Source organism: Aspergillus luchuensis, chromosome 5 (genome assembly GCF_016861625.1).
Source record: "Aspergillus luchuensis IFO 4308 DNA, chromosome 5, nearly complete sequence".
In the NCBI taxonomy this organism is placed as follows: domain Eukaryota; kingdom Fungi; phylum Ascomycota; class Eurotiomycetes; order Eurotiales; family Aspergillaceae; genus Aspergillus; species Aspergillus luchuensis.
In genome coordinates, this window is record NC_054853.1 from 1 (window position 1) to 58195 (window position 58195).

At 45.3% G+C, this 58195-nt stretch overlaps 19 protein-coding genes across 19 annotated transcripts; 8 read left to right on the top strand and 11 right to left on the bottom strand.

Moving 5' to 3' along the window:
- Positions 1 to 5231: 5231 nt before the first annotated feature.
- On the top strand, positions 5232 to 6107 carry AKAW2_50001S (uncharacterized protein; the record flags this gene model as incomplete). The annotated part of the gene is made up of 1 exon (XM_041689771.1): positions 5232 to 6107. One exon carries the CDS (start codon positions 5232 to 5234, stop codon positions 6105 to 6107), a length of 876 nt encoding a protein of 291 aa, XP_041543422.1.
- A 7989-nt stretch (positions 6108 to 14096) lies between these two features.
- AKAW2_50002A (uncharacterized protein) lies at positions 14097 to 14282 on the bottom strand (the record flags this gene model as incomplete). Its single annotated transcript, XM_041689772.1, has 1 exon — positions 14097 to 14282. One exon carries the CDS (start codon positions 14280 to 14282, stop codon positions 14097 to 14099), a length of 186 nt encoding a protein of 61 aa, XP_041543423.1.
- A 361-nt stretch (positions 14283 to 14643) lies between these two features.
- Positions 14644 to 14985, bottom strand: AKAW2_50003A (uncharacterized protein; the record flags this gene model as incomplete). Its single annotated transcript, XM_041689773.1, has 1 exon — positions 14644 to 14985. One exon carries the CDS (start codon positions 14983 to 14985, stop codon positions 14644 to 14646), a length of 342 nt encoding a protein of 113 aa, XP_041543424.1.
- A 1092-nt stretch (positions 14986 to 16077) lies between these two features.
- On the bottom strand, positions 16078 to 16671 carry AKAW2_50004A (uncharacterized protein; the record flags this gene model as incomplete). The annotated part of the gene is made up of 1 exon (XM_041689774.1): positions 16078 to 16671. One exon carries the CDS (start codon positions 16669 to 16671, stop codon positions 16078 to 16080), a length of 594 nt encoding a protein of 197 aa, XP_041543425.1.
- Positions 16672 to 20897: 4226 nt separating this feature from the next.
- On the top strand, positions 20898 to 21680 carry AKAW2_50005S (uncharacterized protein; the record flags this gene model as incomplete). Its single annotated transcript, XM_041689775.1, has 1 exon — positions 20898 to 21680. One exon carries the CDS (start codon positions 20898 to 20900, stop codon positions 21678 to 21680), a length of 783 nt encoding a protein of 260 aa, XP_041543426.1.
- A 1270-nt stretch (positions 21681 to 22950) lies between these two features.
- Positions 22951 to 24561, top strand: AKAW2_50006S (uncharacterized protein; the record flags this gene model as incomplete). The annotated part of the gene is made up of 1 exon (XM_041689776.1): positions 22951 to 24561. The coding sequence occupies one exon, from the start codon at positions 22951 to 22953 to the stop codon at positions 24559 to 24561; it is 1611 nt and encodes a 536-aa protein (XP_041543427.1).
- Positions 24562 to 24894: 333 nt separating this feature from the next.
- On the bottom strand, positions 24895 to 25143 carry AKAW2_50007A (uncharacterized protein; the record flags this gene model as incomplete). Its single annotated transcript, XM_041689777.1, has 1 exon — positions 24895 to 25143. The coding sequence occupies one exon, from the start codon at positions 25141 to 25143 to the stop codon at positions 24895 to 24897; it is 249 nt and encodes an 82-aa protein (XP_041543428.1).
- Positions 25144 to 28253: 3110 nt separating this feature from the next.
- AKAW2_50008A (uncharacterized protein) lies at positions 28254 to 28421 on the bottom strand (the record flags this gene model as incomplete). Its single annotated transcript, XM_041689778.1, has 1 exon — positions 28254 to 28421. The coding sequence occupies one exon, from the start codon at positions 28419 to 28421 to the stop codon at positions 28254 to 28256; it is 168 nt and encodes a 55-aa protein (XP_041543429.1).
- A 561-nt stretch (positions 28422 to 28982) lies between these two features.
- AKAW2_50009S (putative secondary metabolism biosynthetic enzyme) lies at positions 28983 to 31999 on the top strand (the record flags this gene model as incomplete). The annotated part of the gene is made up of 4 exons (XM_041689780.1): positions 28983 to 29219; positions 29349 to 30007; positions 30069 to 31053; positions 31127 to 31999. The coding sequence occupies 4 exons, from the start codon at positions 28983 to 28985 to the stop codon at positions 31997 to 31999; spliced, it is 2754 nt and encodes a 917-aa protein (XP_041543430.1).
- A 1923-nt stretch (positions 32000 to 33922) lies between these two features.
- Positions 33923 to 34468, top strand: AKAW2_50010S (uncharacterized protein; the record flags this gene model as incomplete). The annotated part of the gene is made up of 1 exon (XM_041689781.1): positions 33923 to 34468. One exon carries the CDS (start codon positions 33923 to 33925, stop codon positions 34466 to 34468), a length of 546 nt encoding a protein of 181 aa, XP_041543431.1.
- Positions 34469 to 38925: 4457 nt separating this feature from the next.
- Positions 38926 to 39568, top strand: AKAW2_50011S (uncharacterized protein; the record flags this gene model as incomplete). The annotated part of the gene is made up of 2 exons (XM_041689782.1): positions 38926 to 39147; positions 39239 to 39568. The coding sequence occupies 2 exons, from the start codon at positions 38926 to 38928 to the stop codon at positions 39566 to 39568; spliced, it is 552 nt and encodes a 183-aa protein (XP_041543432.1).
- Positions 39569 to 40564: 996 nt separating this feature from the next.
- On the top strand, positions 40565 to 41275 carry AKAW2_50012S (uncharacterized protein; the record flags this gene model as incomplete). Its single annotated transcript, XM_041689783.1, has 1 exon — positions 40565 to 41275. One exon carries the CDS (start codon positions 40565 to 40567, stop codon positions 41273 to 41275), a length of 711 nt encoding a protein of 236 aa, XP_041543433.1.
- A 1344-nt stretch (positions 41276 to 42619) lies between these two features.
- On the bottom strand, positions 42620 to 42901 carry AKAW2_50013A (putative secondary metabolism biosynthetic enzyme; the record flags this gene model as incomplete). The annotated part of the gene is made up of 1 exon (XM_041689784.1): positions 42620 to 42901. The coding sequence occupies one exon, from the start codon at positions 42899 to 42901 to the stop codon at positions 42620 to 42622; it is 282 nt and encodes a 93-aa protein (XP_041543434.1).
- Positions 42902 to 43220: 319 nt separating this feature from the next.
- Positions 43221 to 44954, bottom strand: AKAW2_50014A (uncharacterized protein; the record flags this gene model as incomplete). Its single annotated transcript, XM_041689785.1, has 4 exons — positions 43221 to 43859; positions 43980 to 44015; positions 44190 to 44584; positions 44732 to 44954. 4 exons carry the CDS (start codon positions 44952 to 44954, stop codon positions 43221 to 43223), a joined length of 1293 nt encoding a protein of 430 aa, XP_041543435.1.
- Positions 44955 to 45508: 554 nt separating this feature from the next.
- Positions 45509 to 46042, bottom strand: AKAW2_50015A (putative secondary metabolism biosynthetic enzyme; the record flags this gene model as incomplete). The annotated part of the gene is made up of 1 exon (XM_041689786.1): positions 45509 to 46042. One exon carries the CDS (start codon positions 46040 to 46042, stop codon positions 45509 to 45511), a length of 534 nt encoding a protein of 177 aa, XP_041543436.1.
- Positions 46043 to 47060: 1018 nt separating this feature from the next.
- Positions 47061 to 47447, bottom strand: AKAW2_50016A (uncharacterized protein; the record flags this gene model as incomplete). The annotated part of the gene is made up of 1 exon (XM_041689787.1): positions 47061 to 47447. The coding sequence occupies one exon, from the start codon at positions 47445 to 47447 to the stop codon at positions 47061 to 47063; it is 387 nt and encodes a 128-aa protein (XP_041543437.1).
- Positions 47448 to 52388: 4941 nt separating this feature from the next.
- Positions 52389 to 52736, bottom strand: AKAW2_50017A (uncharacterized protein; the record flags this gene model as incomplete). Its single annotated transcript, XM_041689788.1, has 1 exon — positions 52389 to 52736. The coding sequence occupies one exon, from the start codon at positions 52734 to 52736 to the stop codon at positions 52389 to 52391; it is 348 nt and encodes a 115-aa protein (XP_041543438.1).
- Positions 52737 to 53009: 273 nt separating this feature from the next.
- On the bottom strand, positions 53010 to 55052 carry AKAW2_50018A (S8/S53 family peptidase; the record flags this gene model as incomplete). The annotated part of the gene is made up of 3 exons (XM_041689789.1): positions 53010 to 54509; positions 54557 to 54914; positions 54970 to 55052. The coding sequence occupies 3 exons, from the start codon at positions 55050 to 55052 to the stop codon at positions 53010 to 53012; spliced, it is 1941 nt and encodes a 646-aa protein (XP_041543439.1).
- Positions 55053 to 55408: 356 nt separating this feature from the next.
- Positions 55409 to 56284, top strand: AKAW2_50019S (uncharacterized protein; the record flags this gene model as incomplete). Its single annotated transcript, XM_041689791.1, has 1 exon — positions 55409 to 56284. One exon carries the CDS (start codon positions 55409 to 55411, stop codon positions 56282 to 56284), a length of 876 nt encoding a protein of 291 aa, XP_041543440.1.
- Positions 56285 to 58195: the final 1911 nt, after the last annotated feature.

Sequence of the window (58195 nt, forward strand, 5' to 3'; positions counted from 1 at the left end):
AACCCTAAACCCTAAAACCCTAATAAAAACCCTAAAACCCTAAACCCTAAAACCCTAAACCCTAAAACCCTAAAACCCTAAACCCTAATAAAACCCTAAAACCCTAAGAACCCTAAAAACCCTAATAATAATAAAAAAAAAATAAAAAGAAGGAACTACCCAGCTCCCCGGCAGAGCAGCAGATGCAGGCACTCTGGGCTGCGGTGCTACAGATTCCGGCAGCAGACGTTGGGGCAAATGACAGCTTCTTCCGGCTGGAAGGCGACTCAATCGTGGCTATATATCTTGTTTCGGCTGCTTGAGTGGCTAGGATATCTTTGACTGTAACATAGATTTTTCAGCAACCATTTCTATCAGAGATATCTGCTGCCCAGGAATGATTGTCCCCTGATGCTAATATAACACTTCTACTTTTTATATTACTAGGCTTAATTGAGACAGTCAATAAAGTGCTGCAGGAGATCTATATAATATATATACTTAGCCAGGATATCCTGGAAGATATTTATCCATGTACACTTTTATAAAAAGATCTAATAACTCTTTTACTCAAGGAGCCAGGTATGTATGTTACACACGAGGTTTATAAGCTGTCTGATAATATTAACCTGATATACTTCTATGATACATAGATTATTATAATATAAGTTTAGCTTATCTAATATACCTGCCTGGTGCAAATACAGATATATAGAATATTTCAGGCTATTATTAAATAAGAAATAGATTAGACTGAAAGCAGTAATCTTGTTATTTTTATAAAGCAGGATTAATAATAGTTTTTTAGCTTTAGCCAGCCCCTTGCTTGCTATACTATTATATATAACTAGTATAGAAAATATACCTGTGAGATTTTTATGTGGACAGTTTACTATGCACTCTATAATAACTAGTCTCTGTTACTGATATTAAAGATTATAACTAAAATATATACAAATAGAACTGTCCTGTCTTATATCCTGTATAACAGATTTATCTAGTATACTACAGAGCTGGACAGGAATACTGCACAAGATTTCTAAGATTTATATCTAGCTGATACTAGCTGTATATTTTTTTCTATACTACTAACAGTAAGATATAAATTATATATAAATACTATTCTAAAATATTAAATTTGTTAGAATAGAATAAAATATCTAGATATTATTCTATCTACTGTAATCCGGGCCGTGTGGAAGATAGTAACTACATAATATATAATATTTTTTAATATTATCTTTAATATAATACTAGCCGGTCACAACGCGTCTGTAGACAGTATTACTGAGATAATAGACTTAATAATTATTACTATTTTTATCCAGATCTCGTTTCAGCCCAGAAAGTTAGTTGCTAATTTTTTTCTGCAGCTGTAAGTTTAGTTAATTATAATAATTCTATTTAAACAGACAGGGCTGCAGAATATCTGCTAATATAATAATATAGTAAGACTGGTATATATATTCTCCAGTCTACTTCTTATATAATTAGCTGTACCAGAAGATAAACTGGATTCTATTTTCTATCAATATTCTTTAAATAAGAATAAATCTATTTTTAATTTTTATATACTAATATTAAAGTACAAGCCAGCTGCCAGGCAGGTTTTTATTATAGTAAGCTATAATTATAAAATTATTAATACTGTATAGATATAACAGATCCTATCTCAGCTTAAGTATATTCTATAATAACTTAATTAAGCTGAGGCTGAGATCCAGCTAAGCAAGATTATAATAATAAATAAGAATAATTAACTAGATATTTAAAGCTGAAATATAAAATATCCTGAAGCCATGCAGTCCTGTATATATAAACTTATAGAAAAGTAGATACTTAAGCATTCTAACACCCCTGTAATTTATATATGGAACAGTAACTTAATATACTAGGAGTTAGACAACCTATCCAGCTGCTTAACCGGCCAGCTGGTATCTCTCAGAGTCAGACCCGAGGTAATAATACTAATCTGTTTCAAAAAGTCCAAGTGGGCAGTGGTAGCGATGCTGGGCGTCCTGAAGGCCGGCGGCGCTTATGTCGCGCTTGACCCAAACCATCCCCAACACCGCCATGACTTCATCTTAACCGCGGTGAAGGCCCGGATTTATCTTTGCTCACCAACTCACTCGACGACAATCAAGCCCGTTGGGGTCGAACGGATCATTCTTCAAAGAGCTTTATTTGACGACGCGCCACCTCTGGTAGTCAGCAGAAATAATCCCGACAATGCTGCTATGGTTGTCTTCACGTCTGGCAGCACCGGCACACCAAAAGGAATTATGCTGAGCCACTACGTGATTGTTACAAGCTTACTTGCGCACGGGGCAGTGATGAAGTTCGGTCCAGATAGTCGTGTGTTCTAATTCGCAGTTTTCACGTTCGACATTAGCAACTCAGATATCTTTGGTACATTATCTTTTGGTGGATGCATTTGCATGCCCTCAGACGATGGCCGTTCGAATGATTTACCTCTCGCGATGAACAAAATGGGAGTGAATCAGGTTTGTTTGACACCTACTGTGGCAGCCTTCCTTAGCCCAGACCTTGTGCCTGGTCTTCGTACGCTGTCAGTCGGAGGCGAAGCATTTCAGTGGCAGTTGCTCGATCGTTGGCAGGATCATGTCGACATGATAAATGTATACGGTCCAGCAGAATGTTCGATGTGGTGCGTTATCCAGACGGATCTAGAGTACCATTCAACTCAGCCTTCCATCGGACGCGGCGTCGGGTGTTTGACATGGATAGTTTCCCCGAATGATCATGATCGGCTGGCACCGATCGGTGCTGAAGGCGAGCTTTTCATTAAAGAACCAATCCTTACCCGAGGCTATCTGAATAATCTGGACAAGACCATGGCCTTCTTCATTAAGAACCCTGACTAAACTAAACTCTCATCATTCTGCCAGTATTACTGCTTCTATAAGACCAGTAATATCATACACTATGCTTTTAACAGTTCTTTTATTTTTATTAGCTGTAAGGACTCTCAAGTCAAGCTTTACAGACAGTAAATTAAACTAGATAAGATTAAATACCAGCTGTATCTCCTTCTGCCGCACTAAGAGATAACTATAAAGATAGTTAATCTATACCATAATACTGCTAAAAAGACCTTAGTAGCCTATATTAATTATAGTAATAATTTAACTAATATAGAAACTATAGCAGATAGCTATATAATTTCTATAATAGTACTTAAATCAGCTACCTGACAGCAGATCTTATTAATCTTCTACTCTATAAAGATAATATTATTATAGAAGCTTCCAGTATATATAATATTCTCTATTTTTATACCATTATACCAGCTCCCGTTTACTATATCTAGTAAGATTAACTGCAAGCAGCTATGCAACCTGGTACAGGATCTTACTATAATACAGCTTAGCACACTGGTACTTAGTAAAGTAAAAAAAAAACTATCCAGCTCTCTGGCAGAGCAGCAAATACAGATATTTTAAACTATAATACTACAGATTCCAGCAGCAGATATTAGGACAAATGACAGCTTCTTCTAGCTAGAAGATGACTTAATTATAGCCATATATTTTATTTCAGCTGCTCAAGCAGCCAGGATATCTTTGATTATAGCACAGATTTTTCAGTAACTATTCCTGTTGGAGATGTCTGCTGCCCGGGAATAATCATTTCCTGATACTAACACAACACTTCCACTTTTTATGCTGCTGGGCTTAATTAAGATAATTAATAAAGTACTGCAGGAGATCCATATAATATATATACTTAGCCAGGATATCCTGGAAGATATCTATCTATATATATCTCTATAAAAGGGTCTAATAACTCTTTTACTTAAGAAGCCAGGTATATATATTACACACGAGGTTTATAAACTGCCCGATGATGTTAACCTAGTATACTTCTATAATATATAGACCATTATAATATAAGCCTAGTCTATTTAGTATACCTGCCTGGTACAGATACAGATATATAGAATATTTCAGGCTATTATTAAGCAGAGAACAGATTAGACTGAGAGCAGTAACTTTATTATTTTTATAAAGTGGGATTAGTAATAATTTTTCAACTTTAGTCAGTCCCTCACTTATTACACTGTTGTATATGATCAGTGTAGAGAATATACTTATAAGACTTTCGTGTAAACAGTTTATTATATACTCTATAATAGCTGGTCTCTGCTGCTAATATTAAAGACTATAGCCAAGATATATACAAATAAAACTATTCTGTCTTGTATCTTGTATAACAAATTTATCCAGTATATTATAAAACTAGACAGAAACACCATGCAGGACTTCTGGAATTTATATTTAGTTAATACCAGCTGTATATTTTTCCCTGCACTGTTAACAGCAGGATATAAACTACATATAAATACTATTCTGAAATATTAAGTTTATTAAAATAAAATAAAATATCCAGATATTACCCCATCCACTGTGATCCGGGCTGTGTGGAAGATAATAATTATACAGTATACAACATCTTTTAATATTATCTTTAATGTGATACTGGCCGGTCATAACATACCTGTAGACAGTATTACCAAGATAATAAATCTGATAATTACTACTATTCTTATCCAGATCTTATTTTAGCCTGGAAAGTCAGTTACCGATTTTCTTCTACAGCTGTAAATTTAATTAATTATAATAATTCTATTTAAACAAACAGAATTATAGAATATCTGCTAATATAACAGTATAATAAAACTGATATATATATTCTCTAGTCTGCTTCTTATATAACCAGCTGTACTAAAAGATAAACTAGATTCTATCTTTTATCAGTATTTTTCGGACAAGGGTAAGTCTGCTTTTAATTTTTATATATTAATATTAAAATACAAGCTAGCTACCAGGCAGATTTCTATTACAGTAAGTTATAACCACAAAGTCATTAATATTATATAAATATAATAAATCCTGTTTTAATTTAAACATATTTTATAATAGCTCAGTCAAGCTGAAGCTGAGATCCAGTTAAATAAGATTATAATAATAAACAAGAATAATTAGCTGGATATTTAAAGCTAGAATACAGAATATTCTAAAACCATGCAGTCCTGTATATATAAACTTATAGAAGAGTAGATATTTAAATACTCCAATACCCCTGTAATTTATATATGGAACGGCGACTTGATATACCAGGAGTTGGATAACCTATCCGGCTGCTTAGCCGGCCAGCTGGTATCTCTCGGGATTAGACCTGAGATAATGGTGCCAATCTGTTTCGAAAAGTCCAAGTAGGCAGTGGTAGCAATGCTGGGCATCCTGAAGGCCGGCGGCGCTTTCGTTCCCCTTGACCCTTCTCAGCCGCAAGCAAGGCTGAATAAAATTTGTCGTGAAATACAGGCTAAGCTCATCTTGGTCTCGCTAGCCCTTTCCCATAGGCCCTTTTCTCCTATCGGCATCCTCACGGTTGACCATTGCTCACTTTGTTCATATCGCCCAAACGTCTCCGTGACTACGAATAGTGAAAATGCCGCCTACATCCTGTTTACCTCCGGTAGCACGGGCAGACCGAAAGGCGTTGTTGTTCCACACACCTCTTTTGCCAGTAGTGCCAGTTACCATTCTCGCTCATTTCTCCTCGGACCAGAAGCTCGCGTCCTTCAGTTTTCTTCACTCACTTTCGATGCCTCCTTGTGTGAAATTCTCTCTACCTTGCTCTTTGGAGGGTGCATCTGCATTCCCTCTGAGAATCAGAGAATGGATGAGATTACGTCTGTCATGCGGACGCTAAGAGTCAATTATGCGCTTCTCACACCCTCTGTGGCTAGGCTAGTCAATCCTAACCAGGTTCCGTCATTAAGCCATCTCATTCTCATGGGTGAGAAGCCGTGTCTTGCTGATTTGCAGCAATGGTGTCAACTAGAGGGCCTCATGATTGGTTACGGTCCGACAGAATGTTCCGTTTGTTGTACTGTTGCAACATCGTGGGCTCCTCAAGCTCCTACCGGCAGTATTGGTAAACCTGTTGGCTGCACGTCTTGGGTAACCAGTTCACATGACCATAACCGGCTGGCACCGATCGGTGCTGAAGGCGAGCTTCTCATCAAAGGACTGATCCTTGCCCGAGGCTATCTGAACAACCCGGACAAGACCATGGCCTTTTTCATTGAGAACCCTGGCTAAGCTGAACTCTTATTATTCTGCCAGCGTTGCCGCTTCTACAAGACCAGTAACATTATGCACTATGCTTCCGACAGTTCTCTTATCTTTGTTAGCTGTAAGAACTTCCAAGTCAAGCTCCACAGACAGTAAATCAAACTGGATAAAATTAAGTACCAGCTGCGTCTCCTTCTGCCACACCGGGAGGTGGCTATAGAGGTGGTTAATCTGTATTATAATACTATTAAAAAAGCCTTGGTGGCTTATATTGACTGCAGTAATAACCTGACTGATATAAAAACTGTAGTAGATGACTATATAATTTCCGTGATAATACTTAAGCCAGCTATTTAACAGCAGATTTCATCAATCTTCTGCTCTATAAAGACAATGTTATTGCAGAAGCTTTCAGCGTATATAATATTCTCTATTTTTGTGCCACTACGCCGGCTCCCGCTCACTGTGTCTGGCAAGACTAACTGCAAGCAGCTACGCGATCTAGTGCAGGATCTTACTATAGTACAGCTTAGCATGCTGGTGCTCGGTAAGATAAAGAAGGAACTACCCAGCTCCCTGGCAGAACAGCAGATGCAGGTACTCTGGGCTGTAGTACTACAGATTTCAGCAGCAGACATTGGGGCAAATGACAGCTTCTTCCAGCTGGGAGGCGACTCGATCGCGGCCATGCGTCTTGTTTCGGCTGCTCGAGCGGCCGGGATATCTTTAACCATGGCACAGATTTTTCAGCAACCATCCCTGTCGGAGCTATGTATGGTCGCCAAAAATGCAACTTTAGCACCTGATCCTCTTGAGAAGCATTTAGACTTCCAGCGTCACATAGGTCCTTATGAACCTGCTCTTTCCGTGCCTATTTCTGCAGTTCTGCCTCCAATTTCGGCCGAAGATATCGACATAATCATTGAGTCCACTGATTTTCAACTGTTCGCAGTATCGCACGGTGCACTCCGGAGCCGAGGGTTCACAAATTACTTGATACTTGACTTTCGGACACCAATTGAGACCGCTCGCCTCCAAGCCTCGTGTCATTCACTCATCATGCAACATGAAATTCTTCGGACTGTTTTTCTTGTTCATGACCTCAAGCTTCTGCAAGTCATACTTCGTCGTCCTCCCTTCCAATTTTCCCTTCAAGAGTGCGAAACACATCTTTTAGACTCTTTCTGTCAAGAGCTAATCCGAAGAGATCAAGAATCTTCGTTTGTGATTGGTGAGCTTATCACCAAATTTTTTGCGATCATCAGCGATAGTTGTTGTTCACGCCTCATCATCAGGCTCTCCCATGCACAGTACGATGCGGCTAGCATTAAAATGTTTTTTGGGGATCTTGAGAAGTTTCTTTGCGGTCAGAAACCAGAAATTCCTCGACAATTTTCATCCTTCATTCAAACCTGCCGAACTTTTGATACTTCTGCCGCGAAAAAGTACTGGTCCAAGTATCTTAAGGGGTCTTCTATGACAACCTTCTGCCTAAATTCGTCTCCTGAAAAATCGGCTGAGTCAGATACGAAAGTGGTTCGCCAAATTCCTAACGTGAATTTGAATTCACACAACATCACATTCTCGACCATACTACAAACTGCATGGGCCATAGTACTCAGCCGCCTATCTCACAGAAATGATATCGTCTTTGGCCAACTTGTATCCAGTCGAATTCTGCCCATCGACAATATCGACAAGACCACGGGGCCGTGTGTGAACATAATCCCCGTGAGGGTCAAATTGCAAAAGTCTGTGCAAAAGCTTCTTCGGAATGTTCAGGAACAACTTGTGCTTGGTATTCCGCATCAACACATCGGTTTTGAGAGTATCAGGAAACAGTGTACGGAGTGGCCAGCTATGACCAGGCTGAGCTCAGTTGTTCAACATCAGAATGTTGAAGACATCCCTGCAAGGCCTTCCTCCCCTGGAATGCTCTACACGATGACTGAATTCATCTCTCCCACAAATTGCGTCGACGTTTGGGTTATCTCGACGGTTAAGCGACATTCAATTGAAATTTCCCTAGGACATTGTCTTGACGCGATTTCCGCCTCCTTCGCAGCCAATATCCTAGACGACTTATGTGATACGATTCAGTATCTCAGTGGCAACTTTTACGGTGAGCTTCTCTCCGAGTTTGAGACCATCATGTCGCAACCGCAAATTCCGATAGTGCTCTCAACAAACACTGAACTGCAAAGTTTACGCCACCCATATACTCATCAGGGTATTGAGCATGTCTTACCTTTAGTTGAAAAAACTTGGGCGGTCACTTTCAATCGGACATTTGGGCACTTGGATACACGATTTGATGTACACTTTTCCCGATTCTGTGACGATCTCCTGGGCGCAATTCAAATTTCGAGATCATTCGGCGAACTCAGTGTTCGAATCGATATGGATGACGTTCTTGCTAACCCTACCATGCGAAGTCAAGCTCATTTCATTGCAGGGAAGTTGTAGAGATTGTGTCTTTCATTCGGGGATGGATGTTGACTGAATCCAAGAACAATGTGTATACCCTATCATTGCTGTTATATGTTCGTTATCTTTATGTCATTTGCAGGTGTTCATAATGTCATCCACTTTTCTAATTAGAGTAATTCCACAATTGCAATCGCGTGCTATAGTTCTCTGACAGCAAACAAATGTATGAGCGAATTGGCTGCACAGTTGCAATTCTCAGTAGAGGGTCACACGGATTGAGGCATCTCATAAGTCTATCACGACTAACAGCTGCAGAACCGCAAGCTTTATTCCGTTCACCCGAATCTACTAGTTTGCTTCAACGTAATGCCAGAGCAAGATAAGCATTAGAGTGAGTCGGCCACCTTGGAATTCATGCGACATTGAGCATATGATCGGTCATTCCATGAAACTGAATAGCATTCAGAAGTCGTAACATTCGAACACAGCCAATCGAAGCAAGGTGAATGTACATGCCTTGGGTGATGGTGATATTTGGTCTTAACCTGAGAAAAGACCAATAAACGTTAACGACAACGAGTTCACAACTAACCAGAGACCACCTAACGTAATCGGACGCCGATCCGGCCGCCGCCGCCGCCTTCCCCTGGCAAAACAATGTTTATGCCACTAATCTTCAGTTTGGAGATATACAGCTTATATACTTGTTATGAAGACCGTCACTTGGGATGAAAAATCTAGTCTTGCTTTTAAAGCTTTCAATTTAAGGATACATGTGTAAAAGTCTGCGTGCGCAGTCATACTTGATGCCAAGATAAGAACTTGAAGGTTGTCTAAATGGCACGAAAACTCAAGAAAGCCTGTTTCTACGGGCAACTGATGCTTAAACCAACGAAGTCTTTTTTTTTTTTTTTTTATAACTAAGTGACCTTTCCACTAACGTAACCAACGGTCGGACGGGCCACCCCGTAATGCCATATTGAACGTAATATCTTTATATCAGTATATTCCAGGAACAATATAAATTCAAATATTATGAATTCACATATGACTTGAAGAAAAGAAATTGTTCACTATTTTCTCAGTAAAACTTTGAGATTTCTGTAGAGATGTTTGAACATAATAAGTACAGTAAAATACATCATTTAATATTACTAGGCTCATCAGAAGGCTATAAAATCATACAAAAATACTAGAATATACTTAAGCCACTGTATATCTTACATACCAGATATTAAGCCTCTGTAGGTTTTAGTAGTCCACATATCTTAACTTAAAATGCATCTTTTGGATGGTATTACAGTAAGGCCCTTCCCACCGCTTGGCTCGTCTGATCTGGTAACGTTAAATACAATATTATGTGTTTTTGTCATCATGCAGGCTAGGCTGAAGTTATCTAATGTAATTTCACATTTGAGCACTAGATGTATTGGTTCATATAACGACCTCTTGAATTGGATTGATGTCATAATATGTATCTAAATATGATTACCAATGTGCTTAGATGTGAAGACTCGGAGAATATAGTAAAACAGTCTTATCAGTGATGATGATGATGATAATTCATACGCTGGCCCCTCGCTTTGAGCGATATGCAGGGAACCACTGTCTACTCTCAAGGTACATCCATTAGCCGTAGACTATTACTTTCCTGACGAACTTGGAGCCTCGTCAAGGCCTGTGTTGGCCGTTGCCTGGTGTTCTGTTCTGCCGCCCTCGTGGCGCGCGACTTCGAAATCTCTGCGACGCCTCTGCAAAATCCAGTACCGCCCCTAGGACGCCACCATTCTGCGCGGTATCTCCCAACTTACCTTCCTTACCTTGGCCTGCTCCTCCTAGCATATCTGAAATGTTGTTAAATGCGCCGCCGATTTTCCGCCGCAGTTCTTGCCGTAGCGCTCTCAGCCGCGGGCAGCCTATCAGTACGTGGACCACGGTTTCCGTCGCTCCACATTCGCACTGCTCGTTATCTCGGAAGCCATGTTGCTTGGCATAGGTGGCGAGCCACGAGTGGCCGGTCCGAAGTTGCGCCAGCGGGTAGGCTCGGTTGCGGGGAAGTGAGCCGTACAGTCGGCGCGTGCGGCACGCGGGCAGGGCCTGATCCATGCGTCGGAGGTGCCCTCCGTTCTTAGAGGTCTTCCATTCTTGTTCCCATTCATTTTCGATCTTGTTGCGGATGAAAGCCTTCTCCCGTGATAGCAGATGCTGGAAAGGGTGTTTCTTTCCTGCGCCCACCGCTTCCTTGGCCAGACGGTCCGCTGTTTCGTCCTGGTCTGCCTCCAAATTGTGTGTCCGGGAGTAGCTTGAATCTCTCCGCCCAGTAGGAGAGTCGTCCGGCCATAACGGCTTCTAGTAGCTTCCCCAGCGTATTCAGTAGTGATATCGGTCGGTATGCTCCCGGCGCCGAATAGTCTGGTTTTCCCGGCTTCCGCAGCACTACGATCCGCGCCTGCTTCCATTGTCTGAGGTAGTAGTAGCCCAGATCTACTGACTTGGTGAAGAGGGTGGTAATAATTTCTTTCAGGTACACCCACAGATATTTCCATACTAGGGTGGGAATTCCATCTCTGCCAGGGGGGGGGGGGTATTACCCTTGGCGACTTGAAGTGATCGATATATCTCCTGTTCAGTGATCGGCTCACACGGCAATTCTTCGGTGGGGTTGCTTTCTATTCTCCACGTCGGGTTCTGCCATTTTTGGAAAGAAGGAATCAAGGAACGTCTCTGCTTTTCTTTGGTTGTCAGTTACCTCCTCCGTGCCCACTTTAATCGCTGGGATGCTCGTATAAGCGTCTCGTGGGCGCATATAGGTGGCTGCTTCCCACAGATGGCCTTCGCCTGCTTTGTCAAGAAACTCCCTCCAGTGGCTTGTTCTGCTTTTCCAATTGCTCTTGTCCATTTTCGTCTTCTTTCGCGCATTTCTGCAAACATTGCCTTGGTCGTTGGGTGGTTGGGTCTAAGGGTGGCACAACCATCTTGCCACCTCCGGCGGGCTTGGTTGACTTCCACCTGTTGGGTCCTGAGATCTGCTGTGAACCAGCGCTTCGAGTACGGGCACGGGGCCTGTACCGGCACATGCTTGTCGAGCGCGTTTATCGTAGTTTAATTCAGATGGTTAACCGCCTGGCCTAGGTCCTGCTCGGATTGAATCCTCAACTGTGGGTTAATCGACCTCATTATGGTTTGGCCTACTTGGGCCCAGTCTGCTTGGTCGTACGCTCTTCTCGGTTTGGGCTTCCTAGTCTGCTCTGATTGGAGGGTCCATTCCGAGTACGTGCCCCTGTGGTCGGACCCGTAGTGGTCAAGGTAAAGTTGGCATTTGATCAGCCGCGTCATGTCGTTAGTAAGTGTGAGATCGAGTACTGATGTCGTCCCAGGTTGTTCAGAGACCAAAATGTCGTCTCGCCTGGGGCCAGGCACCATTGCAACTCGTGGTCTTGAAAGAAATTCATTAGTTCGTGTGCGTGTTCTGCGAAGCGGTGATGTACCGCACGGTGGCTCCATGCCGGGTGGTGGCGGTAGTCTTATCAATGATGGGATGAAACAGGCTTTCAGATGGGAATAGCTTCAACTCGGTCTCGGTCTCGGTCTTTTCATTCGCCGTCCCAGCCTATCATAGTCGATGGCTATGCGGGAACCGCCCCACCGCTTATGACGGTAGGGGTGGTTAGTAATACCTATTTAACATCTCTTATGTCTGCCTAAATCGAGGGCTTGGCTCCACTGGGCATTCGCCCAGGGCACCCCAAGTCCCCTTCTCCATCTACATACCCATTGACCTCAGTACTCTGCCTCATCTAGTTCATCCTGCTGTACGGCTCCAAATTGCCCAAGGAGCCCTGTTCGTAGCATGAATTTGGCCGCCCGTATTGCCAGCCCGGGCGTATTCAGTATTGTTTTCACATCTCATCGTCCTTCCAATCTTCCTCCCGGTCTCGCTAGATACTGTTCGCGTAGGTTCTTGAAGAGTGGGCAGGCGAGGAGAACGTGTCGTACAGTCTGGGTAGTCCTCCCGCAGCGGCAGTCTCCGTCCTGCATATCTGGCACCCCGTATCGATATAGGTAGTGTCGGAGCCCGATTTTCCCTGTCCGCATTTGCACAATTACTGTGCTTAGGGGGCGCGGGAGACTTCGGTGTATTCTCAAGACCTCCCTCGTTGGGATCGGCGTCAGTTCATACACTGCACGCCCGTGTGGCTTTGTCTGCCATTCTTGTTCCCACTGGGCGTTGATTGTCTCCCGGATCCTGGATTCTACCGCAGAGCGAAGGAGTCTTTGTTGGATCAGCCGTGGTGCTGTCGTTGCGGTCATCATTTCTTTCATCCTGCCGCGGTGTCCACGGGTCTGTCGCCATCCGGTGGCTTCTTTCGCCGCTTTGTCGGCTAGCTCGTTGCCTTCGACGCCACTATGTGACGGTATCCATCGGAAGCTTACCGTGAGTCCGTTTTCCCTTGCTTTATCTACCGCTGCTATGGCTGCTTCTAGGAGATATTGTCCTGACTGCCTGCCTAGGTTTCGTAGCGCTCGTAGAGCTGCCTGGTTGTCGGTAAAGATCACTGCCTGACTTATTCGATGACGTATGATCATGACCAGGGCCAGGAAGATCCCTTGCAGTTCCGCGGCATACACTGTGGCCCCTGACTGTTAGCCCAGGTAGGCTGTCCGCGTCTCTTGGTACTGCGGACATACCGCTGCCGCTCCTATCTTGCCGTTGATCCCGCTCCCATCTGTGTACAGTGCTACAGCCGACTGGTCCTTGCCCGTAATGTCGTTGTGGCTTGCGATTGCTTGTTCTACGCTCTCGTCGATCGTCACCTCTGGTGGTGCCCCGTATGGCGCCACAATGTATGGCTGGATATATTCTAGGTTCCCAAAGTTGGCCTGCCCCAGCCTCCGGGCGGCAAGCTCACCGATCCACTGAAGTGGGCTCCACCCCAGGGGTACCAGTCTGGCCGGAGATGCCCCCGACCCATGGTCTCCCCCCTACGTGCTGTCCCGACTTGATCTCTGGCTCTAGTGGTTGCCACCCGTACCAGCGTGTCCAGCATTTGTTTCTCTAACAGCCACCGCATCGGCAGCTGATACGTTTCGATGTTCAACGCCGCTGTTGAAATGGTTCTGTGTGCGCCAGTGATGGCTAGCATTGCTCGGGTGTGGATTTTGTTTAGACTTCGTAAGCGTGTCTCATGATGTTCGCCGCTGGATTTGAGGACGTACCATGCTGAACACCCATAGAGAAGTGCTGGAACAACTACCAACTGGTAGATTCGGCGTAGCTGCATCAGTCCTGCCCCCCATGTGCTTCTGGCCAGCGTAGTTAGAGGCTTTAAGGAAAAGCGTTGCTTTCCGCTCAACCTGTTCACCCTGATCATCCCATCGGAGCGCAGAGTCCAGCGTGATACCCAGGTATGTGGCTGTCTCGGAAGGTTTGATTTCCGCATCCGCCACTCATAGTTTGAGCCACGTTAAATTTGGTCCTAGATCGAGTGAAGTGCACCAGCTGATATTTAGTGGGGAGAACTTCGAGCCGTGGGTCCTCGCCCATGTTTCCGCTCTCTGATGTGCCCATTCCAGGATTCTGCAGTTTTATTTAGTCGATGTGCTCCTCGTGAAAAAGCAGACATCGTCGATCCAGCCCGACGTTTGTATGTGTCTATTCGCAGCGACCTCGAGGAGGTCCGCGTTATAGAAGAGATACAGCGCGGGTGAGAGGGGTGAGCCCTGGGGGATTCCGACGACCACCGTGTAGGCTTCAGACTCGATATCTCCCATCCGTATAGTTGTTCTTTTGTTGCCGAGGAGATTTGCGATCCATCCCACGGTGTCCCAGTCAATTCTTCGTTTCCGTAGGTTGTGGAGCAGCCTCGTATGCGATACATGGTCGAACGCACCCGAGACGTCGAGAAACAGGACACTGGCGATGTGAATTGGTGCTAATTTTCAGGTCATGTGTATTCTTTCCAGCAAAACATGGATGGCCTGTTCTGTTGAGACTCCTCTCCGTCCTCCCATGTGCTGTGAGGGTAGTAGGTTGTGTTTCTCGACTATGTGATTCAATCGCCTTGCCAGGATGGATTCCATTACCTTGACCAGAGTGTTCAGGAGTGCTACCGGTCGGTATGACTTCAGTTGACTATAGTCGCCTTTCCCCGGTTTCCTGAGCGTTACTGTGACCGATTCTCGGAAGTGTTGGGGGCAGTAGTGTAACCGGAGGCACGCTTGGTAAGGTCGCGAGGGGTTCCGCGATGTATGGTGAGATGTGGCGTAGCAGGTGGCTTGGGATAGTGTCCTTTCCCGGTGTCTTTTTGCCCGGCATATGTCGGATTGCTTCTGTCACCTCCCGCCGCGTGATCGGTGGGAGCTGCATTGGGCTTGGATACTTGTAGTTTCGGACGTCAGTCAGGTCCACTTCAGGAGGTTGTGGGAAGAAAGCGTCTTTGAACATATCCAACTTTTCCTTTACGTCTGTTTCCATTCCTCCGTCCGGGCGTTGGAGTGGTGGTATGAGTGTGGTCCGTGGTTCTGCACGGCGGGCCCATCGGGCTATCTTCCAGAGGCCTTCTAGGGAGCTCGTCGCCTCTTTAACCTTCCTCCGGTGGTAGTTCCGCAGAGTTTTCCTGATAAGTCTGGCCTTGTAATTCCGTGCTCGGCGATATGCCTCCCAGGCTTCAGGCGTTCGTTCACGTTGGTATCTCCGTCTCAGGCGTCGGGCAAGCTGCTGCGCCTCCTTGCATTCCGTCGTCCAGCCCGGTATCGAGCGTGGTCCGACTCGGGATTTGGGGGTGGATTCTTTGACTGCTTCTAGGATGGCGCCGACTATGCCCTTCGTGGCGTAATCTATGTCTTGTTCTGTGTTCAACTTCGTCAAGTCTGGTAGGTTTTGCACCAGGACGCGGTGGAGTCTGTCCTGATCGGTGAGTTCCCAGTTCCACTTTTCGGGAAATGTGCGCCCGCGGGTTGGTGTTGCCAGGATCGCCTCGAGAGGGATATGGTCTGAGTGAGTCGTGGTCTAGGTCGTCCCGTGGGAGGCAGCGGATAAGGCTATCTTGGAAGGAGAGGTGATTGTCGATTCGGAGCCCCGGGCTCGGAAAGTAACCGTACCTGCTTCGTAGAGGAGGGCCATGTCGTATTCCTCAATTAGTCTTAATGTTTCCTCCGCCTCAGGGTCCGTTCTTTGCCTCATTAGGCCACCCCAGTGTGGGTGATGCAGGTTGAAGTCTCCCACGACGATCTGCTCGGCCGGTCGCCATCGCTCCATTGCCGCCCGGAGCGCTGGAAGGGCACTATTTGTCGGTTCTAGGGTGGGGACGGGTTGTGAATAATGATCCCTTCGCTCTCTTCTTCTCCCCAGCGTAGATGTAGCGAGCTTAGGTCTGGAGTGTGGTGTGTGATTGAACAGCGGCTGCTACCAATTCTTTTATTCACAAAGAAGCAGACCCGCGTTTTCGCGTGGTTATGGTACGCCAGTTCGAAGTGTTGCGGGATAGGATGGTGGGTCGTATGTATAAAAGGGTTTCTCCAGGGTTCTTGTATTGCTAGCAAATCGTAGTTGGTGATCTTCCTGTCTCTACACGGGGTCGCCATCACCTTGTCGAGTGACTTCATGACATTGTGCTGTAGTATTGATAATGTGGTTTGCCTTTTCATTATTGACTGGGAGGCGTGCTTCAAAGAAGTTTGAGATCGGCTGCGTGTTTTCCCCTGGAGTTGGGTTATCTGGTTGCGTCGTCACCTCCACTCTTCTGGTATTCGCGGGACTTTCGGCGAGAATACGTCGCGCGACAGTGCGTCGTCTCTTATGCGCCGTCTGCCACTCCTGTCCAGCTAACCGCGTGGATGGCTGGATGGCTTTCCTCAGATCGTATGGGCGCGGTTGGCTGGAGGCAATGCTCGTCTGTGAGCTCCCTGGCATGCTGGTGTTGTCTTGTGTTCCAATCGGGCTTGTTGAACGCGTCGTGGCATGCTCCTGAGTTCTCATACTGGCGCCACTATCGACCTCCCGGAATCGTCTGTTTCGTGGTAGAAGACAGGTCGATTCTGTCGAGCCTGTTCTATTCTGGCCATTTCCTTCCTCCGCGGACAGGCATTGCGTCCATGCCGTGTGTAGTCCTTTGCGCAGCACACACGACGGTGCCGGTTTGGGGTCGGTCTCCTTCAACATGCATTATTTGATGTTGTGCTTTCCTGCGCAATATCCGCATCGCTCTGCGGCGTCGCACTGAGGTCCGATGTGGCCGTATTCGTGGTATTTATAGCACTGCTTGAGTCGGCACGACTTGTCGTATAGGACGCAGTCGTGGTGGATCGCGTTCAACGCCAGTCCCTCACGGATGGCCCGGTTCGCGTGATATTTCGTTGTAAACTCTACGATAAGAGATGAGGCCTGTTTCCTTCTTCCCTCTCTGGTTAGCCATCCTACATAGGTTACCTTCGCTCCCTCGTGGAGCACTGCTTTTTCGGATTCGATCTTTTCAATGGCCCTTTCTTGGTTGTCAGTGTCGATAGATTCTTTGCTGGTTCGTACACCATGTATGATCACTCCGTATGTGGGCCTAACAACCCTCGCGGACGTTCCGAGGACTTTGACCCATTCTTCTTCGGTGGCCTTCAGAGTGTCTGCCTCTGCCGTGGTCGCGGTATGTAGTACTACGTCCCCGCTCTTCAGTTGCTTTGCGGCTATGACCTGAGGGGCTTTCCCGAGCAGATTTATCCGTGTTCCCAAGGCATCATTCGCTCTTTTGCGGAGGTCTTCCGACGATACACGACGGAGTACAGCCGCCGCGTTCGCATCCAGTTTCACTACGGTCTCTCTGTCTTTGACACCCGCGGTTGTGGAGGCTCTGCTGTTCGGTGTCGACGGGTATGAGGGTGTGCCCGAACGGACTACGTCAGCCCAAGAGGCGATGCGAGTGGCTGCGTTGGGTGCGAAGGGAGCAGGCGACGCGAGTACGTTGTTGACGGCATTCTTGATGAAGGTGATGTCCTCTACAGTCGGCTGTAGGTTGTTTAGCTTTCCCAGGATCTCCTGTCCGGATGGTTGCTCGCGGGTCTTCTTAGCTAAGGTAATCACGCTGTTAAAAAAGGCCTCCAGAGATGGAGCTGGTAGTTTGGCGCGTTTGGTGCTGTCGAACTCCAGCAGTGCTGTGGCCTCGGCTATGATCTGCGTGGCATACTCGAGGCGGTTCAGGGACTAGATCCTCGACATTGGCCAGATAGTTCCACCAACCATAACTTCTGGGTATTGGGTGATAGCCAGAAGCCTGGTTAATAGATTGAACCAGGTTTAAGATCAATTGAGCTTCAAATTAACGAGAAATTTCAAGAATTCGTTCTAAGCTGAGGGGAGTTGTTTGAATAGCTTCAACTGTCTGTGTGTCCGGAACGGAAAAACAAACCCTATTACGTTTAGCCTCAGCCTGATATAGCTAGACTCGCTTCTCTGGGTTTTGGTAAATACATTGACCTCGTACTAATAGCCATCCCCCATTGATAAAATATATATCTTTGAATCTAATCCAACTTAAGGTGAAACTAACTCTATTAGGATAATAAAAACGCTACGAAAAAATTGCCTACTCTATAGTAAACTAGTAGATGAGCTGATTCACTAAATTTGGTTAATTTCAGAAATATTAAGTACTGAAGGAGTTTAGTCGCTAAGAGAGAGTTCGTTTTTATCAACGCGTGGCTCAAAGTCACGCGGTTTCCCTAGGGTTGAATCTTGCTCAAGTGGGGCATTTAAATACCAGAACCAATCGGAACGCTCCGCAGCTCACTGACCGACGGGAAATGGTAAGGCCCTGACTGCTTATTAAGCTCCGGTGCGGGACTCAACCTGCTTACTAAGCGAGCTTGGGAGGGCGAGCACGGAATCTTCGGGCGAGCTCAGTTGAAATAGACTCGTCTGATAGCTATTGAAGGTATAGAACCGATTAACTCAACCTTTTTCTGTATATCAAGTGGGCTCTATTACTTATATATGGTTTGAACCTATCTTACAAGCTATATCTGCAAATATTACTCATTCTGGACTTTATGAAACTTTTCTGGCAAATGAATGAGTGAAGCTATTCAGAACGGTGATAAGTCAGTTGACAAGACAGACTATTTATGACATTGACAGAAGGTACATCAGTAAATACCTTTAGGGGCTTAGAGAGCCACATGCTTTGTCTCGACTTTTTCTTTTCTTCTCCCTGATTAGGAAGGTTCTATCTACACTATACAAGTAAAAGCTAAACCCCATTTATATCTCCACATCCAGTCTTATCTGATTAGGAAAAGAAAAAGAAATGTATTCACCGTATAGTGGGGAAGGAACTTCAAGATCTTGTGATCAAGCTTATTAAGGTTCATTATGATAACGTACTGAAATGTTATTAAGGATGCCGAGATTATAACCCGAAATGCTCTATTACTTCTATATGAATTCTGCCGAGTTTGTCCCGGGAGGAATGGAAATGGAAAAAGAAAGCAGCCTCCTATACCAATGTACAGTCTGGAGAAATATCGTCACAATAGCAATTCAGAAGGCTATACGAACCAGAGTAAGGTCTTGTAGGCCTCCTCAGTGCAGTACTGCGGTGTGGTTGGATACATATCCTTGAAAATACCCATCAAGATCATAGGACATCACCATAATTCGATAAAACATCTTATTACTATAGCATTAAAAAGCTTCATTTCATGTTGGCCTCCGCGGCGGGCGCCCGCGGCGGCTGGGTGTTCGATTACGAGCGGCAGTGATTATGTGTATTGAGAAAAAGGTAACGTTCTGTACGAGGAAGGTCAGTTAACAGTGGACATTTAATAGTGAGGTTGTTCGACAATAACGGAGAAATAACCATATGCAGCGTGCCTATGCCGGACCAGTCAAATCAGAATCCCTCGCAGTGTCTTTTGGCTAACGTTTGGGGAGGTGCCTAGGTACAATTGACGAATTGTCATATGTACTAGGCACTAAGCTGGTTTGATTGTCAAAAGCTCTTCCAGAATCTCCTGTAAATAGTCACCGAATGCACACCCGTTATCCCTACAAGTGACTCCTGTCACCAATCCCTAGGGGCAGGTCCAGGAGAACGGAGACACCAAAAGCAGGCATTTCCAATCCTTGGTCGAACGTACCTGACAATATCAGCTTTTAATTCACTCACCAGAAGGTTTGGGTGTTGATCATCAACCTGAAGAGGCTGTCGCCCACCAGACTTTGATTATCGAAGCGGCGGAAACAGAGATCCAAAAATTCGAAACCGGACAATAAGCGCCGAAAGAACTACAGGGAGAATTAAGAGACCCTATGGGCGCAGATAGAAGCGCAGACCTTACCAACGCTTAAGTCGTGAACCGCAGTCGCAGCAGCAACCGTAGCTGACCCCCCTTTACAACTCCCCACGGTATTTCTTCGACCACTAAAGAAACCAGCCGTGTCCGAAATAGCACTCCTGACCTAGAGACATTTGTAAAGACCTGTTTGCAAATTTGCCCGCCTACCGAGGCAATGAAAGCACATAAAATGCGCCCTCCTGCTGTCCAGAGATCAGCAAAAGCGTAAATTGCACGCATCGGGATTACCAAAGCCAAGTACGGAGGTGTGTACCAAAAGTCATTAGCATGCGCTAGTAGGCTTGGCGGTAAGCTTACCTACTCATACAAATTGATCTATCATTTTACAAAAAAGGCAATATGAAGCTATTCAAACTGACATATTATCACGTTTAGGTGTCATTTTATTCAATCTATGCGATCATTACTCGCCTGCCTGCCTGCCTACCTACCGAGTATCCGAGTGTTCAACATGAAGGGTCAATATCATCCAATTCGTGTACAAGCGCTTACCTTGCTCTATCATGGTGTTCCTGCTAGTCAGGTTGAAGCCATTACTGGAATGTCTCGTCAAGCAATTCAGTGGTGGAGTAAGAAAGCAAAAGAACGTGGATTTAATCCTGATAAAGATCCTCGTATCTTGACTGAATATGCTGAAGATACTCAACGCTCTGGACGACCAAAGATAGTATCTGAATCTGTACAACAGGAAGCTGTTGATGCAGTACGAAAAGATCGCAATGGCCGTGAAAAATCTTGTGAGATCCTTGCTTTTGAAGTCTCAATATCTACTACATATGTTTGGCGTATTCTTCAGCAGCATGGCTTTCATTCTGTTAAACCTACCACTAAACCTGGCCTTACGGACGAACAGAGGCGAAAACGCCTCAACTTCTGCCTTACCCTCAAAGATTGGACGTTGGATGACTTTGCAAATATCATTTTACTGATGAAACCTCTGTTTCTCTAGGACAACGACGTGGTGGTTGCCGTATATGGAGGACCTCCAAAGAAATAGAAGAATCTACCTGCATTCGTCGTCGTTGGAAAGGTAAAAGCGACTTTATGGTCTGGGGTTGTTTCTCTTACTACAAGAAAGGACCCTTGCATATTTGGAAGCCAGAGACAGCTAAGCAAAAGCGAGAAGCATCTAATGAGATTAGGAAGTTGAATGAAGAGCTGGAGCCAATCAGAAAGCAAGAATGGGAGATGACTACCTCTCTAGCTAGAATGAAGCTACGTACTGGTCGTACACCTGGTCGAGAGCCTAAATGGTCATGGAATCGCGCAAACAGCCGTTTAGAGCGGGAGACTGGAGGAGGCATTGATTGGTATCGATATTATGAAGTCAGTTATTTTTTCTTATCAATTTCTATGCAAGAACTAACTGAATCTTTAAATTTAGGAAGACCTTGTTCCAAAATTGATCCCCCAAATACTATTATACTTGAAGACGGCGCACCCGCTCACCGACATCACTTCCAAAACACTGTATATAGTATATTCGGTATTCAAAAGATCCTAGATTGGCCAGGCAATTCGCCTGATTTAAACGCAATCGAAGCTGCCTGGCCCTGGATGAAACGACGTACAACCTCACGAGGTGCACCTCGAGATAAGAAGACCGCTGAAGAAGCTTGGTTCAAAGCATGGGAAGAGCTATCGCAGGAGAAGATCCAACACTGGATTGAACGATTGATGAGACATATACAAGAGATCATTCGCTTAGAGGGAGGCAACGAATACAAGGAGGGTCGTACAGGAAGTGATAAGCGGGAGTGGAAGGGGGTCCGCATCAAGGGATACCTCTCTAAACGTGAGGATCTTGGTGAAGGACCCCTATTCTAGCTATCTATATAGCTTCAAAATGACCATTTTAGGTAGTCAGAGCAGGAGGCAGTCTTGTTGTATAGAGATTTTGATGTAGATCCTTACTTTTCATAGAAAAGTAATCTATCATATAAATTACTATGTAAGCGGTCTTACACTTCGAAACCGCCAGGCCTACTAGCGCATGCTAATGACTTTTGGTACACACCTCCGTACGTGACCCAATTTCGAGACGTCCCGGAAAATTGGCTGTATCAGGTAAATTCCCAGTTTTAGATCCCCACAGGTGACTTCGATCTGGGAAGAAAAATAGAAAAAGTAATGGAAAAATTGTGATGGAAATCCATCACCACGAAAGGGAAGCCCAGGTCGCAGACTTCCCATAGCTGAAAAGGAGAAAGAGGCAGCGGACCTATCATCTAGGACGGATAAGCGGACTGTAGGTAGGCTGCTTGATGTGAGCGACACATCAATTTCCCCGTCGTCTGACGGATACATAAGACACAGTTGTATTGTATCAGAGCTGTTATTTTTCAAAGTAATCCAACAATTCAGGAGCCACCTTGATGTGGGATGATCTAAGCTGACAGTTTGATGAACAATAAAGTGCGGCAAAGCCTGGATGCGTTGTCGGGCACTGCCCCTGCCGCCATGCCAGCGCATCCTTACCCACAGACCATCCTGCGCCGCCGGGACGCTGCCTGTGAGGCAGAAAACAAGACCAACCAGGCCGACCTCTCGCCGACCTGTAAACCGCGGCGACTACGATGGGGGATGTCCTTGGGGTGACTTGTATCAGAACAGTTGGAAGCAGCAGTCTTCTTAGACATGGATAGGAGAGGTGGAAGAGAACCAAAGCGTTAAGTCAGCCACGGGTTGCAAGGCAGGGATCCTCCGATTTATCGTGAGAAGATTCCGCAATGGACTATCAATACACTGTCAATCTGATGTAAACCCTCAGCCTACTTTTCTTTCGTTGAAGACAGAAACCCTCTTATCTTGTTAGGTAACGTAATCGGACAACGAAGCGGCGCGACAACGAGCCGGCGCGCCGGCGCGGCGACCCTCACCGCTTCGTTGTCCGATTACGTTATACGATAATAGTGACTAATCGGTCACATGACCTTGCCTGATACCCACAGGAGCGCTGGCAGCATGTGTTTACTTATCACCTACGTCCTCCCATCTTCCTTAAGCTGACTAGAACCAGGTGATACAATTTGTGGCTGCCATCGGTTTTCCTTCCTATTCACCCTTGACTCTCAACTATCTGTCAATTCACGCTTCAATGGACAAGCAACCTTTGCTTCCCGATAATACCACGGAACGGCGTTTTCGAAATCCCAGCTTCAGACGTTGGACTTTCATCTTGGTACTCTTGATCATTATCGGGGCTGCCACACTACGGCACAATTTATTCTTGCCAGGGAATAATAGTGAGAGGTTATCTGAAAGATATGAAGGTGAACTCATAAGTTGGGAACCCTGTGTACCTTCCAATGGAATTACTACAGAGTGCAGCAAGGTCGATGTTCCTATGGACCATTTCAACCATGGTGCCTCCGGAAATAGGACTTTCACAATACCACTCATCCGCATGCGCGGCGCCAATGCAACCAAAAACCTCATCATAAATCCGGGCGGTCCTGGGATGAGTGGTATCGAATATCTTAATGATCATGGGGAACAACTGAGGTCAATAATTGGCGAGGGATTCCATTTGCTCTCGTTCGATCCTCGTGGTGTAAACAAAGCAACACCACTGGCTTCTTGTTATCCAGATGCTGCTGCTCGGGAACATTTTTCTAGAGTCAGGTTCCGCAATCTTGAGATTGACAGCCCCGAGACGTACGCTTGGACGCAAAATTTCGCCAAAGCATGTTCAGACACCATGGGGGAGCAGGCCAAGTATATCAATACGCCCCAGACAGCAGCAGATATGAATACAATCTTAGCTGCAGTAGGCCAGGAAGACATGTTTTATTGGGGCTTCAGTTATGGCAGCCTGCTGGGGCAGACCTACGCAGGAATGTTTCCTGCGCGTTCCAAACGTGTCATCATTGATGGTATAGTTAATCAATTTAAGTGGTACAATGGTACTTTCGAAATGGAATCACAAGTCGACACAAATAGGGTGTTTTACGGTTTCCTGAACGAGTGTTTCAAGGCAGGCCCAGTGAAATGCCCCTTGTCTTCAATCGCCACGTCTGCAGAACAATTGCAATATATCGTGCTCTCTTCGATGAAGAAGCTACGAGAACAGCCACTCAGCGTATATCTGAACCAGACGGCATACGGCTTACTAAAATATGAAAACTTGTGGTACGATGTTGTTCTGCCAGCACTTTATTCTCCATCCACATGGTTTACGCTCGCAAGTCACTTGCACCAGATTATTTTGGGAAATGCGACCGATGTTTTTCTTGCTAGTGGTAATAAGGATGCTTGGGATCTGGGGCATGAAGGAAGTGAGTTTATTAGGTTGAACGATGGTCTAAGTGGCCCCGCATATTGGCCACAGGATAGACAGTCGCTGCTCGATTATATGATCCCCTTGTTGAATGGAAGCATGTTTGGTGCCATTCATGGTAAAATATTCTTCATGAGGCAACAGTGGAATATACCAAGAACCCATCATTATATGCCACAGAAGGGGGTTAAGACGGCACATCCCTTGCTCATTCTTTCAACTACATACGATCCTGTGTGCCCTCTCGTCTCCGCTCACCCAGCGCAGGAGGCGTTTGTGGGGTCGCGGATTGTCCGGATCAATGGCTTTGGCCACTGCTCCACCTCAGTGAATTCTTCGTGTGTTGCAAAGATCTTACACAATTTTCTGTATGATGGCAGTGTGCCGGAGACATCCACTGAATGTGAAGTGGACTCTTCGTACTTCTGAACGATGCATCATCGTGCGTCGGGGAGGTGTATTCATAACGCTGACCCGGCAAGAATTAGGCGCTGCACCTGATAGAAATCGGAGATGTAACGAAGGATTGACGTAAGGATTGTGGTAAACCTCTGAATATTCACTTAAAATCGGTTATACTTGTCCCTCCGCCTGAAGTAACACCTGGAGTTTCCTCTCAGAGATCCCTAGACCATTTCGCGTCCCGTTTCATACTATGCTTGCATATTCTGTTCCAGTCCCGGCATCGACGGTCAAACAATCAAGCTGGTGCAGCAGCAGCTCGATTTGCGTCGCCGCCAGCACCCGCCTGTCGTAGATCGCCTACAGCTCTACGCGGCCATCGTAGACATTGTCCTGAACCACCAACGGATAGTTGAAGTAGCCCTCCACCTGATCATGCACAGACGTTCCCTCGCTTGACGCAGGCGCCGGGATCGCATTCGGACCTTCTGCGTCAGCGAGCAGTTGCGCCGGTTGGACGACCAGTAAGCTGGTGAAGTCGCAGACGCCATGGGACTCAGTACCCAGCTGCATGATGTTCTGCAGACCAACCTGCACATACTGCGCCATCTTCCCCAGCTTGTGCTTATAGATTTTGTACGAAATCCTTGCCTGTCCAAGCCGGACTAATCTTGACTTGTACCGGCACGTCCGTTGTTACGGTCCTGTTATTATGTCCGACCCAGTATCGCATAGCCCGACGCGCTCGCCATCTGTGCGTGGGATGGTGACTTCACGTACGGCGCAGCTGGCCGCGCGCGGTGTGGGGCTCAAGGTGGACTGTGCTTCGAGAAGTCGCGGTGGACGACGGTAGCGATGCTGGGGGTGATGAAGGCAGGTGGGGCGTTTGTGCTGTGGACCCGGCGCACATAGAACCTGGTCGAGATTCATATGACATTCCTTGGTGCCATGGAGCACAATGTACTCAACGATGATGTGGCTTCCCCCAGATATTGGCAGCTTAACAAGGCCAAAACTCGCCCCACATTTCCCCTCAGTTTATGCAGAAGCTGAGCTCAGAGCTCTCTGTTAAGTACAAGAGATTATCCAGTGTCTTGCTGCAAGGCAATTGCTTCCCTTGGCCCTTCAGCGCATATTCCTTGCATGGCAATGGCCAACCATGTCTTACAGTCAAGAAAACGTGACACGTCCAAGAAAGGTTCACGACAAGGATGATCGAAGTTCAGTGTTGACCTGTGCGGTGATGATCACTACGCCTTTTCTACGATGATCATATCTGATGTTGTCCACCTCTAACAGTTCGGACAATAGGACTTCGCAAAAGCCTGCGCACTTGTTCCATAAAGATGCCGTGTATCTAAGTGGCCTGGGCCGAAGATTCGCTACCGCCTCTAAGACAATAAATGTTTTCTTTGTCTTTGCAGCATGTAAGAGAGAGCATATTATAGGTGACGATACACTGGTACTACGATACGAAAAGTGTTATTGATTGACGTATTAGTGGTACATACCGAACACAAGCCCTTATTCACAATCTGTGGTCATCCTAGAACTTCCTAAAGGCGGACTTGCTCAATAGTACCACTCGGGGTGGGCCAAATTAAACCATTTACCTTTTGCGAAGACGGCTACCTTGCCATATTTAACAATAGTATCAAGTCGGTAGGCTACTGCGATGATGGTACGACCAGCAAATTCGAATTTTAGGATGCCAAAGATTGCCTTTCCTGTTGCAAACAATGTTATTAATCGGTTTTCAGCCAGCCATCTGCACTCAGTTGAGCTAGAATTAGTTGCACAGATACCTGCTTGTTGCTTCACCAATAATAACAATACTTCCCTTCCGCAACATCGCCCTGGCTATAGATAGTAGCTGCCGCTGTCCATGGGAAAGTTGTAGCGTATCGACAACGTTATCAAGTCCACCATTCTCACGCACTGTCTCCCAGAGCTGAGCTTTCTGAAAGGCTGAGGTGATATCCACATCTGGGGCAGTCCCGAGCTGATCGAGGTTTGCCCGCACTGATCCATCAAACAAGAAAGTCTCCTGTGAAACAGCGATGAGACGTGAGCGAAGGAACTGGCGCGAAATACCCCGGATATCAACACCATCAATGACTATAGACCCGCCTGTTATCTCTCTTATTCCGAAAAGAGAGAGCACAAGTGATGATTTGCCACTACGGTAGTCAGTAAATGAAAAGCCAAAATTCTGTAGGACCAACTGCGGCAGAGATGGCCGTGCCTCCCCCTACCGCTACAGACACCAATCTTTCCACCCGCGGCGATACTTAGATCAATATTATTAAGAGCGAAAACACTTCCTAGACTTTAAAAGATTATCTGATCGGTAATCTTACTTTCTTCGTGATTTCTGTCTGAGAAGGAGAGTGTGTCCATATGAAGCGCATAGAGACTGAATTTCAACTGCTCCCCGAAACGGCCAATCCTCTGAGAGAACAGAAGAACGCGAGCCATCAAATCCATGAACCATCATCTTGATGGGGAGTATTTCCAGCAAGGCTCTTTGTTTCCAAAACGGCTTCTAGGGATATTTCCATGACGGTTCAATTGGTGATTAAACTCTTCATCTCAGTGCCAATGTCAACAATCTTGACGAGAGCGACGCCGAGAAAACCCGCTCTAATATTATTGCGCAGGACAACAGACAAGCCCTTGGTCAAAACAGCGATTCCTGCGACCAACATGTCAAGGACGAGTCCCAACCACACCTGGCGCCGAACAAGAAATAATAAGATCGCTAAGAGGCATCAAGGAGGTCTCGGGCGCGCTCCCCAGACATGTTTCGCCACCCGTAGGCGCGGATACGTAGTCGCAATTCCACTCGACGTTTCAAGAAAATGTGAGTATAAGGGCGCCTTAGACTTGAGTTCGATATACCGGAGTTGGCGAGACATGCGTATATAAAATTTTTGGATTAGATAGACGACTGCAATGATGAAAGGAAAGGCGGCAGAAAGGTATTTTGTCGATACTGCCAGAACAACCAGATCTCCTAGGCAAGAAACAAGAGTAACACCCGAAATAGCGGCAAGAACAACAATTGTAACCACATCCCCAAACAAACCTGCACTCTTGAAAAGACGTTCGGAAAGTAAGGCTTCAGTTATAGCATCAAGACCGCTCAGGACATCATGCAGTATCATTCTGCGTGGTTTTCGGTATACTGCTCTCGCAAGGGCCTTCCCCGCAGCGAAAATTACAGGTAAGAGGTTGGTTGAAGTGACTACGTGGGAATTACTCTACTGAGATTGGTTGGTGGGAAGCCCCTACTGGTGATGTATTAGTATGGTGCAATTTATGTAAAGTATCAAACAGTCCAAGGGCAATTTCCTGGGTGGGGTTTCGCACGTTGAAGATGATATTCTCGAAATCAGCAAAGCTTACACTCTTAAGAGCAGCTATTTCAAGAGAATCGCCTGCTTCAACACAGCGGCGCCAAGTTTCGCAGTTTCTTTGCGTAACCAGCTTCCAACAGATTATGGCAAAACGTCGTCGTAGTGGAGTGAAGCGCCGTTATTATTCAAATTTTGGTTGATGATTAGGTCCATCTTGAAAATTGTTCTGGGGGAAGCAAGGTCGGCACGCCTCAGTAATTAGTCGGAAAATGTCTTCTGCAACGTCACAATCTTTGGAGGGATCTTGGAGGACCTTCTGGCCGAGTTTTTTAACCACCACCCAGCATAATTCTTCCAAACTTAGCTTCCTTCGACTAGCTCGATGATTTTCTCTTCTGCGCCTTTGTCCACGAGATCGGGCTTGGTAAGGATTTTGAGTGTTCTTATTGCATCGGGATCCGATTCTCTGGCAATTTCTACGATCTCCTGTGTTGCAATAACGACGTTGGCTGGAACGACAGCTAGCATTATTGACCGAGGATTTCTCATATAATTGAGTACCATATCTCTCACAAGAGCGCTGTCTGACTTTGAAGTCAAGCCAGGAATATCGATGACACTAAGGTGATTTTTCATGGGACCAATGGTCTCTAGCCGAAATACGTCAGAGGAAAACGTGGGCAACTTGTCTCTCGCAGACGTTGAGAGGCCCATAGCTTTATGAACCTTATAACAATTACATATAGCCCGATATTTTGATGAGGACTCGCTTACTTCGCTTATCAAATTCTCAAACTCGGCCTCATTGAGACTCTCAGCATCCGTATGGTAGATTAAATAATTCACCCACATTGCAGGCGAATAACCTGTCAATTTTCTCAAGTAAAGCGGGTTCGGCGAGGACAATATCGACGAAAGAAATTGGAGACTCTGGGTTAGGCATACTGTACTGTTCGTTCCGTAGAAGGGTGATAGTTAGAAGGCAGCTCCTCCGTCTACGTCTATGTCCATCCTCAGCATTATATAGGTTATTCCGGAAAAGCAGCTAATTGCCAATCTACCTCATCTTCGTCAAATACACTTCCCGTAATGCATGCTCCCGAGACCCCTGCCTCTGCAAGCTCCTCTACTGGACGCTCGGCTTCCGGACAAGTTGAAATCCTCGACGATCTGATCCGACTGCGCGCAGCGGACGCCACCCAGAGTCCGATACTAGCATACCCTCGGCATGATGAAGCCTTTTCCTATGCCTATTTCCGTGGCCGAGACCTAGATACCATGACTGATCGGACCTCGCGAGAGCGGATGGAGGACGATATCGTGCCCGTATGGATCTCCAACCTACGCCGTGAAAAGGATTTGTTAACAACACCAGGATACCCTGCGAGACAAAACCGTCGCAATCCTCTCCCAATCAGACCTGAATATGGTGGTGACCTTCTTTTCTCTGGCTAGACTTGGTTGCATCGTCATGATGCTCTCGTCGCGTTTGTCAGCGGACGCATGCGTATCATTGTTGGATACCGTTGGGTGCACCACAATCCCATACGGTCGCACTCCAACTGTAAGGTCTACTGTCAACAGCGGAAGCCTGTCTTCTGCTCCCCGATCGGTACCAGCATGAACCAACCAATGGAGAAACCGGGACCAGTAAACTTTCCTCTACAAACGGCCAACATCCGGAAGAGCGACACCGCGGTGATTCTGCATTCTTCCGGGTCGACAGGTCTCCCAAAGCCGCTCTATCTTAGCAACAACGCTTTAGTATCACAGATGCGATACGGTCCGGGTCTCAGCTCCTTTAACTCATTGCCGTGGTATCACTTGTACGGCTTGACGACCGCACTCCAGGCCATGTATTCCTGCAACACGGCGTTTATGTGGGACGTGTCACGGCCTTTGACAGCAAACTCGCTGACTCAAGCTTTGGACATAGCCAAACCCGCATCCGTCCACTGCGTTCCCTATACTCTCCAACTGCTGATCGAGACGCCCAATGGCATAGACAGGCGCCGGTCGTGCAAGATGGCGACCTACGGAGGCGCACCCTGTCCGGGCGAGCTCGGTGATCTCCTTGTTGCCAATGGGGTCCGTCTCGGGGGTCTGTTTGGCTCGTACGTCTCCCATGGGCCCTTCCACGAAAGATATGCTGACATACTAGAAGAACTGAGGCAGGTTTGGTGGCCGAGTCCATCTCGCGCCCGAGGACGACCGCGATTGGAGCTATCTGCAATTCTTCGACCGTATTCAGCGGTTCGCCCGAATGAAGTGGGTGAGCGGCTCGTTGTACGAGTGTGTCTACCTGCCCGGCCATCCGAGCCTCAGCGCCTCCAACGCGGACGACGGCTCCTACCATTCGCGGGACCTTTTCGTCCAGCACCCGACACACCCGAAGCGGTGGAAGTATGTCGCCCGTCGCGACGACCGTGTCACACTCATCAACGGTGAAAAGGTGCTACCACATCCCATCGAGGGCACTATCCGCCAACATCCCCTCGTCGACGAGGCCGTCGTGGTAGGCGTGCAAAAAGCCGAACCGGGGCTGTTGATCTTCCGCGCAGCCGCCGCCCAAGATACCCCAGCCGAGGAAGTCCTCGACCACATCGCCATGGTGGAAGAGGCCAACGCCCGGGCGGAACAGTTTTCGCGCATCTCGCGGGCGATGGTCACCGTGCTGCCGGCAGGGGCGGCCTGCCCGCGGACCGACAAAGGATTGATCATCCGGGCGCAGGTATACGATGACTTTGAAGACGACATCAGCAAGATGTACAGCCGCTGCCATGACAGATCCGGTGCGCTGCAGTTAAGTGTGGACGACACCGCAGCCCATCTGTTGAGGCGGTGCCAAAACGAACTCCGCCTTCCGATCAGCACCGTCCACGAAGACTTGTACTCCCAGGGCGTAGACAGTCTTCAGGTTATCCAACTGCGACGACAATACTGCAGAGACTTCAAGTTCGCCGACGCCGCAACCGTCCCCCAGAACCTGGTGTACGAGGCGGGGAACATCTCTCGGCTGGCAGAGCTGATCTACGCCATCCAGCACGGCCAGGACACGCAGCACGAGGATGAATGGGCCTTGGCGCGCGACTGGGTCGAGCAATACTCCTCCTTTTCCGGCACCCCAGGCTCGGGCGCTCGGTCGAACGAGAAAGCAGCGGTATGTTAGCTCATCTAGACGCATCGAACCCGTACCAGGCCGTCCACCTTCGCACATCTACTGACCCAGGCAGATCTTGACCGGCGCCACCGGATCGATCGGCGCGCATCTGCTCCGGACCTTGCTGGCGGATGAGACCATCTCCACCGTGTACTGTCTGACCAGACGGTCGAACCCGCACGACGCGCTCTTCGCCAACTTCCGCCGGAAACAGATTACCATCCCGCCCGCCTGGGCCGAACGGATTGTCGCGCTGCAGAGTGACCTCGCACAAAGCGACCTCGGCGTGGGCGACAAACGCATGCGCCAGATGAAGCGATCGGTGTCCCTCATCATCCATGTCGCCTGGCCGGTGAACTTTACGCTGCCGCTCCCGAGCTTCGAGCCGCACGTCAAAGGCCTTCGCAATTTGATCAGTTTCTCCCTGTCCGTCGACGCGCCGGTCCCCGCGTTGCTCCTCTTCTGCTCCTCCGTCTCGACCGCGCTCGCCTCGCCTGCGCCCGAGATCGAAGAGACCCCAATGGGGCCGAATTGCGCGCTGGACATGGGGTACAGCCGCTCCAAATTCGTCGGAGAACAGCTGGTCAGCCGCGCCCGGGAAGCAGGAGCCCATGCTTATACCGTGCGGATCGGCCAGGTCTCGGGTCACTCGGAAAGAGGCCTGTGGAATGACTCGGAAGCCATTGCCTTGATGATCCGGTCCGCCCTGACGCTGGGGGCATTGCCGGATCTGGACATCTCGTGCTCCTGGCTGCCGGTGGATCACCTCGCCGCCTGTCTGCAGGAGATCGCTGACGCGTGTCTCACTCGCCGCGAGGCTGGGCTTACCCTCAGCCACCGTGATGACAGCGTTTACAACTTGGTGAACCCCCGAAGGTTCACCTGGTCGGTCCTGTTGGAGGAACTCAGACGCCCCATGGACTGGCATTTCGAACCGTGCCGGTGAGTGAATGGTTGCGCTTGCTGGAAGGGAGCAAAGCTCGCGGGGAGGAGACGGCCAACCCGGCCGTCAAATTGGTGGACCACTACCGGACAACCTACAGCCAGGGGTCAGCGTCGGCGCAGAAAAGCTTCCTCACAAGGAACGCCGAGCGAGACAGCGAAACAATCAAGGGGAAATCGGCCAGGATCATCGAAGATGGCATCCTCGGCCGGTATGCGCACGACTGGCTTCATCGTTGGGTAGGGGCAAGTAGTCGTAACCACACTGAGGAGGATTGTGCAGTTCCAAACCATCCGCGAGTCGCCACAAGCGGCAGTCGGCGGTAAAAGCAGATAGAGCGGGGCAGGAGAAAGAACACTATGAGTATGCATCGTATCCTGCTTCCATCACCAGTCCGCCCAGGTCGAAGAGAAGAAATAGAAAGATCAGACAGTGATGAATTTTATTGCGTCGTCATGCTTTAGCCATTGTAGATGTTGGCATCGGCGGCCTTTATAGGTCCAGCCGCCATTGCCAGAGGCTTCTAAATACTGCCCAGTTCGTGGAGTGCATCATTTATTCGAGGGGGAGGTAGGGTCGTGCCGCGGCGAAAGATCGTTTTCCTGCCGACATCAGCAAACCGCTCAACCGCGTCGGCCGGAGTCTCGCGTTCCTGCCCGCGGGCAATTGCTGGCAATCGGCCCTCAACAATAGGCGTTCTATATACTTGTCCCAAACGTTCAAATTGATTTACGCCCAGTGTTTTGAGCTCCATTAATTAGTAATGACGTTCTACCATCCCTGTGGTATGGGCTGATAGGGGCCATAGCCATAACGTACATGTACGATTTCCATGCCTGGCCATCAGTCAGTCGCTGGAATTGCTTTCCGCGTACAGCAGCTTGCCATATACCCTACTGTGAAAATTCTAGGGGCGGGACGACTGCAGGATAACACAGATGTCAGTGACCTTGCTGTAGTTTAGACCAGAAGGTACTTTGATGTGGTTGGTCCATATGCATAGATTGTACAATATATATATTTGCATACGCCCCACTACTCAGGCACTAAAGTCTACGCGTACGAACATCTTTTTCTGAGATTAGTTTAGCACCCTTGAGGAAAGGAACGGCAATGTAGATTACGCAGAACTTATTAATTGTACGGAAGTGCCGGCATTCCCCAAATCAGGCTCAAAACCGAGTACAATATCCGGGCTTCCACATCCCGGAGAGCTGAATCCAACCATCAACTTCCGGAAAAGAAAATGGTATCACGCCCCTATCTGCCCACGATGCACGTTCGAGCCCCAGGGTTTCAGTGAGAGGATCGCCGGATTGGGTTCTATAGAAGGTTTCCTGTATTGGGTTGCTTCCGCGTTGCGGGCCTAACATCTGCGAGATTTACCCCAGGTGAAGAGCCAAGACCTATAGTAGAGGGTGTCGGGTAGCAGGGAGTTGTCTCGTTCATCCCAGGTGTGGGAACGGTCTCTGTGGGCAACGAGATTCCGAGGCCTGGATAGGAGGTGAGAAGAGTTGTATCTGGCGGGGTATAAAGTGCGCTCTCATCAGGTATCATCCCCACATCCCGCAGTTGCTCTGATTCGCAGCTTAGGAAGTGGCTATTATTATGTGTGTTATTCATCCATGAATTGACTACGTCGGCGAGAATATTATCAGCAGATATTGACGAGCTGGGATTGCTCATTGGTAGGTACGGAGCCGACGGAGGAGATAGAATAAGCTGAGTGGAGGCCGTAGCACAATTCACTTCGGAAGAAGAAATAATTAGTATGATGGGAAGTGACAGCAAGAAGGGTGAGATGGACCCGCTCTTACCTGGGGACACTGATGGTCCCTGGCTGGGCTCTTCCAATTCAAAACAATCCACAAAGCCAGCCTTTTCAAGTCCGTACCTGACACTGGCTACCCTGCTGCAAGCTTCTACATGAGGGCCCCGACGAAACCCCGACGGGATACAGATATTCCTAATGTCTACAGACGCGCGAAGTCTAAACGGTTGACCAGGAACGACCGAGATTGGAGGCTCAAGTCTCGAGACATGCCAGACGACTTTGACACAACCCAGGTATTGGGCACTCCGTTCAATGGTAAAGAACTAAAAACCGGCATGCTCTCTTTGGAGCAAGCCATTTGCAAACCTACTCGTGCGCACCAAATACTGTTGGCAGATGGCCTGCCACGGCTGAGCGACGATGATTGTGTAAGCCCGCCACTAAGCTCGGTCTTGACGGCAGGAAACAGCTTCTCTGCTGCGGGTACAGTACTGACCGACTTCTCGTGGGCCGAGGAACACCCGCGCCCATGTCTACACTGCAGCGAAACCGCAATGCGCTCCCTTCTCCAGGGCGAACAGCATCTCAGAGCCATCCTACAACACATTTTTTTCAGTTTCCATGTCGGATCTCTCATCTCCACGATCCCCTGGTGCACTCAGGAGCGTCGTGTGGACGACGACGAATGGATCATATGAATCTCTCTGGGGAGTGGTGGTCGGTCACCCACGCGGTAAAATCATCGACGAACGCAATCGCACCTTCCGGCTGTCGATGTGTCATTGTACGAGGTCTGCGTTGAAGAAGAGGAATAGGATCGGGGATAGCGGCGAGCCCTGTGGCAGTCCAGCCTGTGGCAGACTTTGATCTCAGACAATTGCCCATTGATTTGGATGGTCGCCATTCATTCTAAGCAGAATGCCTTAACCTACCAGAGTAGATCCTCTGGTATGCCTTGCATTTTCATTCTTTAAAGCAACCATTCTTTGTATACTCTATTATAGATATCTCTTGACATCAAAGCTGATCAAGCTCACAACCTATCAGCCACGCTATACTATGTATATTTACTCTTGCAGGAGTACAAGTACTTATTCTACAGACTACTACTTTTAGATACTAAAATAACTAATCAAGAGCAAACCATAAATCTCTACTATATATAAGATCCTTTCTGCCACCGCAGATTCTAGTATCTTGTCCAGTATTATAAGAAGTAAAATCAATTTCTATACTTTAGTAATAATATAATTCTCTTTATTTAATTTTTTAAATAATATAATCTTTACATGTTTCCACTATCTTAGCAATATATTTTCTTCCAGTGATACCTGAAAAAGATCAAGGACTTTATACTTGATTATAAGTTAAGTTATCTTCTAAACTATTACCAGCAGACTATCTTTACCAGATATTTTCTAAGACTTTGCTGCTATCAGCTATCATTTAATCTCTTTTATTATAATAGTAAATATCTCAACTAGCATTCTTTGTAATCTAATCTCTTTATCATTAATATTGTCCAGCAGAGATAGAAAAAATTTAGCTAGTAACTCTTCTACCTGCTTCTTATAATCAGTAGTAATAGTCCCATCTACTCTAAGAAGCTGCAGGATCTTCTTAAATATTATATTTTTTCCTGACTTCAGATATTTAGCAGCTTTCCAGATATTATTATTATCTATAAAAAATTAATTCCAGTACTTTTTCTTCTATTACTAGATAATATTATAATATTATTTTACCGCACATCAGGCCATTATTTTTAGATAGAATACTTTTTATTCCACCCATCACTCGGACCGGGCGTGATTTTTCCAGTATATATATATTTAATAAAGCTATATCAAAACAGTAGTCTACCACCACTTTATATATAATAATAATTTTAATTTTAGTATTAATACATGCACCACTTCCAAGACTGCTAATATAGATTAGTTGATTTTCTACTGTACTATACCCTCTGACAGAATAGTAATAAGTATATTTATTATTCTAATATTAATCTCTTTCTATGAAGTATTTTTTAGTAGAAATTATTTTTAATACTTTAGCAGTGACCAGGAGGCATTAAATATAATTTTAATAATACAGTAATTCAAGCCATGCTCCATCCTGAGTATAATATATTTAATTACAGAATCTATCAGATTTTCTGAGGCCAGGACTAGATTAATAGTCAACTCACAATTCCCACTATATCCTCTACCATGCCAGTCTTTGTCCCTCATTTAAAAAGACTACTGAGAGTATATTTATTTATAAAATCAATAATTAAATCCACTTCACCGGGTTTTTCTAAAAACACATCATCTTTTTTCCAAAGTTAATCATATCAGTTAAAGTCTCCTATAATTAAAGTCTCCACTACCGCGCCTGTATCTTGCTGTATTTTTATAATTAGGTAAATAATTACATGCATCATCCAAAGCTGAGACATTGTTCTCTTCTATATAAACAGATACCATGAAAATCAGTTACTCGGGGAGCTGGATAACTACTACTATAAGATCCAGAGATTTTATCAGCACTTGTTCCATCTTAATTCCTTTATTAATCCAGAGTATACTTCAAATTATCTATCTATCTTTTCTCCAGATAGAAAAAGCCATCTTCATCTATTTATAATATTCTATTAGAATAGTCAAGAGCCGGCCTTGAATCTTCTTTATTTAAGATTCCTAACTCACTAATACCATCATATTCTGAGTCTCTTTATTATTCATTAAGCTCTCATACACTGCACCCTGTTTTCTTATATTTAATTAAATAACTCAAAAAATCTTATTTATAATATAATATATAGAGCTTCCAATATTTTTTATTATATAATTTATAAGAACCTCCGCATGGAATGCACTTTGGAATTATTTAATTATAACTACTATAATAATAGCCCTCCGCGGTGTATTTTATATATTTCTATATATTCTTATACTAGAAAATCTTATATCTAATCTTTTAGTAATTATAGCACTACATTAGTTAAAATTAATATTTAAAGATACCAGTCACACCAGATTCTCTTCCAGTATAAAAAAATCCGTCGGCCAGAAGTCTTTATATATTATTACCTTTAATCAGATAAACAACTATTAATCTATAAATCTTTATATTCTTTTTTCTGCTTAACCATACAATCTTAGTAATAGTAATTTTATTTTTTTTATTAAAGACTACTGCAGTTCCTGCTTAGATATCACCATTTTTATCAAGAACTGCAGTTCTATTAATACTGTTAACTTTAATCAGATATAATTTATCACAAAGTACTTAGACTCCTGCGCTAATCTTAATTTCTACTATCTTCTTAATTAACTAGTATTCAGCCTTATCTCAGCAAGTAATTCTAATCTAGTTAATATTCTTTAGATCCACCATAACAGCACAGCACCACCAATTTATATAGTTTTTTATTATCTGGATCTCAGTCTTAATTACTATTTTAAACCTGCTGATAGCCTCTTATTTTCAGTATCTACTATCTTCAAGATATCTGTTGTGTAATATAATATATCAGTAAAGATAATTAATATCATATTCTATAATAAGAAAATCCATATATTACTCAGTTAGCTGGTAGAAAGAATATAGACAATATCTATATAAAATAAGAATCCTAAAAAATTAACTGTAATATACAAGAATTAAATTTTATAAGAAATCTTTTTATAACTATTCTGAGTACATAACTCAGGATAAGATTACAGTACCAGAAATTAATTCACCAGGATTTATAATTTATATCAAAACTCTGCAAGAGCAGCACTAAATTCTTCTTTAACTCTCTGGAACTCCTTTTTATATAATACATTTCATTATCTAATTTCTCTTCTAAACTGAACAATCTCTTTTACAAATTTTAAAACATCTAAATTCTTACTCTCTATCAAAGAATCGTCCGAAGTCACCACTTCATATTAGGTGACTGGCTAGTTCTTATTCTTTTTCTTCTGCTGGGAGCACATATTTCTTTACTCAGTATTAATCTCTTACTTTTAAGCATAGTAAATTAGTAATCTTATCATACATTTCGGCCTCACCAATCGCGTAACAAGTTTTCGTGTTCATCGCGGTCAGGCGGTTCAGGGCTTCGCATCTCGGCCCGTCCCGACATTTTTCCTCCCCAAGTTCAAGAGACAATCACAACAATCTCCGCTCAGTACACTACAACCGTAATTCAGAGAGCAGCAGCACCTGCGATGTCTAGTTCCACCTGCAGAACGTCTATTGCCAGGCCTACGAACATTTAACTAGCATTCATATAACGAGTGTAACATTAAACAGAGGATCATCATTAGTCATCGAGCAAGTTCAAGTAACTATCCGATACTAATATGTACCAACCAACTTCACCTCCTACCCCGCTTCAGAAGAAACAGCCATATTCCTATGGAACTACTTGGGCTGAAGACTAGCTGCATTGCAGTTTAGTATAGAAATATCCCAGTCTTATACGGCGTGGCTCCCATTTGATTATGCAATAGGGACAGTATTTTCCCCTGAGCAAAATCACCCATTCTCTACGCAGCTTGTCTTGTAGATCGCTTGTTGAGCGCAGCCTGGATGAGCGCATGATGCCCTATCTAAGATTCTGTACGCCAGAATATTCATCATTATGTAATTTTCAAGGCATTGATAAATCTCCGAACTCCTATAAAGATGTATCGTGTGGGCTCTTACCTTCTGGTCCAATACTTCTTTCAGCGACATAGACTCCAGTAACATGACCTTTATTAGACTACCCCAATCCAGGTTCAAGGGGGAGCGGCTTCGAGAATGGTCGAACCGCTTAGGATGGACGGTGAAGCTCAAGTGTAAGCGCAAATGTTGGTGAAAACATAAGCATAATCGAAAATCGTAAGCATAAACATCATCATGAGCGTAAGCATAAGCATAATCGTGACCGTAATCAAAAACATAAGCATTACCATAGTGATAGGGACGAGAAGAGTTTAGCGGTACTAGCATACACCATACCTTCATCAGCCACATTAATCCTAGCCCTTTGCAAATATACAAGTCTTGTGATAGTCTCCATGCAACCGCCGACACTGTTTATTAAGAGAAGCTTCAGAAAGCGTATCCGAAATCTCTCAATTATTTATCGCATCCAATTATACATCTGAGGTCCCCGAACCTATCTCGCAATATGTGGTTCATGCGGTATGTGGCAGCAGCAGCAGTGATGGGAGCCCCGCTTGTTCATGCTGTGGATATTCGGCTGTACTGGGACATGTTTGCTGCTGGTTGTGACGATACCAGCTCATATTCCCAGTGCTCGAATATCGCGGCTGGGGTCTGTTGCTCCTATACCAGCGGGGTTTTCGCAGTGAAAGGTATTGGACTCGATACCGTCGGGGTGCCTGATCAAGTGAGAAACCCCACCATTCTGTCCGTCGAAAACCTTGTGGTGGAGTTCACTTTCCTTGAAACTATTTCACTTACTATATCTTATCTTTAAGGTATCAGCATTTATCGGCGCAACAGGCCAATGTAAAAGCGCCTGTGACTCTAAAGGCGGAGACCATACCGAATGTGTTGATTGCAGTTTCACTATCCTGGGCGGAGGTGCTTGGTTCCACTTCAACTCGAAACGAGCAGCTATGGAGACCACGCATACAGTAATGGCTGATATAATCGGCTTGTATGACACTTCCCTGGGCAGCCACCGCCACTTTAACATAAGCTCCGGGGTGCCTGGCGACATTATTGCGGAAATTGATTCGGCTGCGAGGAACAACACTCGGGTCGAGGATCTCAATCCTGTCGTCCTACCGTATGAGATCCCTTGAAACTCGGGTTCATTGGACTGTGATAGGTAAATTAAGTGACCCCGAACACATAACATGCGCTTGCCGGTCAGAAAAAAGGGGAATGCTGATGCGACTATACCACAATCTAGGATAAACTGTTCCTTGATTCGTTTGTGAAAAGTCAGAGTTGGGAAAATGACCAGGATCCTGACAAACGTCTACAGTGTAATAATGCCGAGATTCGAGTGTATAGAGCCATTGCACGAAGACCTTTGTTACAAAATCCCTATGAAATATCAATGCGACAAGCCATCGGTTTGATATTCAATATAGATAGCGTAAAGATGTAGATTCCTCACGACTTTACCAAGATCTTTGTAGTCTAAAGTGATCCGTGAACCAAATCATACATTGTGAAATTGGAAATGATCTTAGGGAGCAGGAGCCCATTTCCGCAGGAGCAAAGTATCTGAGCCGATACTGCATTGACAGGGATTTTAAGACCTGGTTAATACAGCAAATAAAGTCGAAAGGAGGGTAGGAAGAGCGGTATTATAGCCAGAGCCGTGTATCTTTGCTCCACCAACATGCTTGTGATAGCCACGCAGGTATCAGAGCGTAAGGCCGACAACTTTTACACAGGTATTATTCAATTTTCGTTACTCACAGCCGTCTGGCCATACTCGATATTTTGGGGACTAAAGATTGTATGGTAAGTGGCGCGCGTCCCTGCGGGCAGCAACTAGGCAGCCTTGCCCGTCACCCAATTTTGAGATGGCAAGCCAAAAAAAAAAAAAAAAATACAAAAAAATACAGAAAACACAAAAAATGAAAAAAATATAAAATAAAATAAAATAAATATATAAATATATATAATAAGCCTGCTATAAGACTGCAGCCTATTGTTCTCGTCCTGCTTACCCCTCTTTACATGACATGTGACGTCAGCCTTTCCCGGCTTGCTGCATATATCAGCTGCCCCGAAAAAATCTGTCATCATTTCCTAGCTAAGGTTTTTCACATTCACATTCCAAGATGTCCATACCTCAGCCTGTTTCTGATCCCAGCTTGCTGCAGGAATTTTGTCTCACTGAGGATCTGTCTCGGCTTAGCATTGATCAGGAGTCCGAGCCTCGTATCCGTCAGGCAAAGCTAGCTTTGTTACACCCTCTCAGGAAAGCAAATATACTTGAATCATGCCGCTGCCGAACAGACGCCCCCACAGATCAACTGTGTCATTACACGTGCGATAGATCCCGGCACGAGTTCCTCAATCTGCATCCACTGGGCAAGACCTGGAGGAAGGAGCTCATGAAGATCCCACCTTTTTCCCGTCTCATATTCGATCTCACGTTACCGCCACATTCTCCCAATGACAACACCACCGAGACCCCCAACGGATGGATCCACTGGGATACATCTATGCCCCAAGAAGCCAGTCTTGGCATTCATGCTAAAGAAGTTGCGAATATTGTCACAACAATTGCTTTAACGACAAGAATGCGGATGAAGGGCGACGAGGTTTCCTTTGGTATCATTTATGACCCGACTGACGGGGCACATGTCAGGAATATGAAGGGTATACAGAAGCAACTTGCTGCTCTGGGTACGGCTACTTCCCCCGAGATGCATGATGAGAAAGTGGGTACCTCGGCGGATCTCCCCCGCAACGACCATCATGGCTCGGACAGCTCTATCTACGGCTCGGGTGTGGTGCTTGCGCAGAACTGTAGATCCTCGGAATAAATGATCGAATTCTGATCATGGTTATGTCATACAAGCCTGATAGCACGCAAGACCGTCAAGAAAGTTGGGAAATGGTGATCAGGCTGCCCGTCAAGGTAGCGCTGTTGACACGCGAAGAATAAACCATGAGGTTGTTGTAAGGTTCGTCCGCTACATACCTAACATGATGAACCTTCAGAGTTTGGACCGAGTTGCGATAATACAAATGAGAGGATAGAGGGTTTTATCTCAATTAGCAGCCTAGATAGAAAGCGGGGGATGTGGGTGGGCGTTGTCTGTCGGCTTTTTAGTATAACAAAGTGTTTCAATCAATTCTTTTCGTCCGCTGAATCAAGTTTAACATTGCAAAACTCTGCAGTTATAGAGTGTAAATGTTTATTGTCGAACCCTACGTCTCAACAGGAGGAATCACATTCGCCGCATTGCTTTTTATGAACGCTGAAACGGGGGGCTCAGACTCCCACTGATGCGAGATCTCTCCATACGACACCTGCCTGGATATATCCGGCAGAATACATACATTCATTCATTTATGCCCAGTAATGTACTTGGGCTACCAAAGCCCGACTATCAGACGAATAATACATACTATAGAATATAATGGCAGTTGTACAGCCACGCGATCAACCTCTAGTTGAATCATACATCTACTTTCCAAATCTGCTCCCTTATTCGACTGAGACACCTTTCTTCAATCTAACACGTCTTCGACATAAGCTTTAATTGCTTCTTTTGTGCGCTGTCACAGTGCATCAGTGGTACCCGCAGGTTGGTTAACGCTTGAGTTTACAGATAGGAAGATATCAACAGCATGGTGTTTCAGCGTTGGAAGCACCTATGATCGTGAGTCTTTGTTATCAAGTGTGGCAAGACAAAGCAAACTCATTTATTTTCTTATATCGATGCATTGAGGTTATTCCCCAGTTGTTCAGCTTCCCGCCATCAAGTCGCTTATTTCTTTCGAAATGGAGTATGCTCGCTGGGGCCAGTCAACACCGGCAGTTGCATGGGACGAGTCCAACATCAATGACAATCTCTGCCGCCAAATTCAGTAAAGTCCCGTGTCTCTGGGATCAGGGCTAATAAATCAGGCGATGCACCAATGTCAAGTCCTTTATTCGGGATGATTGTTCGTTCACAAAGCACGGTGATTGTGGTTATGGTGGATGAATGTGCCCCTGTCTCATGGAAATCCCCACAACAACTGAGGTGGCAGCTGGAGGCCGTCCAGGCCGTGTCCTCAAATGGAAGCTTCCAAAACAGCGTTGACTTCGTTGATATTGACCAGGATCGGAACAAGATGAGGAAATCGTGGAAATCGTTGATCAAAATCTGCGCTCGATCCTACAGTGTCGGCCTCCCGACATGACGGAGGTTTAAGCTAATGGCAGGAAGACCCAAGCTTCGTCGGTGGGCGGCAAGGGAATCATCGAAGGTATTACCAGCACTGTAGTTGGACTGCGCGCTGTTCCCGATAGTGCCGGAGACGGAGGAGAGGAGGACGAAAAAGTCAACATTTTGCCCGAGGATTTGATGCAGGCTCCAGGAGCCCTTGATCTTAGGCGCCGTGGCCGCGCTCCCTTTGGCTCTCGTCATGTTGTCCAAGGGAGCATCAGCCAGGACCATGGCACTTTGGTTGATGCCGGCAGTGGTCCAGCCCTTTTACGGATGCTTGACCTGCCACCTGGTGAACTGCGTCAGCAGATGTGTTATCGCAGCGGAGAATGTTACAGAGACAACCTTGTTGGGCGAGGGCTTGGATAGCTGTCGCGGCCGATGCAGACACCTCTCCTGATCGGGACAGCAAGAGTCTACGTCTTGCCCCGAAGTTGCAAAGCCACGACGCAATATGTAGCCCTAAGGCTCCCAGCCCGCTGGATATCACGTAGGTTGCAGAGGGGTCGAATCGGATGGGCCGCGGTGTGGTTGGCTGCACGGGAATTACTTAGTCCGGCGCAATGGACAAAATCACCTGCTCGGATTGAAGTATCAAATCCAGGTTGGAGACCGAATACTGCGACGAGGCCGGTGGTGCGGGTAAAGTCATGGGGCTATTCTCTAGGGTCTGAAGCACCGCTCGATGTGCATCCTGCAAGCTAGGCCCCTTGGGCTTCAAGGACGCCCATGGGCGTACCATGCCATGTTGACTCGTGAGAGTGCGCAGTGCTTCTTCCGCGCGTGGATCGGCATTGATGGTGACAATCTGTCCACGAGGTTCCATGCTGGTCACCAGATGCGGTAGGCTGGGTGTGTTGGTTATGGAGGTAAAGACCAGGCCAAGGCCGCCGCGCGAGCCAGTGTTGCGGATCGAAAGCGAGACCGAGCGGGAAATGCCCGTTAGAGTCGTGCAGCGCGCATTCCCCCGAAGGTCGTCACGCTCCGGCACCACGACAAAGGTCTCCAGGTCCAGCCACTGGTCGACTAACACCAGCGCCCGGCGCAAAGCGGAATCCCGAACGTCAACCAAATCGTTTGGGCCTCTGAATCCGATGACACTGAAGGCGTCCCCAGAGCCGATGACTCCCGGTGCTGGATTCGTTGCCAGAAAATGACTTTGGCCTCGCCGTCCGATCGCCCATTGAAGCTACTCAGGACGGGGCCACCTGGCCAAAAGTTCATAGGCGATTGCTAAAGAACCAACTCAGTAGGCCGCCTCAGCTGGAGGAACATTGACTGGCAACTTCGCAACACCATTAGGTCCTACCTGGAACCGAGTGCGAAGCTGAGGTTCGGCGAGACACTAGACTGTGTGACCAGGCTCAAAGCCGGTCACACAACGACCAACTTCTGAAATTGTGCCGATGGTATGGAAGACTGTCCATGCTCCATGGGGTGATGGCATCATGCTATGCCCCTGCGCCTATCGGGACTGAGGCGCCAATCTCGCCGTGATCGACATGGTGTGCGCGTTTACCCTCGGTGGGGCTGTCATTATAGCCTCAGATACAGCCACCCACTGAGCGGTTCCTGCGGAGTTCTGCGGCGTCAGTTCTTCCTGAATCTCGCTCAATCTTGCCGGGATGATACCGGGCAACTGCGCTTGTAAGGCGTTTTCAGCATCCAGAGACGCGTCCGCCAATAGGCGAGGTATGAGGACCCTGCCGTGTTGCTCGACCAGGTCGGTCTCCAAGTGTCTATCGCTGGAGTTCAAGCTTGTTGACGTCGAGGCTATGCCTTTGTAAATCTTCCGGGCGGCGCTTCTGGGCTCTTTCCCTGAAGGTGAAAGATCGAGATGGGCAAGGTTCAACTGCGGATACTCGGCATGAACACTTGGAACGAGTCCAGCTGCCGGCGCATATTGGATCCCGTCTTCGGTCGGTGATATAAGGCCGCCAGTGGTGGCTCAGCTGGTATACTGAGCCCTGAATACCACCCGTCGGAACTGCACCAGGTCAGATTCCTAGGCGTAGTATACGAGAGGCTGATCGTATTCCGGCAGGCATATCACTGACGCACCTTGAAATGCGGGATGGTCTCCATCGCCCCAAGAGATGAGCTCTACAGCGACACCCGCTTCCGCTAGGTTCTCACACAAAGCATCGCGTACCTGCTGCTGGGCCAGGTTTTGTTGTGCCAAGTTGCGCTGCATTGTGGTGAGACCGCCTTTCTTCCATGAGGCCAGCGCATTGGCTAAACGACGCCGGCTGGACGCGTGAAGCGATCGCACATGAAAATCCATGTTGTTCCGATAGCTCCACTAGGGCCATATCGGGGGGCAGCATCTGCTCAAGGGATGGCATTGGCGGACGTATTTTCTGATTGCGACTCACGACCAGATGTCCATCCGCCGTGATCATACGCGTAGTAGTGGAAACCAACCACTCGGCGGGATCTCCTACAGCAGACGCCAGAACGAAGAGTTCGTACGGGCCCGACGATTCAACTCCTTGCTCAACAGCCTCCGAGGAGGTCCAAGGCAGTACGGAAAGCGAAATATTAGTGGCTCCTCTAGATAACAAGCCATGAGCGGCAGGGAACAGTACAGTCCATCGAGCACTCCGTCCGTCCGATCGGAAATGTTGTTGTACAACACCAGTAACAGTCCAGCCATGAGGCGAGCCATGTACAGCTGTCGCTAAAGTTTGAGGCCTTCATGAATGCCACTACTCCTTCCAGACCACATTAGCTATGCGATGTACGCTTACGGCAGAGTTTTCTTCGCCCGATGCCAACACTTCGCCAATCCTACTCATCTCCAAGGCTTCGATGACGATACTATGTGCACTAGCGGTCTTATCGGCAAACAGCATGTCTTGCAACTATGGCCTTTTCAATGCGACGCGCAGATGCAGTGCCCACACACGTGATTTCAGCGCCCCTGGGCATCTCGGCGGCGACGAATATCCTTTCCATGGAAACCGGGACGGCCGCTTGATTCAGAGGCTTTTCAGGAATGGCGGCGGCAAAGGCCATTTGAAATGCAGAGTCCAGGGCGGCCGGATGAATAAGGTGAGGGCATTCGAATTGCATTGCCATGACGGAATTGATATCAGGAATGGCCAGGACACCAAACACAGTGTTAGTATGCGGCGTCACACGCCGCCCTTTCAGCCCTTGAAACGTCGGCCCGTAATTGAGACCAATAGCCGCTAAGCGGGCGTAAAAGGCCTGGCGGTCAACTACCCTTGTCGCCAGCACCTGGTCGTCAAGCAGCCTCTGCCGCTGGTTGGTCAACTCCTCCTGGCCTGAGCGTTCAAAATTCGTTTTCTGTGGAGCTCTGGTACACGGCGGTGATAGTGCCCACGACGTGTCGGCGAACCGAATCATCTTGCGAATTGGAGTGCACGGCAAGCTCATACACACCGTCAATGACACCATGTGGACGAAGAGACAAGAACACCTCAGTGTCCCAACTATCTTCGGGGGGAAGGAGGGCAGAAGACCAGTCTCAAAGGTGAGCTGAGTAATTCCGATGCCTTCGAGGGACCCCAAGTCGTCATTTAGAATTAATATTGCCTCAAGGGCCGTCATCAGATAGCCTGCGGCGGGGAACAGGCAGGCATCGGCCACATTATGATCCGCCAGTCATGGAGTTTCAAAAAGGCTGAGGATGTTCCTACAGCGTGGCTCAAACGGATCCTAGGCGTTGACAGGCACGCCGAGAAGATCTGTCCTCCTGGGAACGTAGGCAGAGGGCACGACCACTAGTAGACTCAGACCGCTAGCTGTTCTCGTGGTTCCAAAGATAGGATGGTAGTTGAGGCAGGATACGTATGGATAGACCGTCCATGGGAGTCCGGTTTACTTTGTCCAGATCGAATGGATGGCCGGTAGCCCAGAGAAAACCTGCCACCTCAAGCGCCGTTTTCCGAGCATCCTGACTAGCTGCCAGGACAGAGCGTATGGCACTTTCTCCACTAATCGCCCGTCAATCTGGCCGAAGACCTGCTTTATCGGTCCCTGGGAGGTTGTAGAAGATCCCATTTTGATTATCGAACTGAATTTCGTACTGAGCGGCGCCTCTGACTTAGAAGCTGTGACAAGTTTTCTCAGTGCGCCGGCAAAGCGAACTGGCTTCAGCATAATCTCCATACAGACATTCGATCGAGTGCGTTGCTTTCGACCGAATTCTCGGTAACGTATGAACACATCGCCACCCTTGGGAGCCCTGTTCGCAAGGGCAGGTTACGCAGTGCTCTTTCCACGTCGGCGGCAATAACACCCATCCGGGAAGATTGATACGTCACGGCAGTACGGAGCATCCGAGCGAACACCGTCTCCGATGAGGGTTTCGTGTAGCACCGTGACCGCCTCCTTCGGCCCAGAGAAAGTAACACTAGAGGGACTATTGATGCATGCGATCGTTACGGGGTCCAACAATAATACCCCACAGGCACGTTTGAAGAGCTTCTTTTCTTTCGTAATAATACTTTGGCGGAACTTCGTCAGGAGACCGAAGTGGACAGCGGTTGGATTTAGGGCCGATCCTCCTTCTCGTCTCCAAGAAGTGTGTCCTCAAGCCGCATGTACGGACACTCTTTTTCAGTCTCACCAACTCCAATAGAGCCGCCGTGCGGTTATTTTGCAACATGTTGATGGCAAATGGATAGATATCGAAGGCCAAGAGATTACTTGCCAGTTGTTGATTGTTGACAGAACTTGGTGTTTGGAGATTTTGAAGGGAGACGAGTTGTGGGCGAGTTGATATACGGTGTTGTGATGTATCATGCATCTCCTACCTCATCATGTGAGTGGCTAAATTTCTGTGGGAATGGGCCGATGGGACAGATTACGAGGCGAACTGCTTATTGAAGCGACTGGATTCCGGAAGGACTGTATATGTTGTAGGGGGACAACCTGTAAACTGTACAGGACACCAGTATCCGGAAGCCCTGTACGCGCTGCGATACCCTTCCCGGACACCCTGTATTCACAGACACTACGGAGAGCAGCTTTGAGAAGGTTGGTTGAATTGGATATCAAACTATCGCGGACAATTGTGTTATTGTGGCAGCTGTCATTGTGTGCCGAGCGGGAACTAATCCCGGCCTGATGGCAATCCCGCCCGCAGAGGTTACCAAACCCTATCCCACAAACTCGCAGAAAACACCAAATATTTTCAGCCAATATGACTTTTGCCCTAAGATCAAAGTAATAAAAAAATACTACAAACAGGACACTGAAGCAGAAAAAAACAAACTAATTATAAATCCTGAATTCACAATTTACAGAAAGAATAATAAACAAATAATAAACCAGAATATCCAGCAGTTTTTCACCAGCTTTAACAAGATATTTAAGCATCAGACTAAAACAATTAAAGCAGCAAGAACTGAAGTGCAAGTACTAAAAACAGAATAATAACTTTTCTATATTTAAAATAAGAAGCTATGAGAAGAGATTTAAATTCTCTGGACTAAACTAGAAATATAACCACTAAATACTTCTTGAACAAGTCATGGACAAAAATAATTATAAATTATTTACTACCAGACCCCAAGAAGATAGTCCCATACTCCAGAAAGAAATTTAATTATATCTGAATCAGTACTGCACTGATTCTAGACTAGAATATTAATAATAACTGATTCTTAAGAATTCTACTAATAAAGACAGTAAATATTCATATTTATATTACTTTTTTAAATACAGAGATAACTAAAGAGATCTAAGTTACTGGAATTAGTACTATTAAAATTAACTATATTATCTGATTCTGGAATACACAGTCCACAGAAACCGCTTAAAACAATATTAAATAACTGGATGAGTTAGAAAATAATACTAAAATAATTAAATTATAGTTTAGAATTATGATCCACCAGATTATAACTGAAGATTTTAATCTAAACACTGAAAAGAGACAAAAAATTAGAAAAATTATAACTAAGAATAATTTCAAAGATAAGAAGTTCTAGATTAAGAATATTATATAGCTAAAAAAGAAAGATAAACTACTAGATAAATTAATATCTATAGAAATCTAGCTGGATATATCTAAGATAATAAAATAAATTATTAATAACAGACTGCTGGTAGGACAGAGATTTATTAGAAATATAAAAATTTACCAGATAAAAAAAAAATAGTACTGCTGCTACCAGCAATTCAGCTATCTAACATAATTATATAAAAAACAGATTAAATACAGATACTACATAAATCTATATAATTAATACTATTACTTCTCTGGCATAAGACCTAGGTATATAAACTATAATAAAGAATATTTAATAAATAATTAGAAATACCAGATATTATTCAATCCTTAGTCATTCCAATAATAATAAACCTCTGTATTTTACAGTAAAATATAATAAAATTTAAAGCAGGGATAGAGAGCCTTATTAATAACTATTATAATTAGAATCTGGATATATTTCTAATTCAGAAACTATTTAAAACTGTATATAACATCCATATTAATTATAGTACATAGCAGCTATACCAACCCACATATATTAATAAGCCCAGCACCAAAGCGCGACCGTGTAATCTCATTTATATTAATCAAAAAATCTTTATAACTTTCTATCACCAGGTCCACTGCAATTACTGAGATATAATAATTATTAAAACCTAGATACTGGAGCTTCAGTATCTAGTATTCTTAATATACATTCTATTTATTAAAATATATAAAGCTTTTAAAACAAGCAGCACCCACAATATCTTAATAAAAATCTAATAAATTATCTAATAAAATACAGAACCAGATAATCATACCATCAAATTAATTCTGACAGGAAATTTCAATTATTATTATCTAGTATAAAATTACTATAAAATACATTACTACTTCACAGCACATACAGATGAACTGATTAACTTCTTTTATAATTTAAAACTATAATAATACCTGAGTCCCGGTAAAATAATATTTTAAACACTCAATAAACCAGACACTACATCAGTTTTAGACCTTATACTAACTAATAATATGAACAGGCTAGTCAAGTGCTAATTATACCATAATAATTATAGATTAGATCACAGAGAAATATACTCTAAATAAAGTCTCCACCTGGAGTAAGTAAAAAAGCCTAAACCAAAATAAGCCTACAGCCAAGCAGACTGGCCTTATATAGACTAAACTATACTAAAAGAAATAAACCAGTACCTGAGAATCCAGATAAACAGAGATCTAGACTATATAATTAAAAATCTAATTTAAATTATAACAGCAGCTCTAGACTAATACATACCAGTACAAGTACTATACTTATATTTAAAATGCTGGTTTACTCCTGAACTCAAAATCCAGTAAATAAAAGCTAATTAAGCCTAAAGAAAGTAGCAAGAGAAATATACTACTTAAAGATCAGACCACCCAAATACTAAGTCCATGTTTAAAATAATACACGAGAAGAAAAGAAAATAAATAAAAGCTGTAGAAAAAATAAAAATAATTTATTAAAAAGAATTTTTAAATAAAGTAAATAAAGACCAGATATAGAAAGCAGCTACTTATATATATCCATGAGATATCTATATAAATATCCCAGTATTCTAAGTAGATATTAAGGAAATCACAGATAACCAATATAAGATAAAAGTATTTCTTAAAATTCTCTTTTCAAAGATATTTAAACTGGAAAGTAAAGAAATCAGTCCAGCTAAAGAATTATTATAGAAGCTAATCACTGAGAAGAAGATTTACTAATTACTTTAAATTATAAAAGAAACTATAATCCCAGATTAAGATGAAATCCCGACCCTGGTCTAGAAATATTTCTAGATATTTTTAAAGAAAACTATTACCATTATCTTTATAAAATCAGTTGATCTGGGATACTACCTAAGAAAATAGAAATAAATATAAATTATTATTTTCCGTAAGTCTAGTAAGCTAGATTACTCAGTACTGGAAATATACCGGCTGATCTCCCTGCTCAATATACTAGAAAAATTACTAGAAACTATTATAGTCTAAAGATTTTTATACTGGGCAGAGAAATACCAGTTATTTTTTAATATTTAATTTAAAAATAAATCTAGATAAAATATTAAACAAGTCCTGCTGGTACTTACTAATATAATTAATTAAGTATAAGTCTAATCCAGAATAGTTACTCTGATTATATTTAATCTAAAAAATATCTTTAATAAAATTAATAAGACTACTTTTAATACATAATTTTACATAAAAGGGGTGCCAGCCAAAGCCTGACTATAAATCTATAATTTCATATAAAATTAAAAAACTAGTATAATACTAGATAACTTTAAAATAAACAGTACTCTTCTAGAAAATATAAGACTAGCTCAGAATTCTCTACTTTTACCTATCTTATTTAAATTCTATAACTCAGATCTGGTTAATCAACCGGTTAACAGTAATAATAAAATATTAGTATTTATTAATAATTACTTTTGCTGGTAAACTAGTTCCTCAGTAAAAAAGAATATTTAAAAGATCCAGGAAAAGAACATCCCGTAGATTAAGTAATAGACATAGAGAACTGGCATGTTGTTTACAGCTAAGAAAACTAAACTAATTCACTTTACATATCATAAACCAGCCCAGGGCAAGGGCAAGATAATTATGAATAATAAAGTAATCAAACCAGCGGACACAGCCAAACTCCTGGGAGTCATCTTTGATACAGAGATGCGATGGAAAGAACATGTATAGGGAAAGTCAAAACCAGTGTCACCCTTGGGGGCGTTTGATTTGTTTCCCAAGCCCTATGCCAAGAATACGCTTATCCTATTTTGTACTCTTCCGAGAAACTCCATTTAGCCTGGCGTATGGTATGGTAAAATCTCGCACATGATTCTTTTTGGCTGTTTATTCTTTGTTTTCGAGATACAAATAATAAAGACAAACCTCTTGATGTCACGTTGCACACTATCTCAACCCACAAGCATTGATCCTTCCGGAGGATCACGTCGATCATCAATATGCTACACCGCTCGCCCCCCTCCACCAAACAAATGACTTATGATACGATAGTAAGCAGTGATCTCAATGCTTCACAAATAGCAGAAGCAGCCGGCTGTCACACACGGACTATCGAAAGACGTCGGTCAAATATGCGACTGTTCGGTAGCAAAACAGCACCTCTAAATAAAGGTGGAAGACCACGAAAGCTCCCACCGCTCATAATTCAAGTCCTTTGCGACCACTTACTTGAGAAATCTCAGTTACAGCGATGATGGAAATCGGTCTGACCTCCAAACACTTGTCGATTGTTGACTGCCAGATGACAGTCCCCAATGTGGTTCGATGGTGGTGAGCATTTCTCAGCCACGTAGTGTTCAGACGGTGGTCAAGATCATCGGCACACCCCGACAGTTTTCCGACCCAACTTGCGGTCACCTCCTCGCCAAGGATCGGCTTGGAAAAAGGATGATCCACACGTCGCCAGCTCGAAAGTGGGGGGTTCACCCTATGGCTTGTCACCAAAAGACTATCCCTCACGACAGATATTTCTATAGTCCGTGAAAGGCTTGAAGAGTGGCGCTTATACTCAAAGACACTGTTATAAGCGACCTCCTCTTGCGAATATAACTAGCGGAAGGTAAACGGCTCGCAGTTGGTCACTGCCGAGACTTCCGACGTTCCGCAACTTGAAGTCAAGCTGGATTATTAATGCTTACGCCATGACGAGCACATGTTACTAGGTGTATCAGTCGGTACTGTTTGACTCTTCTGTGACTACCACATCTGCTAGTCCTTTTTAGCACCGCTGACACAATCGCAATCATCAACCAGGAAAAGGAGCAACAACTGAACATCTTCGGTTACTGCGAGTCGTGCTTCCGCGTGGTCGTGCTCGAGAACATGCGTGTGATCGGCAACAGCATCGTCGACGACACCTGCGGCAGGGTCATGGAGAATTGGATCATCGAGACCACATGCCGGGCTTGTGAGCGCTTCTTGCTTAGAACAGACACGGGTTACGATGTTGAAGGCGTGCTCAAATACTATCGCCAATGGACAGATTATTGAAGTTGTGAGCTTGGTTATCTCCGCTCTCAGGCGGACATGCAGTCTCTCGTTCGCTTCGATGGACATGATCACGACCTGGTTCGGGAACGACACACGCATAAAAATCTCTACGTGGACAAAAATGAGAGATGTTGAGATATGTCACGGGGGTGAAGGCGCCCAAAACCGCGTCGAATGTGCTACTATTGCCCCAGCTTGACGGAACCTCCATAATGAGATGGGCGCTCACTGAGACCTACGCTCCTCACGGTCCATGTTCTGCCTCTCCCTTATATGAAAGGCCTCATTTGTGTCTGTACAAGATTGTAGTCTTTCAATACGACCAATTCAGAAGTTTAATTAAGCTGCGACAATAGCCATAACTAGTACTAGTACAACTCCAGTGATCCCGACCCAGAGCAAGAACCAATAAAGCCATTCCAGTTTACCCCCATTTTCCTTTTTCTTCTTCTCAGCTAGGTCCGCGCTCGCTTTCAGCTCTTGTGACTCCATTTGTTTTGTGACTTCATCGATCTCTTTCTGAGCTTGTTGTGCCGTCAAGACAACTCCTATTGCCCGATTGAGTACTTCCATTGCGCTTTTAGCTAGTTCATTATGCTCGCATTCTTCCCCAAAGAGCCCTTTTCCTGTACCTTCATTGACCAATTTTTCGAGTTTCACCATGAGATCTTGCACTTGTGCATTCTGTGACGTAGACGAAGCACGATGAAGTACAGTTTCTTGTATGATGTGGAGTTCCAATTGCATCAACTTCTCTTCCAGCTGATGTGATTCCGGCTTTGGGACTTGCGTGTGGCTCTCATGATGTTCAATAATACGTGCCAGGAGATTGAGTAACTCATTCATCACCCTGTCACCCTCGGATTTATTCTTATCGCTCAGCTGGATGGCCTCCCCAATTGTCGGCTTAACATCTGTCGCTCGTTCTTTGAAATCTGTCAAGATTGTACTTTGACTATCTCTTGCAGAAGAAAGAAGCCACCATATCGCTCCGAGAGCCAGGGGACCAGTTACCCACTTAGCCAGCGGAAAAGCCACATCCACAGAGCCAGCTCCAAGAACTGTGACACCCAAGATGCTTAGGACATGAGTTCTCAGCTCAGATTTGGCGTTTTCAAACGTTTTCTGGTTGCTATCCAGTCTCTTCTTCTGATCCGACAGAAAACCGCGAACAGAGCTGCTGTCCTTTTCGAGGCTTGCGAACTTCTTATCGTAGTCGACCAACTGCAGATCCAACAGGGACTGATCAACCCTATTAATTATAAAGCGCTGATTCTCATGGTCAAGAAGAGACCAGGGAGTAACGTATCTAAGAAACTCATGAGTTTCTCTCGTTTTTCCCGCTAGGGCAAATATCCGGCGCATGCCATCTGGCATCCTTGCACAACGCTCAATTTCAGCCATGCTTGTGATGTCATGTGTTGCCACCATATTCCCTCTAATATATTCGAGGAATAATGCTGCAGTAGATGCCGCTATTGGTGTTGCAACCGACGTGCCGGTCATCCGCCTTTCTTCGCAATTTAGCCACGCTGATTTTACAGCCTCGCCGAGAAACTTGTATCGGGAAAACGTGTCATCGTCATTTACGTTGGGGTTGAATTCCGATCTTTCTCCGTGAAAATTGGAAGAAAATACTCCAAAGACCTTGGTCTCCCGTGCTGGCCATGATATGCCAATTGGCAAAGCCCCCCCGTTGTTTGATACCGCGGCGAATATGAGCTTCTCTTTATGAAGCGCATTTCGAATTGATTTGGTCAAATCCTCTGATGGCCTTGGGAACCCAAGAGATAATGATATGATATCTACCTCCCAGGTTTCAACTGCGTGATTTATAGCCTAAGAGGATTAGAGCGAAGCACGGACTGAGATTGTATAATTAATACCTCTGCTAAGGCCTCAGGATCCACCTTCTTATCTTTTCCGACGACACGTCCCACAAAGAGCTTTGCACCGCTTGCAATAGATAGGATTGTGGAAGTGATATGAGTGCCATGGCCAAGAGGGTCTGGACTACCATCTAGGTCCACAAAGCTGTGTAAGACCACTGGCTCCGGGTTGTATTCTTCGATCTCGTCGATTTGATGTCTAATCTTTGGATGGCTCAAGTCGGCACCGCTGTCAAGGATTGCAATTTTGACCCGTCTATCGGGCTTTGTTGGATCGTTGTAGCGACGATAATCGCGAAGGCACTGATGGGCACCTTTGAGGTGGTCCCAAAATTTGTCACTCAACTCACTGCCACTTAAAGTGTAAGGGAAGTTCAAAAAAGAATCAGAAATAAGACGTCCGCACTTACCTTGCAAGCTTGGTTTCGTGCAACTGAGCATCAGAGCAATCAAATAAGCAGCCGTTGCGATCCATTGTGATTTTTGTCTTCATCGAGAGAACCAAAGCAACAAGAGGCAGCAGATTGCTCAGTTCAAGCGAACTTCTTGCCTGTGAGAACCTTTGCCAGGTTTGTGAAGGAGGGTGGGCTGCACTGCCACCTCGACTTCTACATGGCGCTACTAAACCATCATTTATTGGCTGAGATATTTTTAGTGGGCGTGGCTGAGTACGAGATTTTAGCCATTCGTTCAATTTCAGTGTGTCACATGCGACCTCCTCTACACAGCCCACCATGCACATCGTTGATAAATCATGCGGCCTCTAGGTTGATTTCTGATAATTTTTTTGCCAGCCCGAAGTCAAACAACACTTTTCCTACTCTGCGCACGAAACCGAGATTCTGAAAGATGAAGAAATCATATTTTCTTATGCGAAATCAAGACTACGAGTACAAACCAGGTGAATCAGTAGGATGGTTCAACCTCGGCTCGATATTGACCAAACCCAACGACCCTGAGTCTTTACTAGAAGGATACTCGATTGTACCGCCTCATCACGATATGCCGATTAAATTTGCTTGGAAACAAGATTTCAAAAGCAATTGTGAAGTGCGAACCTCACGAGGATATGGAATTTTCGCAAAATTTCTCGAGACCCTACTCGTCCCTCTGGGACTAAACAGCACCTACACTCGTGATAGTATGCGCGCAAATGAGGTCTGCCTGCCACGGCTAGAGACATACTTCATGACGCCAACAAAACCTTACCTCGACGAAGTGTTGGGTACGCCGGCCGTTCAAAAGTTTCTTCGCGAGAAGAACTTTTTCAATAGCCCATACATTGTCACTGGTATCAGAGTTGCGAGGCATGGCAGTGGCTCGAATATGACCAGTGAATCTGTCGGTATTGATTTCGGTGTTGATATGGATGCCGGGGCTGCTTCTGGCGTTCCGGGAATACTGAGTGTTGGCCCCAGTGTAAGCCGCGCTGCTGGAGCAACAGAAAAGAACGAATATGCGACGAGCTCGAACTACATCTACGCTTATCGACTCGCGAAGATCCATTACTCAATAAGCCAAAGTCGGGCCAAGTTGGCGTATATGAAAGGCGAGTTATACGACTTTGATGGTTCAGAACAACTTTGTCTACCCGCTGAAGCGAGCATAACGACATGTGAGGCTCGTATGGACTTAATCGAAGGATGGGTGCCAACTGGATATTTGGCTCTTGAATTAAAGGACGAGGATGAAGAGCCATGTCAGATACTCCTGTCAAAAGCCTAACATTTTGGTTCAGTGAGCGACTAGCTCCTATTATATGTCCACGAATAATTCTTGTTTCTTGCCGCGTACCGTGTTGGGTAGGGACCTTTTAAGCGATTCTTGGCTGGCGGTGGCTCAGCCAGCTGATAACACAGGGGTATGTCGGGGTGGAAGTCAGTATTTCGCTAATATACCTGGTTTGCCTACATACTACTTTTGATGCGAAATCCTCTACTTTTTGACCATCTCATTTCGGATTCGATGGATGATGAGTCCACTGGGTCCTTAGAACAGAGATCGTAAGCGGGGAAATAGCCGCAACCTCTATACGGTCGGCTCCACTCTGGAACAATCGTCATTGATCTTCAGGGAAGGTCAAGCGGTACCACCTGGTACGTCATCCACCGCCCATGGGCAGCAGAATTCCCTTCCCTTCTGCGCCCGGCAAACGCAGCCCCAAGAACTGGGTGCTCATCGTTTCTAAACCTGTTCTAATCCGTGTGGACTAGGCTTGAACACTAGGTCTTGTTCGGTGTCCTTGGCCAAGACCCGATTAGAGAGTTTATAGACCCAGGAGTGTCCCCATAATCTGATACACTTGATTTGATATTGGGCATCCTCAAGGAAGCCAAGGCAGCACTAGCGTATTGGGCCATACCAAGGCAGCGCATTATGTAGGTTTTTGGTACTGTAAGAGAGATACGTGATTACAAAGGGATTATTATTATTCCGAGGATATGCCCAATATGTACTAGCGGATCTTGGCTTTAGGGTTCCTGAAACAAAAAATGAAACTCAGGGGTGACACTAGTTTTGACTTCCACGGTACAACACGCGGTTAAGCAGGCAACTAAAAGGATTATCGCTCTGAGCGGGCTCCGACACCTCTGACCAGAGCAAATGCACCAGCTCTACCAAGCGTATGTCACACCCGCTATAGACTATACATTAACTATATGGCATGATCCGCTATATAATAAAACACATCTGCAACTCTTTGAGATACTACAGTAAATAGCATTTATTTATATTATCTCTGCCTTCCGAACAGTCTTTATTAATATTTTAGAAATCAAATCTCACATACTGCCTACTCGCCTGTACCTAAAATTATAAGTATAGATTATAATAGTCTAGTTCAGCACCCTACCAGATAATCATCCAGTATAAGGAATCATGAAACAAGCTATAAAATATAATATATATATTTATAATATAGCATATTTTCTATTAGCTGAAATTATGTGTATTATGGACCTGAAGCAGCTATAAATCTTGGAAACCATTGATCCAAGGCTATTGGTACTGTGGCGGGCACAACTCTTTATTAAAATTAATATTAAATCTGACTGAGAAAAAGTACAGGCCAGAGCCCTGACAAAATAAAAATCAGTAATTAATATCACAGTCTTTTCAGATGCCTCAGAAAAACAGAATCAACTAAATACTATAATAATAACTCTTGACAGTAATCTGCAGGTCTTAAAATCTTAACAAATTAGTATTAATTTAATAGAGTACTAGTCAGTTTATACAGCCGAGCTTATAATAATCTATTATATTATTAGACTAATCTTCCAACTAGTATAAAAATACCAAGGGGACTCTGCAATAAATCAATAACCAGTAATAATTCTTAGTAATAATATATCAGCCCTGCAGGTAATCAGAAATTTATAGAATAAATTAAATTAGTATATTATCCAAGCTATTCACTACTCAGCTGGAGAGTTAAAAGCCTAAAAAATTCTATTATAACTATAATAAATACCGGGCCACTGCAGAGACTCTGGAAACGAGACAGCTGACTGGTTAGCCAAAAATATAATAAATATAGAAAAGAAACACTCCTTCAAATATCTCTTCTCATGGAAAAGAGAATACATATATAAAAAGATTTATCAAGAGTAAAGACAAGAATAAAGAACCTTA